Here is a 72,089-nt window from a genome sequence, read left to right on the forward strand (position 1 = left end):
GAAGGAGAAGCTCTGGTTTTCAGGTCATAATTCACATGGTACAACAGCATCCTTCTTATGTGGATACTGTAAATACTGGCCACACCAAGGACAGAATCCCATTCAACACTGGCCCACAGTGGAGGATGGCACACTATAAAAAGTGTGAAAAGCTAGACTTGTGACCGCCGCGTTCTTTCAGTGAGCTTGACCCAAGAGCTGGGAACCGCACACATGCTTTACTTTAGGTAAGGGCGAAGTGTACAGATTCACACAAAAATCACAGATGAGGAAAAAAAAAAAATCCGAGGCAGACTCAGGAGTGAATCAGCCCCCTTATCCAACTAAAAGTCACGCAGGAAATGAAAGTCGCTCTACTCACCCAGCATAGCTGTTGTTATAAAGGTGGCCATGCCCTGCTTGCAGAATCTCCAAAAAAAGCAGGCAAAGAGGCAGAAAAGCAGTGGTCCAAGTCCTGGGCTTCCCGGGGCACTTCATAGTGTTGCAGGGAGAGAAGCTGAAAGTTCCCTTACAGTAGTCACCTGAGGCTGGAGGTGGCTCACAGGACTCCCTCCACATGCGCAAACCTTCTCTGGGAGGGGGTGGGAACAAAGGCTGGGGAGCTGGTAAAATGTGACACTTCTTTTCAGCCATGGGGGGGTGCGTGGGGGGCGGATTTAAGCAGCCTAAGAAGGGAAATTGCTATTAAAACTTGGTGTTGGGACTAGAAGCAGCAGCACACACAGCCCAGCCCAGCAGCTGAGCCTGATCCTTAACCAGGCTCCCCTAGAAGGGGCTGGGCCTCCCCTGTGCTGACTCATGGCTGGGGTTCACTGGGTGCTGCTTCCTTTGGATAACTTCTTCTGGGTTTTTTTGTTTGTTTCTTGTTCTATAACTTTAGGCCCCTAACTTTCTTGGACAACCTTTCTCCTTTTATTACGTTCTATGGCACAGGACCGTATCCTAAACACAAATGATTTGCTTGAGGATGAGCAAAACACTTAGGCATACATAGAACATTCTGGGCTTAAGGTTCTGAGCTCCCATAACAAATTTCTACATGGATTCCACATACTGAGATGCATGGTGAGTAGCCTTCATGAGTATAAGAGCAAGGATAAGGTCAAGCCCATGAATCTGAAGAGCCAGGCTTGGACCCAGCTCCTACCTGTATGGAGAAGGGGCAGCAGGTTCGCCGGATTTCTGGGAGCTCTCTGTATCCATTCAATGTCAGCAACACCCAGACCTGCTGCGATTTCAGAAGTTCTCATAGGGATCAAGAGGCTTTACTACCTTCACTCACATTTGGAATTACTTAGGAAGCCAGACAAATCATTTAAATCAGAATTCCTGTGGTGGGATTGGTGCTTTAAAAGGATATTCAGGTGATTCCAATGTTCAGCCACCATGCTGGTCTAGAGTGGGGCTTCTCAAACTTTAACATGCGTACAAATCTAATCACCTGTGCATCCTGTTAAACTGTCCCTTCTGATGAAGTCATTTGGGGCTGGGGCCCAAGATTCTGCATTTCTTTTTCTTTCTTTCCTTTTTCTTCCTTCCTTCCTTCTTTCCTTCCTTCTTTTTAAAAGATTTTATTTATTTGACAGAAAGAGACACAGCGAGAGAGGGAACACAAGCAGGTACAGAGGGAAGAAGCAGGCTTCCTGCCGAGCAGGGAGCCTGATGTAGTGCTGGATCCCAGGACCCTAGGATCATGACCTGAGATGAAGGCAGACGTTTAACAACTGAGCCACCCAGATGTCCCAAGATTCTGCATTTCTAACGAGCTTCCAGGTGATGCTTATGCTGCTGGTGCATCAATCACAGTTTGCAGAGCGAGGCCTTACTTTAGAATGAGGTCTGATTTTTCTCCTTTCTCTCAAAACTGGAGGGGGGTGGGTAAAATCCTTGGAGCAATTCATCTCCTCATTTTCTCCATGTTTGTGATGAAGGTGTGTTTTTCATCTACGTGCTCCTATCCAGATATACCAGAAAACCCATCTGGAAGGATATACTTTGCTCTAATAAATAAGAATGGCCTTATCTAGGGTGATTCCCATTTTGCCCCATGCCAAGGCCTGGTCCTATTCTGGAAGAGTGTGGGAGCCAGCATCTCTCTATATGCTCACACACTTTTCAAATTTCCCAAAGATTCATAGCCGAGGATTCTGTGTCCTCCAATATTACGTCCAGAACACTGGTTAGAAGAGAAAGTACCATATCTTTTCTTATCTTCTCTACTGAAGTCATAAGTTTGGTGTAAGAGATCCGTAATGATTTTCAGTTAGAATGATTCTCTAAAGCTTTCTTGACTACCCAAAGGTTAGTTTAATCTCTTCTCTGTGTCCCCCTCTCTAATAACCAGTGTGTTGCCTATTGAAGGGCATAGCACATTGAATTTAAGTATTCATGTGGTTCCCTCCCAAGGCTGCCTTCTCCTTGAGTACAGAACAGCACGCCCTTTCACCTTTATGTCACTTCCTTATATCTAGTAGAGGGAACACAATGTTTGCTGAAGCAATGATCAGCCATGCTGAGTGAATGATGAACCTGAAAAGGGTTTCGTTCAACATATATTCTGTGACTTCTGTATCCAAACAGAGGAAGATGGAGGCCCTAGAGTAGTGGACAGTCCCAGGTCTCCTGGTTTTGTTTCTTGTTTGTTTGTGTTGTTGTTTTTTCCTTCGTGACTTTATGGCCTGGATCTCCTGTCTTTGAAGGGGTGAGGCTGCTCTGCAAGGTATGGCCATGCATCCTGAGGCCATTTTGACAAGGCCAAGAAAGCCTATGTAATCATGACTGAACTGTTGAAATAGGAGGTTACTGTGTAAATAAAACACTTCATCTCTTTGAATTTTATTATGTCAGAATAATGTATAAATCTGTCATATTCTATCACAACATTAAACTAGGAATGTTCAGTCTCCGGCTGAGGATTAAGCTCATCCTCAAATCATTCTGAAGAATGGGATCCGGTGAGCATGTTCAGCAAAGGCTCTCCAGACTCTGAGACCAGGGTGATCATTTCCTGGACTATCAAAAACACAAGAGACCCAGGGGACATCCTATAGCCTCCCTTAATATTTCAGATCAAAGAGAAGTTCTCAAACAATTGAAGTCATTCCTAACAATCTTCCTCTGGTTTTCTAAGGATGAAGTTGTCTAATCAAACTTCTCCTGGAGTAGATAAGCTCTCATAAAATGAGTGATAAATGGAGTCCATTTAGTAAGTGGGAGGAGAAGAGAATGGCTTTACAGACGGATTCGAAGATAAAAGTTCCATTTTTAAGGCACTGAGAAGGAGTGAATTATTAAACCAGTGGAAGATTTAGAGATGGAAAGATGAGAATTTCTATTTATCGACTATGCCTTTGTCATATTTTAGTTGAAGAGTGAACTTTTTAAAAAGAAATTATTATTACCCTGCAGAGAAACAAAAGGAAACAATAATTGGGAAAGGAAAATGTCATCTTGATTTGGGTCCATTGTTGTCCATGAATAGATAAATTTTTATTAAAGTATAGTTGACACACAATATTGTGTTAGTTTCCTATGTATAATACAGTGATTCAACATTCATATAGGTTATGAAATGATCACCACAATTAATCTAGTTACCATCTGTCACCATACAAAGCTAATATGGTATTATTGACTATATTCCTTCTGTTGTACCTTATATCCCCATGGCTTATTTATTTTATAACTACAAGATGGTACCTCTTGATCCCCTTCACCTATTTCACTCCCCCTCCCTCCACCACCAAATCCTCCTCTCCTCTGGAAACCATCAGTCTGTTCTGTTTATCTGAGTCTGGTTTTGTTTGTTTGTTTTGTTTTGTTTTTTAGAATCGACATATAAATGAAGTCATATAGCATTTGTCTTTCTCTGTCTGACTTATTTCACTGAGCATAATACCCTCTAGGTTCATTAATGTCACAAATGGCAATATTTCATCTTTTAAAAAGATTGTATCTATCCATTTGAGAGAGAGAGTGAGAGAAAGCATGAGAGGGGAGAAGGTCAGAGGGAAAAGCAGACTCCCCCAGGGAGCTGGGAGCCTGATGTGGGACTGGATCCTGGGATTCCGGGATCATGACCTGAGCCGAAGGCTGTTGTTTAACCAACTGAGCCACCCAGGTACCCAGATTTCATTATTTTTTATGCTCAAGTTTTTACTGTTGGATATATATCCACATATTCTTTATTCATTCATCTATCAATGGACACATTGGTTGCTTCTATATCACAGCTATTGTAAATAATGCTACAATGAACATAGGGGTATACATCCCTTTTCAACTTAGTGTTTTCATTTTCTTTTCTTATATCATGTTTTTTATTTTAATTCCGGATAGCTAACTTACAGTATTATGTTAGTTTCAGGTGTACAATATAGTGATTCAATAATTCTATACAAATTATTTAGTGCTCATCAAAGTACACACTTTAATCCCCATCCCCTACTTCCCTTGTCCCCCAGTCTACCTCCCCTCTGTTTTTTGGTCTGTCTCTCTTTTTGCTTTGCTTGTTTGTTTTGAATGAGATCATACAGTATATGAATATATGAATGAGATCATACAGTATACGTTTTTCTCTGACTGACTTATTTCACTTAGCATAATGCTCTCTAGCTCCATCCACGTTGTTGCAAATGGCAAGATTTCATTCCTTTTATGGCTCACATCTTCTTTATCCATTCATCTATTGATGGGCCCTTGGACAGCTTCCATGGTTTGGTGGTTGTAAATAATCTGCAATAAACATTAGTGGTGCATGTATCCCTCTGAATTTGTGCTTTTGTATTTGGGGGGTATATACCTAGCAGTGCAATTACTGGGTCATAGAGTAGTTCTATTTTTAATTTTTTGAAGAACCTCCATACTCTTTTCCATAGTGGTTGTATCAATTTACATTCCTACCAACACTATGAGTGTTTCCTTTTTGCCATATGCTTGCCAACACTTGTTATTTCTTGTATTTTTGATAATAACCATGCTGACTGGTGTAAGGTGACATCTCATTGTGGTTTGGATGTTCATTTTCCTCGTGGTTAATGATGGTGAGCATCTTTTCATGTGTTTGTTGGTCATCTATATGTCTTCTTTGAAGAAATGTCTATTCAGATCTTCTGCCCATTTTTAAATTGGATTCTTCGGGGGTTTTGTTATTGAATTGCAGATTATATATTTTTAATGTACCTTCCATATCTGAAATTATATGATGTTGTAGGGAAAGATTGTGCACAACCTTTTCTTATGTATGTGAATGAGAGCCACGTAGATTTATTTTTGTAAAGATATCTGGAGGAGAAGATAAATGGGTATGGCTGGGCTTTGTGATACAGAAAACCCTCCCATTGCAGTTTCATGCTCATTCTTCAATGTCTTATTAACATAGACCTATTGCTTGTCAGGTCTCTTTTATGGCCTTTTGCTATTGTTCCAACATGTGAGAAATTAGCAAATGTGATGTTAGGTTGCTGCCTTATGCAGTCTTGGCAATTCTGTAAGGAACGTTCTGAAGCTTCCTTTAACAATGATTCCCTCGCAACTGTCCTTTTTCAGCACCATCAGCCATCTCTTCTTGCCTTATGTTTTTAATCTTTCTCTTGTTAACTCTCCATGTTTCTCCCTTCCTTAAATGCAAGCTGACCCCTTTCTTTTTTCAGGCTTCTCAAAAGCACACTCTTAAGTTTGACAATTATGTTTTCCATCCCTACCACCCCAATGAAACTGTCTCTTAAAGATCCATGGTTATTTCTAAGTGAGAAGCCCTCTGTTGTCACTCTGTATTTGTATATTTTCTAAGACTATTTATCACCCCCTGTTTGAAACTCTTCTTTCTGTGATTGGGGACATTGTTTCTCTATTCCTTTCTTTCCTAGAGTTATTTCCTATTTTTTGACTGCTTACAAAGTTGATGTTTCATGGCAGTGTTGGCCTTCTCCTCTTCTTGATGTGCTGTGGACAGAAATGGGTTGAAACAATTTTGTGGGATCAGACTGCCTTAAGCTGGGTCTGGAAGGGAAGGAAAGATTGGCTGGACTGAAATAAGAGGGGGTGGAGAAAGATGGCCATTATTATCAAGAAAACATTGTAAGCAAATACAGAGGATGTGGACCTTGAGTGTGATACTTGGTACTACTGCCAGAGGGGCTGGGCAGACAAATAAACATAGAATTGCACTTGGTGGTTGAATTAATTATATGCAAACACGTCAGAGATGCAATGATAGAATATTAGAGGGGAGTAGATTACATATATAGGGTGTTATGAGGAAGTGGACATTTAAAGCAAATATGAGAAGGAAACAGCTATAGCAATAAAAGGGTGGTGGGGGGATTATGGGTAGGAACAAGACCATTGCAGCTCAGGCTGGAGCTTAGACAAAGAAGTCCTGTTCAGAAATTACTGTCCTTCTTTATGTCAAGACAGGAGAAAGAGAGGGACATTCGGCATCTTCAGTCTGGCATTCAAGGCACTTGAGAACATTTCCACTTTTATCCTCTTCAATATTTCCTTAATACTCTGTATTATCTTTTCCTTCCTCTGGGTTGGTTTATATTTCTTTGATAATAATGACCACCTCTCTCCAGCCTTCATGTCCTCAATCCAGCCACTCCTTCCATCCCTTCCAGACACAGTTCAAGTCAGTTTCATTTATGAAACTGTTCCAATCCCACTTCTGTCCACCGTCCTCACCTTCCCAGCACTGATACATCCATTCTTGTATACCCTTATGTTCTAGTGTGTATTCACACTAAATTCAGTAGCACCATTTACTATAAACTGCTCAAGGGCAGGCACTCTATTGTGTACATCTTCATGGTCCATAGTGCCTAGAATTCTGTTGGGTCCACAATTAACATCCATTAACAACAAAGCTGTTGGCTTGCCTTTCAGCCCAGTACTCATGGGACCATTCAGCTGTCAGGGGAGCCCTTTCCTAGAACTCCAGACATCACCCTTGTCCTTGGCTAGGTCTCTCACAAAGAGAATCTTGCTCACTCAGATGAAAGAACAATTTGAAGAGCAAGCTTTATTGATGGTCAAACCTATTATTACATTTTTAAACTCTTGTAATTATGTCACAATGATGTTTTACAAAATTTATGGAGCAAAGCCAAAGTATTTTAATGCAGGAAGGTGGTAACAAGGAGTTTGGTCTGCTGATTCCAAACAGCAGAAGAAACTTCCCTTCTTTTTCTTTCTCTTTGTCTTTTTGTTCTTTTCTCTCCCTCCTTCCCTTCTCTTCTCCCTCCTGGTTCCCCTTCCTTCCTGATACCAGTCTCCAAGGCTCTCATTTAGAAAGAAGGTAGGGAAAAATAGTAAATAAAAAATACTTTAAATATTATTTCAAATGACAGAGAATGGATGTTTGTATTATACCATTTGTAACATTAAGTGTTTTAATGAAAACTAAGAGAAATTTGAGACAGATGGAGCATGAAAGTGAGATTAAGAAAGCTTGATTAGAATAAAGTCTAAAGCAATATTTAAGCAAATGATTGAAGAACTACCCTTCTATCCATTTGCCTATGGCAGTGGGAGGTGATAAAAGACAAAAACAAGTAAGCGTGGGAAAAAAGTAATGACAGAAAAGGCTCAGGTATAAGCAACACTTAAAAAAAAAAAAAGACTAGGTAGAGAGGGAGTTTCTGATACAACAAAGATCAGCAAAATAGGAGATGGAACCTGTCTTAAGAAAGAAAAGCTGTGAGGAATGAGGGAAGTCGGGCAGGCAACAATGTTTCATGGTCAGACTACTCATAAAGGCAGAAGGAGGAGAATGTGTTCCTGATGCTAAAAGACAGAGAGAAAGAGTAAATAGAAAAATAAAGGACCTCTATTCAAATGAAATTATAGAGAGAAATGTGTACTTTGGTTATCCCCCAAATTCCAAGAATATACAGAAGTTGACTAATACTTCCAATATGCTATTATTTTTTAAGATACTGATGCTGATACAGAAACTAAGAAACATTCTAAGAATCCAAGTTCATATAATAAAGGTAAAATTTTGGCAAATATGACTGGTTAAGTAATTTTGGTATGATAAACAACAGCGATATTTACTTTAATTTTCCCATGTTAAATATAATATAAAAGTGCTTTTTAAATTCTATTTGGGTATGCTTTCTGTAAACCTATACAGATTGGTTATAAAAATGTGATTCTGTGTATTTAAAATTCATTAACATTCAACACACTATCTTGAAACACCTGGCATACTAGAAAACACCTTATTTCCATAGGAATTGTGTTTTCTTGTTTGTGCCAGCTTGAATTTCTAAGATCTTTAGGGAACTTAACAATAAAAATACAAATAATGAATTGAAAAATGGACAAGGGATGTGAATAGACATTTCATAAATATATACAAATGACCAGTAAGTACATGAAAAAGATGCTTAACATCATTAGTCACTAGGGGATTGCAATTAAAAACCACAATGAAATGCCACTTCACAAACACTGAGATGGCTATAATCAAAGGCAGATAATAATGACCATATGTGAAAATATAGAAAAATAGGAACTCTCAGAAATTGCTAATACAAATGCAAAATAATGCAGCTGCTGTGAAAAATACTTGTGTTTTTCTTCAACAATTAAATGCAGAGTTATCATATGATCTAGAAACTCCAACTCCCACATTTCATTCCAGAAAATCCAATCATATGTTCATATCAAGATCTGTACACATACATTCATAGCAGTGTTATTAATAGCCCAAAGTAGAAAAAAAAGCATATATCTGTCAACTGATGGAGGTATACATAATGTGGTATATTCATACAATGGAATATTATTTGGCAATAAAAATGAAGGAAATACTGATATATGATATATATGGCACCCTGGATGAACCTTGAAAACATCATGCTGACTGAAAGGAGCCAGAAACAAAAGGTCATATGTTGTAGGATTCCATTTATATGAAATATACAGAATAGGTAAAACATATAGACATACAATAAGTATATTAGCAATCGCTGAGAGTGGGGGAAAGGGGATGGGGTTTTCTTTGGGAGTGATGAAAATATTCTGGAATTGGTTAATGTGATGGTTGTACAATCTTGTAAATATACCAAAACCAATTGAATTGTACATGTTAAATGGGGAATTCTATGGTATATAAATTATATCTCAACTATTAAAAAAAAAGATCTTGGGAACTTAAAAAAGTTCAAGGGAACTTGAAACTTTAGATTAATTAAAATGAGCTAATCAGTGAATGATCCTGGATACCTAAATCATTTCTAAGTAAGAACACAGAAACACTGATGACTGAGCACACTTTTATGTTTATATGCTTTTGCTTTTAATATGCTACAGATAGGCTTTGTCTTTGGTTAAGTTCTGCCACTTTTAGAATGTGTATTAGGCTGTAGCAAGCATGTGTCTATAGAAAGTTGTTCTATGTATACTTATGAGTTCTGCTTGTGGCTAAAATGCTGATTTGTGGCAGACTGTTCTCCATTATCCACAATGAAATTTTCCCTGTGAAATAGAAGTCAGTTACTTAGGTTAAAAGTTTTCATTACCGGCCACAGCAACTTCTTTCAAGACATGTCCCCAAAGGCAAAGGAAACAGAAGCAAAAATGAACTTTAGGACTTCATCAAAAGCAAAAGCTTCTGCGCAGCAAAGGAAACAGTCAACAAAACAAAGAGGCAACCCATGGAATGGGAGAAGAGAACCGCAAATAACACTACAGACAAAGGGCTGATATCCAAGATCTGTGAAGAGCTCCTAAAACTCAACACACACAAAACAGATAATCACATCAAAAAATGGTCAGAAGATATGAACAAACGATTCTCTAAAGAAGACACACAAATGGCTAACAGACACATAAAAAATGTTCATCATCATTGGCTATCAGGGAGATTCAAATCAAAACCACATTGAGATACACCACCTTACACCAGTTAGAATGGCCAAAATCAACAAGACAGTAAACAACAAGTGTTGGAGAGGATGTGGAGAAAGGGGAACCCTCTTACACTGTTGGTAGGAATGCAAGTGGGTGCAGCCCCTTTGAAAAACAGTGTGGAGATTCCTTAAGAAATTAAACATAGAGCTTCCCTATGACCCTGCAATTGCACTACTAGGTATTTATCCCAAAGATACTGATGTGGTGAAAAGAAGGGCCATCTGTATCCCAATGTTCGTAGCAGCAATGGCCACAGTTGCCAAACTGGAAAGAACCAAGATGCCCTTCAACAGACGAATGGGTAAAGAAGTTATGGTCCATATATACAATGGGGTATTATGCCTCCATCAGAAAAGATGACTACCCAACCTTTGTATCAACATGGATGGAACTGGAAGAGATTATGCTGAGTGAAATAAGTCAAGCAGAGAGAGTCAAGTACCATATGGTATCACTTACTTGCAGAGCATAAGGAATAACACAGAGGATGTTGGGACATGGAGAGGAGAGGAGAGCTGAGCTGGGGGAAATTGGAGGGGGAGACAAACCATGAGAGACTGTGGACTCTGAGAAAAAAAAACTGAGGGTTTTGGAGGGGAATGTGTGGGAGGTTGGGTGAAGCTGGTGGTGGGTATTATGGAGGGCATGTATTGCATAGAGCACTGGGTGTGGTGCATAAACAATGAATTTTCAAACACTGAAAAAAAATTAAATTAAAGGCTTCTTTTTAAAAAAAAATATCATGGGGTGTCTAGGTGGCTCAGTGGATTAAGGCCTCTGCCTTCGGCTCAGGTCATGATCCCAGGTCCTGGGATCGAGCCCCGCATCAGGCTCTCTGCTCAGCAGGGGGCCTTCTTAACTCCTCTCTCCCTGCCTACTTCTGATCTCTGTCTGTCAAATAAATAAATAAAACCTTTAAAAAATATAGAAAAAAAATCATTAGTTCTTTCCACAGTTTGGCAATTGTGGCCATTGCTGCTATGAATATTGGGGTACATAAGGCCCTTCTTCTCACTACATCTGTACCTTCGGGGTAAATACCCAGTAGTGTAATTGCTGGGTCATAGGATAGCTTTATTTTTAATTTTTTGAGGACTCACCACACTGTTTTTCCAAAATGGCTGTACCAACTTGCATTTTCACCAACAGTGTAAGATGGTTCCCCTTGCTCCAAAGTTGCCCTTCAACAGACAAATGAATAAAGAAGATATGGAGCAAATATACAATGGAATATTATGCAGCCATCAGAAAGGTTGAGTACCCAAGTTTTGGGTCAACATGGACGGGACTGGAAGATATTATGCTGAGTGGAATAAGACAAGCAGAGAGAGAGAGTCAATTATCATATGGTTTCACTTACTTGTGGAGTATAAGGAATAACATGGAGGACATTGGGAGATGGAGAGAATAAATGAGTTGGGGGAAATCAGAGGGGAAGACAAACCATGAGAGACTATGGACTCTGAGAAACAAACTGAGGGTTTTGGAGGGGAGAGGGATGGGGGGACAGGTGAGCCTGTTGGTGGGTATTAAGGAGGGCACATATTGCATGGAAGACTGGGTGTGGTGCATAAACAATGAATCTTGGAACACTGAAAAAAAATTATCAATAGTATTGTTGATTGAGACTACTAGGAGCAACAGTAACAGAGAAAATATAACAATATATGTACTTCTATTTTCAAGGGGAATAATAATTTTTTCCCTAACACAGTACTTCTTTGTTCCTTTTCCTCTTTTTTTTTTTTTTTTGGTTCTTCACCCATTTATACCCTGAAGATTTATCAAGGACACCAAAGAGTTTGTTCATGAGGGTTATGTCTACTGATATTTAACTGTATTGGCAACTAAAATGGAGAACTTTTAAAGATGCTTATTTATTGGTTCATTCGAGGGTAATAATGGTGAAAGCCTTGTATTCTGTTTCTTATAAAATTAGTTCTCATCGTCTTGCAAGATTTGTCCTAAGGTCCCAGTATGTTGTAGAATACTAAAAAGCACAATGAAAGGCAAAGCTTGGAATGTAAATTTTATTTGCCTTGGTTTATAATAACTGAGTCTGAAAAGCTATGGAATGCCTTAATAGTTTGGCAAAGTTTGCTCAGTGTTGATGGGATTGATTCCTTGGTTTCCTATTTATTGCTTTCATTATGATATGAAGGGTTAATCTTTCTGTGTTATTTGCTTACATAACAAAGATTCTCTTATCAGAGTAACTTTCTGTGCTTTATGTTGACTTTATTACATCCGGTATTATTTTTAAAAACAATTAAAAAAAGAGAAGAACAAAGAAGCTTCGCTTTTGAAAGGGTTCATATTTTTACAATTATGTTACATTCTATGTGTATTTCAAATATCTTTTGTCACTTCAGTTAAATAGGTAGCTAGTATTATTCACAGGCACCCATGATCTTATCTTAATCAAGTCCTAATCTCCTCCAATATTTATTTTTGTCTTCCCCAAACCAAACTCTCAGTATCAGAAAAAAAAAAAAAAAAAGAGTAAAACTTACAGTATATCTTTTGCACCTAAAGCTTTATTTGTGATTTCCCAGGGGGGGTCCCTGCAAAATCACAAAGACTTGTTCATTCACCTTGTAAAAAATACTAGAAGTGATTAGGTTTAAAAAGAAATCTGTATTCCTATCAATGTGTTACATGAGAAGAGTTGTTGAATCAAAAGAGATGTTTATTCTCCCCAAAGTAAAATTTTTTATAAACAAAATATTGTTAATATAAATAGTTCAGAAATTGCATCCTATATATGAAGTTCCTAAGGATTTGCCTATGCTCTTGCTATCCATGACATGTTTCTTCTTGGTGCTATTTTATCTGATGATATTTAGACATGAAACTAAGTGCTAAAGTGTTATTACTCATAGATTTCAGTTATCATTTAAAATTCTTATTGGCTATAAGCATGCTTCACTTGGATCTAATATCTTCTAGGCCAGTGACTCTCAGTTGAGGATGTACATCAGATTCATGCTTTAAGTTTTATGATGTACTCCAGACTTTCTAGATCTCTTTACTCGATAATCTTAGGATATTCTTAACATACTAGTTGCATACTGTTGGTATGTGTGTTATGTCTCAGGATTATTCTATCTCAAAAGTATTTCTTCCGTATCTTCATTTAATTTTACAAATCAGATAAAACATCCACTGACTTCTTTGCAAATAGGCTTACGCATGGTCCTTATAGACATTTACAGAAGCATCTTGAAAGGACGTTATTATCTTGTTTTTCATGCCACATATAAGTCAAATTTGCTTGTCAGTTACACCACTCTTGTTATGACCTTTCATCAGACCTTTCACATTTAAAAATGATCAGTAATAAGTCAGCCACAACTGTTTTAATTTCTGTCATCTGCAGATAGTTTTGTTTTACTCTGGTGCTTTTTTGCTGTAGGGATAACAGTTTGAAAAGTCATCAGCAATGACAGAAAATAGGGAGTTTAACCTTCTTTCCTCCTTCAAAACAGGATATGAGTGGCTTTCTCCCAGCTGCTGGCATAACCACTGTCCCTTTTAGTTGCAGGCACACTCCCTTTTCCTTTCCCTGCCCCAAAGTTTGCCATGTTAATTGACCTTCTTATGCCTCTTCTCTCTTGTTTGGGGACTCTCTTTTTTGCTTGTTTCTTTCATTTCTTGTCTCTCCTATTCCTAATCATTAGTTCTTTATTCTTCTATCTACCCATTCTGTCTGATCAGGGATCTCTCTCATTCCTTTTTCCTTTTTCCTTTTTCTTTTAAATTGCCACCCCAACTTTTAATCTTTGACTCCACCAAGTAACTTGGAATCCCCCTTCTAGGGGGCTCGCATCGATTTCCCTCCTGATTGCATGCACGTTTCTTTCTGTGTGAACTTCTTATTGCATCATAAGCAAACTTTTGTCTTTCCAGAATGCATTTTAACTCCATTTTACTTGCTTGCTAGAGCAGAAAATTTACTAACAAAATTTTATTGAGCTATTTCTGAGTTGCCCTGTAGACATGGAATTCCCAAACTGAAAAACAATCCAGCGCTTCCCTAAGTGCTTTAAGTGCTTTTCTGAATTAAAGGAAAACATCAAATATCCAACCAGCATTTCAACACAAAAGTTAACAGCTGGTGTATAAAGAATTTCAGAGAGTCCCTTGTTATCTGAATTAGGCCTTCTTTATTGAACTTTATTTGAAACATGTGACTTGGCATAAAACTCACAGCTGCAAGATCTCTAGGAGGGAGAAAAAATAGTTTGGATCGGGTTACATCAGCCTCAGAAGAAATAAAATCTATCTGTGATCTTAATTCTTCAGGCAGTCTGAAGTGGTGGTATAAACTGTTTTCAGAGCTGCTTAGAAGGTGTCACTACAAATTGTCACTGGGGCTGAAGGTGACTCTTCATCGGCTCTTATTTAGTCTTTGCATTCTGGTTTTGCCCACTATTTGGAGGTATAGTCACACTCTTAGGCACATTTTCTTTGCCTTTGTCCAACATTTGCTGAGCAGAGCTAAGTATCTACTTAATTTTTGTATAAGAACTGAAAGTTTTGGTGCGCTGAATGAGGAAAACATAATGTAATTATACTTGCCAAAGTAACCCTTGGATAATGAGCAATAAATTTACAATTTGTCAATTGCACAATAATTTCCACTCTCTTTCCCCCACAAACCCTGTCCCTTCCCACCAAGCTTCCTCAACTTAATCATACCAAAAAAGTTTTCTAGATGCTGGCATTGTTCTAAGCTAGTGTGTATCAAACCTTCCTGCCCATTAGATTTCGCTGGAGAGTTTACAAAATGCTAACCAGAGTGGTGTGGGGTTTTTTTGGGGGGGGGTGCCTAGGTATCACTATTTTAAATAGATTCTCAAGTGATTGATACCAAAAATGCAGCGATTGTTCTAAGTGATTTATCTATATATCTGTTCAAAATCTTGGCCATTACCACTCTGAGTTATCAGATTATCCCAGATCACGTGGGTTGGTCAATCCAGTACTCACGGTTCATCTCACAGGTTACATTTAATAATTCATCATCCTTAAAATACATATTCTTTTATTTGTCTTCCAGAAAACTGCATTTGCACTGTAATTTTCTCTTAGCCCCTGTTTATGGCTTCCTTTCTTCTCATCCTCCTTATGAGGATGTGCTCCAGAATGTATCCTTGATCATTATTTATCTTACACTTACCCCCTTGATAATCTGATCTAGTCTTCTGGCTGAAAACATTATCTATGAGCTGACAATTCCTATATGCCCATATTAATATTTGTAACTCTGAATTTTCTTCTAACTTCCAGATTCCTAAATACAATTCTCCATTTAATATCTCAACTTAGATGTCTAATAGTCATAATAATACTGACTAAAAAGCAGAATGTGTGGTTCTATTTCAACTACCCCTCCAAAACCAGTCCTTTTACAGAAGTTTCCATTTGAGTTGATGACAATTCAAGTTGCTCAGACTGAAATGAAATAATCCTTGGATGACTCTTTCTCTGAGCACATTGAATCTGTCATGTGGGATCTATTCTTCAAAGTCATCTCCAGAATCCAACCACTTCTGACCACTTTCAGTGTTACCAGCCTGGTATGAGGTGCCACCTTTGTCTCCTAAACCACCACAAGCACCTTCTCACTGTTCTTGCATCATGTGTTCCTGTATCTCTTCTCAATACAGCCACTGCAGTGATCCTGTAAAGACACAAGTTCAGCTGTGTCACTGCTCTGCATAGCTCTCCATTTAATATATGGTAAACCCCAAGATTCTTTTTTTTTTTAAAGATCATTTATTTATTTGACATGCAGAGACAGAGAGAGAGGTCAAAAGTAGGCAGAGAGGCAGGCAGAGAGAGAGGGTGGAAGCAGGCTCCCCGCCGAGTGCCAAGTGGAGAGCCCAATGCAGGGCTCGATCCCAGGACCCTGAGACCATGACCTGAGCTCAAGGCAGAGGCTTAAACCACTGAGCCACCCAGGTGCCCCAAACCCAAGATTCTTATGACGGCTTTCAAGGCCCATGTAATTTAGTTCTTAGTCACCTCCAACCAGTCCTCACCTTGTTGACTATGCACAGTTGGGTTCAGCTGAATAATAGTCCTCAAATGTGTCCATGTCTGGATCTCTGGAAGCTGTGAATGTTCCTTTATACATATGTAAAGAGACTCTGCAGATAGGATTAAGTTAGAGATTTTGAGATGAGGAGATGATCCTGGCTTACCTGGGTAGGCCCAATGTAATCACAAGATTCCTGGTAAGAGGAAGTCAGACTGAATAAATGGAGATATTACAATGGAAGAAATTGTAATATGACTGGGAAAATTACTAATTCAGCAAACTTTGGTTTTATCATCTATAACACGACCCATATAATACCTACCTCACAGGGTCATTCTAAAGATAAGGTTAGAAACACTACATATTTGCCTTCTGAATTGGTAGTAAAATTCTCTATTTATATTTCATAAATCTCACCTTAGTTATTTTGGACCCAATTTTTCACCAGTCTTGGAAAAAAGGCAAAGATCTATTTGCCTCTATAGAAGTATTTATTCTATAATTTTAAAAAGTCTTTTTATTCCCATTCAATGAAATAATCATGCAGTTGAGATTTATGTGCCTTCTTAGTGTCCTTTCACCATCATTACAGAAAAGAACTAGATCAGATCAAAACTCCTTAAGCCTCTAAGTAGATTCTCATTCATCTTTAACATTATTCAACAACCTATGAATTCACCTACATTAAGCATGTGAATATGTCCTTGGTTCATGAGGGTTTTTGAGAAGCTTTTAAACTGCATTGTTAAAATCCTGGTATTTGGTATCTGTGAAATTCCTTAACTGCTGCTTAGTTGAGCAGTTCTTTCCTTTAGTGAACCCATCTGGTCTCTGTCAGTCATTGTGACCACTTTTTTGTGTTCAAAGTATTGGCAAGTCAGATAATTTTAGGATTTTGTTAGGTATAGATACAAAGTTTATTTGTCAGTAGTTTCTTGGGCTAACCTTTTTGGAAGAGAGAGCTCTTTTTTTTTTCAAGTCTTAAGATTCTTTATTTCTATATGATTTCTCACTAATAATCTATCTGGGTCCTTGACTGCACCTGCACATTCCTTTTGTATCCTGTGATATATCTTGGTCTGAAAGTATGGTAATATTTATTGTGACCAATAAACAGTGGTCATTCACTCTTCTCCATATCTTGGAATTCAGCTCCTTCTTAATTATATTTGACTTATTTGCATGCTTTGAAGATCTTTTGTCTCAATGGACAAGGCGGAAATTGTTAACATTGTCAGATAATTTCGTACCCCCAGTATGAATGTATGTATGTATGTATTTAATTTTCAAGTAGGTTCCAGGCTGGGAATGGAGCCCAGTGCAGAACTTGAAGTCACAACCCTGAGATCAAGACCTGAGCTGAGATTCAGAGTTGGACGATCAACCAACTGAGCCACCCCATGTACTCTCAATTTTTTTTAAGGCATCAGTTTCATTACAGTACTGGGAGTATTGCTTTCTAAAATGAATACAAGATTGAGTTTCACATAGATGGATTTTATGTTTGTCCCTATAAATTATATTTTTATTCTTTAGAATTCTACTTCTGAAGAAGGCAGGCATCATTTCCCTCCTTGGTTTTTTATCTTTTTATAAAAAAAAAATAGAAAGCTTCATTTCACTTAACTTTTGGGTTTACAGGATAAGAGTGATTTAGGATTGTTAATATATAGCACTGGAACTGAGTTAGTTCCTATATTTTAAGATATTTAGCTTCCTAATATGTGAAAATGTGAAATGTGTACCTGATACTATTTCCCAAGGGGAAAAACTGAAATGTGTTGATGTTCCCTTTTTCAGCTCCAGAAATAGCTGCTGTGTGCTCCTTTACCCTGTTTGTGAAACATCAGCCCTTCCCCTGCAAGAATCTCTGAGGAAGTCAGCTTCATTTATGGAACGAACTTCATTAACCGGACCACTTGGTTTTTACTAAACGAGGAAACTATGAAAATAAGAACAGAAATAGAAAATTATTGTCAATTAGTTCACTCCAAAGTTAATGTTGAGACATAGTTGACATATTTTATTTTGTATTTCCAGTAAACTGAAAACAATTTCTCAATAACCTATAACTTCCCCCATTTTTTGCTTCATAAATAGATATTTAGTCATTAAAAAGAATAATTACATAGGTAGCATTCACTCCATGGGAGGGAAACATCTAGAAAACGAACTCTTAAAAAGATAACTGATACCTTATAAATATGAAAATGTTACCACTGATCTCCCCATTTCTGTATGTCTCGTTCTTCTGACTGTACTAATGGTTGTAGTGACTAACCTTACTTACCGTGTGTTAGGGACTATGCAAAGAACAGGGGTGTTCTTATTATTAGTTGTCATGGAAGCATCATGTAGCAGGTACTATTATAATCTTCATTTTATAGAAAAAGTAGTAGAGGCTCAGAAAGCTTAACAAAAGTTCAGATAGTTATTAGCTGGTAGAGCAAATTTTAAAGCAAGTATGCTTGACTTAGAGGGCTGCTTTTTTCCAGTACACAATGCATTTTTCTGCCTTTAGTCACTGTTAGAGACACCCCTGGAAGTTTGTTTCCTCTCAGGTGACTACTATAGTTATTCTGGGAATCTCTAAGCTGTGTCCCATGAGCACTCATTAATAAAATTCTAAAGTTAACCCGAGGAATCTTCCATTTCCCCACTCATAATCTTCTCTTGGTGATAACTACACCATTCCTGAGGTTTACGCTGTCCTCCAAATCTTCTGAAAGACCCTCTCCCCTGCTTTGCCTTCTGGAGTGGGACCCAGGAACTTCATAAGGGCTGTCTCCCACTGCTTCCAAAGGCATTAGGCTGTCTGCCTTGCCTGATAGGGCTGCTCTTCCCACCTGGGGTAGTTGGGATTCTGGGCTTCACCGCCATTTATGGGCAAAAGGAATGGATCCTGTCAAGATAAGAGTGGGTGTGCTGGAATAACATGGGTCCCTTGAGTGCCAGGGCCTCTCAGTTCCTTCCTTTGTGCCTCTATGCATCCCAGCAAATATTTCAACAACACCTCGTGTGTTCTTTTCTACTCAGAATGCCCTTCCTCCCTCCAATTTTTCTTCTCCTGTCAAAATCTTCTTTATTGTCTTAAGACCCAACTCAGGAGCCACCATGTCTCAGAACTCCTCCCTGTTTGCTACAACCAATAGGTTGCCCTCCTCTGTGCTTCCATAATGCCTTTGACTTGTCTGCAATGCTGCCCTGATATGTTGTATTATTAACATTGCATATGTGTCTGTTTATCTCACTAGACAATTGAGTGCATTATGCAGTTGAAGATACCGATTGTTATTCATCTTTGTGCCCCAGCACAGTGCCTGGCATTTAGAACCAGGTCAATAAATGTTAAATAATAAATAACTATGAGTCTAGCTAGAATAACTGAGAAGGGGGGATGGATGACTCAGTAAATCTTCCTTATTACATTTTCCCTGACCCTTCCCCAGATCACATCTTTATCATCTCTCACCTGGACTCCTAAAACAGCTTAACTTTTTTATTGTGGAAAAATATATGTAATATTAAATTTACACTTCAGTCACTTTTAAGTGTAGAAACCCTTTAACTCTTAACTTGTGTCCCTAATTTCACTAAGTCCTTCTCAATTCCAGATTTCACTTCGTTGCTCAAATGAACTAAAATCGCATTTACCTGCTGTTTATGATGCTTCACTGACTCCCCTTTGCCAACAGAATATAAAGCCAATACCTTTAAAAATGTCCTATAAAATCCATGTTTGCAACTCCTTAGACCTAGACAAGTAGGTTATAGTAGACTTTTAGTAGGTCTATGCAGGATTGCTATGAATATTTATGGAGATGTCCAGTTACGACATCAAGGATTATTTGTCCCCAACAACCACAACATCTCTTAACAAACTGACTTCTTACCCTGACTTCCTCAGTTTTCTCTTTTCCTGGGTGAGAAACCTAAAGGCCTATGCCTCTCTCATCCCATTATATCTTGACTTTTATCAAGCTGTGTTTCTTTTTCCCTTTGAAATATCTCACAGTTTTCCTTTAATCTCTGTCACTTCCTAGCTTTATGACCTTGGATAAGTTACCCAATCTCTCTCTATTTCAGCTTCCTTATGTGTGAAATGGGATAAAAAATAATGTGTGTTTTACATATATCCTTTTTAATCCCTTAGTCTGGGGTTCTTGTGAGAATAAGTTAATATATTTGAAACACTTAAGACAGTGCCTGGCACTTTTGGTTATGGAATGAAAATGTCATGGAGATAAAAGATATAGCATAGGGAATATAGTCAAAGTGGTATATGGTGACAGATGATAGCTGTACTTGTGAGCATAGCATAATGTATGAACTTGTGGAATCACTATGTTGTACAATTTAAGCTTAAGGTAACATTGTGTGTCAACTATCCTTCTATTAAAAAAACCAAAAAACTGAAAACAAAACAAAACAAAAAAACCATGGCCTGGCATATGAGATTGAATAAATGTTAGATATAATTGTTACCATTACTATTTCTAGTATCATTACACTACTATAGGATTATTATGATACTCTCCTAGGTGGTTCCCTTACCCATACTCTAGCCTTCTTGAATACAACTTCCCAATCATCCTTCTAAAACCACTTGAATCATATTTTTATGATGAAAGGCATATAAGCCCTTCACACTACTTATTTAATCTAGCCTAAATTTTTTGCCTCATTTTTTCACATAACATGTCCTTGCCTTACTTAGCATTCATCATTCATTCATTAATTCATTTATTCACACATGCCTGCATGCAACAATCATGTGCCAGCCACTATGCTAAGCATTAGGGATATGATGATGGATAAGGATAAGACATAGTTTCTCCCTGAAGGAATTCACAGTCCTGCATTAGCTAACCATATTTCATTTCCAATGGAGGCACAGAGACCCCCATTGGAGCCTACCCTAGAAAACATGGCTCAGCCTGAACAGAGCCTCAAGAGGAAAAAGCAATTATCAAAAAACAAAGGTAAGAGGTAGAGGGGGTAGAAGATGAGGATGTTAGGGAGTGGCTCAGAGAAGGGCATACCAGGTAGAGGGAACAGCTTTGGGTCCAAAGGCATTGGGTTATGTGGGAAAATATGGGGTGCTCTGGGAATAGCAACCATATGGATTCAAAGTTGTGTTCCTTCCCTTATTCACATATTGAATAAGGCCCCATCTCCAGATACTCCAATATTGGAGGTAATTGGGAGGTAATTAAGGATAGATTAAGTCATAAGGGTAGAGCCCAGATGCAATAGGATTACTGTCCTTACAAGAAGAGACATAAGAAAGCTTACTCATCTATTTCTCACTCTCTGTGCATGTGTGCCAAGGAAAGGCCATGTGAAGTCATAGTAAGAAGTCCACCATCTACAACCCAAGGAGAGCTCTCACCAGACACTGATCCTGTTAGCACCTTGATCTCAGATTTCCAGTCCCTCGAAGTGTATTTCTATTGTTTCAGCCACCCAGCCTATGGTATTTTGTTGGGACAACCTGACTCAACTGAGACAAGTAATTTAATAGCTGGGGAGAAGGATGGAAGCGGGGAAAAGGCAAGAGATAAGGCTGAAGACTAAGTGACAACTATACTATAAAAGGTCTTGTATCCCACGGTTGGGCTTCTTCCTGGAGATAGTAGGTGAGTCACTGAATGATTTTAAGCAGAGGAGTCAGTATCTGGTCAATTTAATATGGAGAGGGTCATTCAGTGGAGGACGGATTCAAGAAAGGCAATAGTGGAGGCTGGGACAGCGATTTGCTGGCTGTAGCAGAAATAGGGGTGAGCCCTGATGAGGTTCTGAGTTAAGGTGGAGGTGGGTAGGGATGCAGAGAAGTGGGTGGATTTGAAGTTCCTCCTGATGAGAGCTATAGCTCTGAGTACATTTGCAGGGATGTGGGAAGACTCTTGAAGACACCATGAGCAGCAATCAGTCAGTCTCACTTTGGAGAAGCCTCCTCTCTCTGATATGCTTGTCTCTATGACTTTCACCTGTCAAAACCTCCTCAACACTGAACTGCCCCACTTATACAAAATGTTCCAAGACTGATGTGAAGTCATTCCTCCCTGGGTCCTCTTCTACCCAAGGTCCATTATCTAAACTCCATAATTTAGCTCTTAATTAGATCTTATCCATATGGTTATTTGATAGATACTGCTAATTATAAGCTCCTTAAGGCCAGGAGCCATGTCTTAACTTTCTTGTAATTATCAAAGTCAACATATCATTGCATGTTCTAGGGCAGCTGTTCTCAGTGCCCTCTTTCTCTCTGTGAAATGTGATGTTTGCGTGTCCCTTGTGTAAAATCTGAGTGTCACTGTAACTCTACTCATTTCTATCTCACTCAAGAAAGCAAATCAGAATAATCCACATACAACTATAGGGATGACTTTAAATGTGGTCTAATTTATAAAGAAGAAAGGAAATTATTCACTCTCTTTAGTACCATTGATGGTAAGAAATTACTTTATAACTGATGTGTGATGATGCCAGTATGAAAACCTGTACCAAGATAGTAAATTCTTAGAGGGCAAGGACTTTGTCTCACTCATCCTCATATGGCTTGCTCTAACTTCAAACACACCTGCGGCAGAGGTAAACGCTGTGACACTGGGGAATAGGAGTTCAATGATAAACTATGGTGGAAATGCTGATGTGGGAACAGGTGTTTCTGCTCCATGACATAAAAGTTGCTCTGGTGTATTCCAAGTTTTGAGACAAGAACATTTTCTGACTTTAAACAGCATTTCTAGAAAATGTGTAGTTTCTGGGAGTTGGACGTAGCTAGCAGAATTTATTTCCTGTGAACTGATGTCAAATAGGAGAGAATTTTCCTCACTCTGAATAAGACAGTGGTGACGACTGTAGAAAGGTTGTCATATGGCTATGAGGGCTAATAACAGGGCTTCTCTTGTATTTCAGAGAAAGAAAAAGGAAAAAAAATTTTCTTGTGCTCCCTCTTCACTCCTCAAAAGAATTTTGATATGGTGAGCACAGGAAAAAGAGCTGGAGGTCCTTTCTATTAGCAGGGTTTAGACTTCAGTGACAAAGTTCTACATAGTTGGTATGTGTTTGGCAGGTTTAGAGGAAGAAGAAGTCCTGGGTCATTGTGCCTTTCCTTTTACATGTGAGTGTAGCTTGTAACCCATCCATGACCTGGAGATGAAGTAAGGAGGCAATTTGAAAGGATGACTAGGAAGGGAAACCCTAACATCAGCCCTATAGAGCAAGTGCAGATAGATTGTTCCAGAAGTTCTGATAAGGAAATCTGTAAAATCAAAACAGAAATTTGTAAAAAACAAAACAAAACAAAACAAAACAAAACAAAAACACCCAGAAACCTGTAAAAAAAAAAAAAAGTCTATCACTGTTTTTTAAGTCTATCACTGTTTTTTTACATATTTTACTCATGAGGAAATTGAACACCAGAGGGTTAAGTGATTTGTCCAGAGTTGCTTGGGAGATGAAACTGAATTGCAAAACAAGTTTTCTGACTCCAGACTTACAGTAGAGCAGGGAGTGGGTCTTTGTGTAGAATTTGAAACATAGTAAGTGCTTGGTATGTATAAGGCAAGCTACAATTAGAGGATTCCATCTCTAGGCTGTCTCACTATACTGCATTGCTTCTTACTAGTTCTCACCTTTGTATTATTACTCAGGAGGATACTGAGGGTTCCTCATTATCACTCTAAAATCTCAAGGACTTGGAGATGGGAGAAATGGTGGATTTTGTCAGCGATGTGTTGAGTCATGTGCTGACACGACCAGGAAATGGTGTGTGATTGTGCAGCATGAGAACAAAAGAGTTGGAAATTTACCAAACTCTAAGGGAATCAAAGCAATAATTAAGAGGCCAGGCAGAAATAGGAATTTATTTTAGCAAGGGGAAATCTAGTCAGATTTATTATATTAGATTTGGAGACAGACTATATGAATTGGTCAGGTTGCAGAGGATCTTAACCTGAGTGGACTGAACTATGTTTCATTATAATGGTTTCAATTATAATCCTATGTGTTGTTGTAGGTATTTAAAATTACTATTCTAAGAAGGGATTCATGGGTTTTGTTGGACGGCAAAAGGAGTTGGTGGCCAACAAAGTTAATAATTTCAGACCAGTAACATAAAAAAGGGACGCGGAAGGACAGAACTAGGTGATGGTGCTTATCCTAACCCTGTTTAGAAGAGAGTGTGTCCTGTCAGGCCAGTGAAAGACCATATCCAGGAAGAAACCTGCCCATGCTAGAGATGGATGTCGTGAGGTAACACGAATTTAAAAATGGACACTTTACCCCTTTCCTTTGATCTGTTCAAATGAAGAACCCCTTGGAATATGGCCTTTGATGCACCCTGCTTCTTGGGAGACCTCACTCAAGCAGATGTGAATTGCCTGCCACCTGGTGGTGATATTGTTAATGTAAATTATTAGAAGCCAGCATTCTACTCCAGAAGTTCATCTATGTGAGTCTACAAATCTGAGGTCCAGCCTTGCCCTGTTGGGGAATTCACCACTGGCTGCCATTTTGTGAGTGACTGGTCGACTAGCTGGCCTTCTCCTGGGAAGTGAGAATTGCTTCCATTGCAAACTACAGGGCGTTTCTTTCTTTTTTTTTTATTTTTTTAAGATTTTATTTATTTATTTGACAGAGAGAGATCACAAGCAGGCAGAGAGGCAGGCAGAGAGAGAGGAGGAAGCAGGCTCCCTGCTGAGCAGAGAGCCCAATGCGGGGCTCGATCACAGGACCCTGAGATCATGACCTGAGCCGAAGGCAGCGGCTTAACCACTGAGCCACCCAGGCGCCCCTACAGGGCGTTTCTACCTAGGAATTGGTGAGTTATCTTTTGCTTGTTCTTCATAATGAGGTATTTGTTAACAATTATAGTCAAAAGAGATTACTTTTGGTTAGTTCACTGATTTACAGGTGGGGAAATCACACAAAACCATAAATCTACGACAGTGCAGTTCCACGTGTGCATCTACATAAAGGCCAGACCAGGCACCTTGACAACCTAGACTTAAGAAGTAGTGATCAGCGTCACAGAGTCCAATAAGCCTGTAAGGCCCTATATAAGTACAAAGATCACTAATGCATTTCCGGTGCTCAAGGTTGTATTGATGCAAATATTGTAGTGCTATGCTCAGCAGGTATTAAAATCTATAAGCATCCTGTTTCTTAAAAGTTACTTGCAATGATTTTCCCAAATTGTGACCAATTTTGTCTTAGCACAATTCTGACACATGGTCCGTATTCAGCTGTGTGGCAGAGCTGAAATGGAATGCTGATTTGGTGTTTGAATTTTCTCCAGGCCCTATATTCCTTTGTCATTATCTTACATGTACAAAAAGAACGTCCCTAATGGGGATGACCTTCCTTTGTACAAATGCAGTTTCAACACAGAACCTGTGTTTTGTTTTGTTTTCAAGTTGCAAGGCACAGAGACACACTCAGAGACAGCACCTGCTCAGTGATCTCACAAAAACATCATCAGGGATATGAGTTTTTGTAGGGATACATAGGGAAATGACACCTGCAATTTCATAGCCAGGCACCTAAGGAAGTGAAGTGTCACTCCTGGCTGTTTGGGCCACTGCAGGAGCTGTACCAACACCAGGCCCCCATCCTCCTCCCCTCCCGCTCTCTATTTTAATTATGCCACTATTCTGGACCCTCAGTTTCTGTTGCTCTGCTTTATGCCAAGCTACAACTTCTCTGTCACCTCCTACTGCCTTCTTCACTGTTCTCTTGCATTCTATAGCACAGTTTGTGTCTGCTCCTGGATGTTTCTGCTGCCTGGCTTCTGCTTCCATTGAGACTTCTAGAGAGAATAGGTTATTGGACTGCGCTGACACTCTTGAGTGCAGCATGCCTCTGTGGGGTTCTCAGGCTAAACTGGACCATTGGCTACTGATCACGGGTGTTGGCTCAGACCCCAGACCCTGATCCCATTTGCTTGTGTCCAAGATGATGGGTCACACAATATATGATATGAAACATGTGGGTGAGAAAGATCTGCTGACTGCTTGGAGGCTGGGGGGGGGGTGCGGGTTGGTGAGGAAGGCGTTTATAATTCAGGGACAGTTCACTATACTCCCCAAAGCATCAGTGTTTCCTCAGACCAAAGCTTGACCATATCTGACTCCATTCCAGAAGGTAATGTGCAGCTGAGTACATGCACATTTAGGTGTTATTATTGAGAAACCGTGTCCTTAGTTATAGAATGCCTGCTAATAATTTATGGCACCATATGTTCCAAAGCCGGAACTAAAGCTGTCGGTCTCCACTTTGATTCACATGTGGCTCACAAAGAATGTTTCCCGTAGGACCTGCTGCCCAGTGCATAGGTGGTGATGGCTCCCTCCAAACCTTTGAATTGTATGAAGGGTTTCATTTGCTTCTGTAATTACCTATTTTGAGACTGACAGAGGAACTAAAAAGCTAGAAAATACTGTTCAGCTGTAAAGTCCATATGAGATGATTTGTTTGTTCCAGCAAAAATGAAAATAATGACACTCAAAATAATATTCCAGTCTTGACATTTCTTATTTAGAAAGTATGGTACCCTTTAGCAAGAGTGTTTCCTGTTCAAAACTTTTATATCACCTTCTAGGGATATCTCCTTGGGAGTCAAGTCCTACAGGAATCATTTCCTGCCCTGAGGGAAGAGTATGCTCCTCCCAGCTTCTGTATTCAAGGCTCACTTTAAGTGGCTCAGTATTGAGTTTCCCCTTACACGGGGCTATGCAAGTGAGAAATAAGGTCCATTCTCTTCCTCTCTCCCTTAGGTGAAGTTAAAACTGTGGCTTAGGGCCTGAGTAAGGCTCTGTATTTCGTACAGCGTTGATGGCAAGATGGAACAGTCCATGCTTCAGGCTATTCTAATCTTCTTCAGTTTGTGTCAAACCAATCAAAGCTCTGAGAAACGGAAGGCTGCTAAGAGGCACCTTAGTTCCTGTGTTCGCCTGAAATTGAGGATACACTCAATCTTTCAAAAGTGATCTCCAAGAAAGATTATCTTTATTCTGGATTGTGGCCAACTCTTACACCTCAGGGCAAGATCTTACATGCTGTGACTGGTGGGAGAAGGGGTAGAGCTGCTTATACTTTAGTTCTTGAAGTTTCCCAGTCTTACCAAAGTATATGCTATTGTCTGGTGTGATAATTATTCTTTGTGTCCCAAGGCCTTGGCCAGGTCTGGTTCTAGGAAAGCCTTCCTCTTCTTCCCCTTCAGGCCTGTGGGTGGTAATGGTTTTCAGCTGCTGCCAGTCCTCAAGCATGCTTCAGCACCTCCTGTTGGTTTCCTTAACCCTGTCTACACCACTGCAAACAATTCCTCACCAAAAAGGCTTTCACAAACATACCAACTGATGGTGTTGTCTGTCCAATTCCAGGACCTTGATGGAAACATGTAGTATGCAAACATCTTCAAAGTAATATCTTACCATGGGTTTCCAAAGTAGATAACTCCCATTTCCATTCTGGAGATTTATCAATATGGTAACATCTTATGCTTATCAGCTTAAAATAATTTCTTCAGATTTTTAATCGTGTATTTATAAAAAGCCACTATTTTATTTCCAGTTTTTATTCTGGCCCAGATGAAATGAATGCCTTATGGAAGATCATTGTAATTCAATTCCCAAATGTTTGATCTCCTTTAGCAGTACTTTTTCACTAATAATCATTCCTTAATACAATTAACTGCCTATTTGATTATTATACATTGTGTACTTATGTTGCATAGAACAATATAAAAAGAAGATAAAAATCCAAATTTTGCAGAAAACTATAATAGAGCAAAAGATGAGCCAATGATGTTGTAAAATTTCAGGAACTAGTTATTTTACATTCAGAATTGCTGATCATTATGACAGAGGCTGAACCAACCTCTCTTTTGTAAATCCATTCTTCATTGCATCCAAGTTTTCAGGACTTCCTTCAGCTTAGGGCTCCTCTCCTTTCCATGTACCTCAGCTGTAACTAGGGGCTCTGCACTTGGTCCTTATAACTGACTCATGCCCTAGTATTAGCTCTTCCTCACTGATTTTTCCTCTCATACTCCATGTTTTCAGCCAGGTTGATCCTAAGTGATGGCAGTGTCTACTCCAGTAAACCTGTATGCTGGTCTCATCCACCATTCCATGAAAAGAATACATCTTTTGTAAGTAAATCACACACTTTTCCCACATGAACTGTAGTGGGCATCTCACTAATCTCTTGGTCAAATGGTGTTTTAGTATCTCTCTCCTTCTTTCCTTCCTTCAACACCACAGGGGTGGATAGAGGGATTGGCATATTCTCCATATCCCACTGCCAATTCCAGACCAATCTTCCAATTGAATGATTATGTTTTTTGTCACCATTCAATCACTCGAGGACAAGAATGAAAAAGTGGCCAAAGGATTTGGAATTGTTTTTCTAAACGATGTTGTTCTAGTCTGGATAATGGCCTCCAAAGATATCCAAGTCTTAATCTCTAGAACCTGTGGGTGTTACCTCTTAAGGCAAAAAAGAACATCACAGATGTGATTAAACTAAGTGTTCTAGGAGAAGATGATCCTGGATTATCCAGGATGGCCCTAAATGTAATCACAAGTATTCTTACAAGAAGAAGGCATAACATCTTAGGGAGATTTAACACCAAGAAGGAAGGCAATGTGACCACTGAAGCAAGATGCTACACTATTGGCTTTAAAGATGGTAGTGGCCACAAGTCACAGAATGTGAGAAATGCAGCACTAGAAACTGGAAAAAGAAAGGAAACAGATTCTCCCCTAGGATTTCTAGAGGGAGCATGGCCTTGTTAACACTTTCAGGCCAGTGGAACCCATTTTGGATTTATGGCCTCCAGAACTATAAAAGAATAGATGTATGTTGTTTAAACTAAGTTTCATACTTTGTTATCACAGCCATAGAAGGATAATACAAATTCTTGAATAGCTTCTAAGACAATTTGGGGATTAAAAAGAGATGATATTTTAGCTCTCCCTAAGCACTGCTACTGAATTAATCCCTCTAAAAATATAATACCATTCATATTCCTAACCATTTTCAAAATCATCTGAAGATGATGATGATTTTTGGTGGAGGGATGATTTTTAAAAAGCCTAATTAGCTTCCTCTACATTCTGGCCACACTACCTTTTTAGCCATACTGCTCCTTTTTGTCTTTTTACACCAAACCAGGCACACCTCTGTACTGTGCATCCCACATGCAACACATCTCCACCTCTGGACCTTTGATCCCCTACCTTCTTTAGCTTTGTTGCCCTCGTTGTCATCACAGAATGCCTCATGTGTCCATTAAGGCTTACCCAAATGCCCACATCCTCCTGGACTTCTTCCTGGTTCCAAGCATAAGTTACTCTCTTCTGAACCCCTGAAGGGTTTCCTGCTTCCTCTCTTCCTGACTCTTATTTTGTTCGACATTTCCTCTTAGTTGTGATCCATAAGAGTTAAGTACACACATTCTGAAGCCATATCGCCCAGAGTTGAATTCTTATGTGAATATTCACTAAGTGAGTGACCTTGGGCAAGTTACATAATTTTTCTGTGCTTCAATTTCTTCACCTGAAAAACAAAACAAAACAAAACAAAACAAAAACCAAGGATCATAATCATGACCCATTAATGGTTATAAAGATTATAAGAGTTTATGAAATTAATGCCTAGCACATTGAACATGTTCAATAAAGACCAATTATTGTTTTTAATTATACATTATTTTGTATTTTAATTATAAGTTCTCTAATAGAAACCCTACATTTTCATCTTTGGCCTATCTTTGTCTTCTCCATAGTTCCCTTTACCACAGTATTGCATTAAGCAGGTGCTCAGTAAACTTTAGTTTTAATGAAACAGGCAAGACACCATTTCCTGGTAAGACATGAAAATGTTGTCTTCCTATGAAGGAAGAAATATCACTCTCTTTATTTCATCATGTGCTATATGCTCCTCATTTCTCTGTAATTTGCTTCAACTTCGCCTGTGCTACGGTGAGTGCCATCACCAATGGCTTCCTAAATGCTGGATTCAAGGACATGTCGTAGGTCTCACCTTACTGCTAGCCATTTCCTTTTTCTGGAATCTCTTTTCTCTCTTTTCTTTGGTTACTCTACCCCTGACTTTTCCTTTCTTGGTCTCTTTGTAGGTTCTTTTTTCTCTCCATGGTTCTAATACTGTGTGCTCAAAGGTTTAACCTGAGATTCTTCTTTTTATTCTACATAATCTTTCTGGGAATCATTGCCACTCATGATTTTCACAACTCCCTAGCTGCCATATATTGATTATTTCCATATTCATACTTTTAAAATAGACATCTCCCTTGAATTTTGGACTCAAACGTCCAGCTGAGTGCTAGATAGCTTATCCTTGAGATACCAAAGACATCTCCAATTCCATAACATTTGCCAAAAATAGCACATTACCTTCTTTCCACTAAACACCCATTCCTTTTGTATATTTTCATCTCTGTTGGAAACACTATCATTTACTCAGACTCTGGGAGTTAGGCATGGCCCTACCTCTCACTCAAAGCCCATATCTAATCAGTCACTAAGTTTTGCTGATTTCATGAGCTAAGTAACTGTTGGATTCATTTTCAAACAGCCATCCTTCCTACCAATGTCTTATGTCATGATCGTTTCTTACCTGGGCTTCTGTATGAATATTCTAATATTTCATTTACCGTGTATCTTTTTTCCTAATAGCTATAAGAATAGACCCCAGTGAAGCACAAACTTAAACTTTGTCTAGAACTCTTCCTAACAATTTATGAATGGCTCCCACCTGGATCAAATCCCTTTTCTTTTGGCTAACTTTTCCTACAAGACTCAGGCACCATCTCCTGCAGAAAGACTTAGCCGAGTTGTGGGTGAGCTGAAAAACTTGGGATATGTTCTAGAATCTGAGAGCACCATGCAAAACTAAGGAAGGCATTGAATGGGACCTGGAAGAGACAACTCTCCTATCCCATCAGCAGTGGCCTGATGCATCCTAGGGCTGTCCTAACAAATTCCCACAAATGTAGCAGCTAAATGACACAAATAAATTACCCTACAGTTCTGTAGATCAAAAGCCCAAAACAGGATTCACAGAGCTAAATGAAAGGTTTCTTAAGGCTGTGTTCCTTGCTGGAGACTCTAAGGGAGAATCTATTTCCTTGTTCATTTCAGGTGATTGGCAGAATTCTGTTCCATGGTCTTTATTTTCTTATAGCTCTCAATTGAGGAGCACTGAGGTTCTGCTGGCCTGTGGTCCTGTCTCTTCTACAAAGCCAACAATGGTCAGTCCCCTCTCACACTTCTTATCTCCCCTCTGCCTTCCATTTCATGTGTTGGGACCTCCTCCTTCTGCCTCCCTCTTCTGAATTTGAGTTCGTGGGACTAGACTGGTCCACCTGGATAATCCAAAGCAGCTCTCCATTTTAAGATTTTTAATCTTAATAATCTCTGCCAGTCTCTTTACAGTGGAAGGAAATATACTCATAGGTTCTGAGAGACAATTTTTCAGCCTACCACACTAGGTTTGAGACAAATGATCAGTGAAAGCCTTAGATCACCTGATTTGAGTTCTTTGTCCACAGGACTCGTGATTTGATCATTTTTCTTTGTTTTGTTTAGCTATTTGAATTTCTAACTTTAGCTTTGTGTTTTGAATCCAAGGGATATAGGAAGGGACTGAGCTCTGTCTGGCTCATTTAGTGGGTAATTCCAGAAATGTTAGGTGTATAAACATCTTTCCGGGCACTTAGGTAGAGGTCTCGTGCAAAAAGGCATTGACAGGTGTGCTAGTAATGGAAGAGCACCCAGAAGGCTGTTCAGAAGATGACTGGAAATCAATGAACAGAGTTCCATCATTTGAAATTTAAGTCATAAACTGAACATTTAACAAGATTTTTTTCCACATTTTTTGTATTTTATTAAATTGAACTAGCTGGAAATTAAAATTTTAAATTATTATAAAATGAATTTAGGATTATCCATTACAAAAAAAAAAAACAGTCATTTAAAGTAATAAACAATCAAGTAATTTCATGGAAAGGGCCATTATGAAAAATAATTTTTTTTCATTATTAACATTCTAGTTCCAACTAAAATTATTAAGCTAAAACAATTGAGCTTTATTTTAATTTTGTTTATAATTTATTTTAATTTTTACATTATTTATTATTTTTTAATTTTTAATTTTTATTATAACTATTATAATTTATTTTAATTTTGTTTAATTTTTATTTATAATTATGTTTGATTATAACATAAATATTCTTAATGGGCCTGTTCTTTCATATGAATTAAACTCTTATTGGCTTCAGGCCAAATATTCTAAAGAATCTGAATTAGCTGATGCTATATCTATGTGTATATATTCTTTTATTTTTTTATTTTTTATTTTTTTTGACATTAAATGCTTTTTTATTGAATAAAAAGAGATAAAACATGGAAGTTGAAATCACTGAGCAAAAGCAGCTCCCCAGGGGAGGCTGCTACACTTTGTACTAAATAACCTTATGAATTGAGAGTATACAGAACACAGATAATATGCAAGTTACCTCAACAGCAAATGAGAAGGCGTAGATTAGGGACGCCTGGGTGGCTCAGTTGGTTAAGCAGCTGCCTTCGGCTCAGGTCATGATCCCAGCGTCCTGGGATCGAGTCCCACATTGGGCTCCTTGCTCAGCAGGGAGCCTGCTTCTCCCTCTGCCTCTGCCTGCCATTCTGTCTGCCTGTGCTCGCTCTCTCTCCCTCTCTCTAACAAATAAATAAAATCTTAAAAAAAAAAAAGAAAGAAAGAAGGCGTAGATTACAGTTTCAGAAGGAAAAATTTGGTCAAGTGACAAATTTAGTTGCTCAACATTTCTAGCCCTTGTCCACCTAAATTCAGTAGGATTCTCCATGTGTGCTACTGAATTCCCATTTTAACAGAAGCTGCTTTTTGGTAGAAATTTTAAAAGATCATTCAGGTTTATTTGATGTGACATTCCATTTTTAAAATTTTGTGTCTTCTCAATGTACGTGTGTGTATGTATTTATACACACTTTAGAAACCCCGAACTCTTGTTTCTAAGCAGAGGGGTCATGCTGTTTCTTTTTATTATTATTAATATTGGTGAATTTCAGTTATTATTTCTCCTGTGTGTCTAAGAAACTTCATAAGTTTTCAATGCACCCACGCAGATAGGTGGGTTGACAGATATGTCAAAAATACTTTATGAAAAGAGGGAGGTAGCTCATGCGAGTTGGCAGCCTTTTGTCTATTGTTTCCTGTTGGAGCAAGCTGCCTCCCTTCGACATCTCACAGTCAAAGATGAAAGGAAAACTTTTTAATTTGAAGCCGAGTTAGCACAGTTGTACACTTACTACAATCCACCTTCGAGTTGGTTCGCTGGGCTTTCTAATGTAAGATGACAAATACCTTACACCCAATACACAGCATCGAAAAATTACTGAAGAAACATTTTATAGACAATATCTTGGGTTGGTTTTTTTTTGTGGGTTTTTTTTTTTGTGTGTGTGTGTGTTTTTGTGTTTTTTTGTTTTGTTTTGTTTTTATATGTTAAACATCAGCTTCAATGGGATACATTTCCAGAATGGTTTTGTTACCAACTTTATAAACACCCTAAGCCAAAGAAACAGCACAAATAACATCAATGTTGTCTTTTTTTTTTTTTCCAATATCTGTAACAATTACTGGAGGCTAATCCTAACATACACTACTAAAGGGGGCGCAAAAGAAGAGAATTCATGACACGCTGCAAAGATAGGAACACAGCATCTTAGTCGCGGGGCGGGGTTGATCTTAAGGTGCAGAAAGGGGGGACTCTCTAGAAGGTGATGGTGTGGTTTCTTCGGGCGGGAACACCGTGAGTGTACAAGCTCGGATGCCACCGAGGGACTCTGGGAGATCAAACATCTTATGCCACTCATCTTTGTCAGGGTCATATTTCTGCACTATCTCCACCATACAGTGATTATTCCAGGAATACCCATCGACCACGTAGATCTTATTTTCAAAGACTGCAACCCCGACATCGCTCTGCCCCCTTAACATGGCAGCAATTGGGGTCCACTGGTCAAGGATAGCTGAGTAGTATTCACAGCTTAGGACATCATCATAATCACTTGTGCCTCGAAAGTGATTGCCGCCAATGACATAGAGCCTCTCGCCCACCGTACACATGCAGTGCAGGCCTCTGACCGTGGTTATCGGCGCCTTCTGGATCCATTTGTCGGTGTCAGGGTCAAAGCACATGAGCTCCTTTTGGAAAGTGTCATGAGTGATTCCCCCTGAAATATACATGACTCCTCCATACACAGTTCCAGCATGGCCCTAGTGGGGTTCACTCATTTTGGCAACATAGGTCCACTCATTTGTTCTTGGATTGTAACACTCCACTGTGGGCAGTTCACCAGCTGCATTTCGCCCACCGACTGCATACAGACATCCTTTGAGGGCACTTAGGTGGAAAAAGGTGCGCTTTTCATTTAAAGATGGGACCTGCATCCATTTATTGTAGCGAGGATCAAATCTGAAGACCGTATCGACTGCTGTTTTTCCTTTTGTGTCATAATTGCTCTGTCCGCAGACGACATAGAGGAAATTTCCAATGACAGCAGTGCCATGCTTGTACCGCGGGGCATCCATGGGGGCTAACGATTTCGATTCATGGGCCTTTTCATCATACATGCGCAATTCCTTGCTGACAACCAGCTGCTGCCTCAGAACTCCTCCGAGTGTGACCAAATGAGTGGTGTCAGAGCGAATGGCAGTCCTGGCTGACTGCATCACTGGCTGCATGTATGGCATCATTTGGTAATTGCTGGCTTCCAAAAGGAGATTCACACAGGTATTATCAGTTCTCATGAAATTCACGGTTTGCACATAATTGATGAGCTCCTGCGGTGTCATCAGTGGAAATCGTATGTTCTTCATTAATTTGGCAGCAAAGTCCATCCGAGGCTCTTCTAGGCGTAGCCAGCGACAGGTAGCCTTAAAGAGCTCAAGTTCAGTGCAGTGCTTAAGGCTATTACTGGAAAGCACAAAGGCAAGACGCTCAAAAGGGAGCTTCAAGAACTCCCCAGTGCTCAGCAATGCGGGAAAATTCTTCAAGACAAAACTGTTGACATATTTATCCACTTCTGTCAGAGTGTAGGTGTTGGCAATCCGACCAACTTCGACACAATTGTCTAAAGTGACCCCAGATATGAGAAATACTTTGCAGAAGTCCAAAACCAGCAGAATCTGAAGAAAACTGGCAGCTTCGAGGGTGTCCTGAAGGTTGTCCATGTTAAGAGAAAGCTTTGCAGTATAAATGAAATCAATAATTTTCCTTAAGCCGACTTTGCTCACACCGTGAAGCTTAATGCACATTAAATCTTGTTCTTTCATTCCACCTGTGAACATTGCCTTGAAGTAATCACTAGCCGAGGCCATCATGACTCTATGCACAGGGAAGGCGTCATCTGTGTCACCAGGCATCAGTCACATCGCAAAGCAATCCTTCAAGTCGAAGCTGGTCAAAGCCCTGTAACACCACCGAACTGTGGGTATTGCTGGTAAAGATGCGTGTGGTCCCTGCCTTGGAAGACTGCAGATGGGATGAGAGACCCATTTTGCTGCTTCCAAGGGACAATTTCATGTGCTGGTCCTCCTCTTCCACTAGAGATCGGTTACGGAGTATTGCAGCGACTGACTCCCCTCTATGAAGATGATCCACCACCTCTAACACTTGGATAATGACCTTGTTTGCCGCGTCCCCGCGTCCCGCCGTCCGTCAGTCCGCTGCCGCACGCACTCCGAGGGCCAAAGAGCGAGTCGCACGGCGCAGCCGGGGCTCCCTCCCGCTTGCGAGACACCGGCCCGCCACCTCCGCAGCCCCTGGCTCGTCCTAGTCACTTCGCCCTCGCGCAGGCGGAGAGCAGGGACCCTAACCCGGACGCCGCTCCACTTATTTTCCAAAGTCCCCGTTCCAGGCTTCCCCGGAAGGGGAGATTGAGCTGCTGCGGCCGCAGCCGCAGAGCCTCCGCCTGACCTCACGGGTTAGGGGGTGCGGGGGGAGAGGGAGGGGGCGGGAGTCCACTTAAGGAGGGGAGGGGGGCGGGGGGAGCGAGCTCGCGGGCGGGGGGATCATGGCGGCGGGGGTGGTCCCGGCGGCGCCTCGTATATATTCTTTTTTAGAATTAAATTAAATTAAATTGTGTGTGTGTGTGTGTGTGTGTGTGTTCCAAAATTCATTGTTTATGCACCACACCCAGTGCTCCATGCAATACGTGCCCTCCATAATACTCACCACCAGGCTCACCCAACCCCCCACTCCCCTCCCCTCCAAAACCCTCAGTTTGTTTCTCAGAGTCTACAGTCTCTCAGAAGTGACTTGGGGGAAATCGGAGGGGGAGATAAACCATGAACATTTAATAAGATTAAATAAACTTCTGAGAAAAGAAACACATTGAATATATGAATAGTCACAGCAGAAAGGAAGGACTTTTTTTTTTTTTTAACATCAAATGAAAACTATTAAACAGAAGACATTATGTTAGGGGAAATGTGCATTCTTGAGATTATTATCCAATAGAAATATTTATTTCTTTCCTATAAAAATGATTAAAACAAAAATAATCGAGCTTATTATTTGTTATATTTATGAGTGTTTATGAATTATTTGCTGGGAAAATATGTATTTAGCACATTATTTTCTCCTTTCAGAAAATCATTAAGATTCCCTAAATATGACATGTATCTTTAAAGGGTTTTGGAAATAATGTACTTTAATTTCCTGCCCTCTAGTGACAAAAATAACACACTCATGCCTTTCCATTGAACAAAGTGCATGCTTTAGTATCAGGAAATAAAATTATATTAGAGAATTTGGGGACAGACAATATGAGAAATTCTCGTTGTCATTAATGTGTTAAACTTTAGTGTAACAAATACCATTTTGGCATTTTATTTTATTCAGAGTTTGGTACATGACATTAAAGTTATTAAGTAAAAGTCGATATGCTGCTACTAGCTCTCACTTGGCTATCTTTGACCTGTATCTATAATTACAGGGTATGTACTATAAGACCTGGTAACAACCAGGAAGTCGGTAATTTAATATCTTTTTTTTTTAAGATTTTATTTATTTATCAGAGAGACAGAGAGGGAGAAAGCGAGCACAGACAGACAGAATGGCAAGCAGAGGCAGAGGGAGAAGCAGGCTCCCTGCCGAGCAAGGAGCCCGATGTGGGACTCGATCCCAGGACGCTGTGATCATGACCTGAGCCGAAGGCAGCTGCCCAACCAACTGAGCCACCCAGGCGTCCCGGTAATTTAATAACTTTAATCTTAAGTGTCAGAAGTGAAGAAAACTATCTAACCTTAAAAGTGACTGCCAATACTAAATTCATTTGAATCTTAAGTCTAGGCAGTAGTAAGCTGGATAACTTGCCTGGGAGTTTAAGCCTGAGATAGAAATAATCAAATAGTTGATTGCTATAATAGGACTAAATAAGGTAGAACTTCTGGATTTGATTAAGTACGATGTTAGCATTGTTTGGTATCCTAATTACTGACTGCATCATTGCTTCACTGCCTGAACATTTTGGCATTCCTGGGCCCAGGAATGTATGTGGCATTTGTGCCAGGAATTTATCACCAACAAATTTACTGAGTTTGTATTAACCCCATCTTTGGTGTCTGGTAACTAAATTCAAAGTGAAAGAGCTCGGTCATCACACCATACTCTCAGGTCTTGTTGGAGCTCTGAGTTCTTGCATCCAGAAGGGGTGGCACTATGTTCTGATGTTATACAAACTGGGTCAATGCTTTGCATATGTAGAGGTTCTTTAAAATCCATTACCCTACTTCATAGGACATATGTTTAGGGCTGCAGACAGGAACTCATTTTCACAGGGATGGAGGTCTTAGGTGGAAGTGGGTACTGCAGGGCCAGCTATTTCCGAGGCCACCGTCTGAGACCACTACAGTGGTGCTTTTCCAGGCAAAGCCAGAATGTCCCTTGAAAGGGTATGAGCTCTCCACCAACTTCCATGTGACTGTCCCTGTGTGGAGAACAGGGTTGAGTGGGATGGCATCCTATGTGAGGTGTTAGAATATGAGTTTGGGACCAGTACACCCCATGCCAAGCTCTCACTCACTGTACGTTACCTATATGACCAACTCTGCATCAGCCTCTCTCTTCCTTACATCAGCCTTGTCAGATGGGTGTTATCCCCCCATGCGAAGAGGCACTAACTGATGGAAAGACTAACTTTTGGATCTCATGTCTACTGAGCTTCTAAACATGACATCTTTCACTTAATACCGATTTTGTTACTTTTTTAAAAACAGAAAATAGTAATTGCTTCATTTTAGGCCTTAGAGACAGAAATTGCCAATGGTATTATATGCAGAGCATAGAGGAAAACACAATGCACAACTTAAGAAGAAAGACAAAGAAGAGAATTAATATTCTCCAACTAAAAAACATACTAGAAAAAAGTATTTTAAAAAACACTAGGAAAAAAACCCATCTGAAGCAATATTTATTATATCCATTTAAGAGATAAAGAAACTGAGGCTCAGAATAACTTTTTAAAGGGAGATAGTAAAAAGTACAGGCTCAGAATCACTTGTTAAATGGCAAAAGTAGGGCCCAACATAGGTTTGGCTGTATCTACAGCATTTCTACTACACCACATGTATTTTATCTTAAATAGCAATGTAGGCATAGCCTAATTTCTAGGACATATGAAGAAATGAAATAATTTTTAGTACAATTTTTAAAAAACTAAAAATTATAAGTTTGGTTTTTGTTTTGTTTTGTTTTAGAAATTTCGACCTGACTTTCCTCTGTCTCTGAACAATTTTCATAACTGTACTTCAAAGACGGGGAAATATCTTAGTAGGACATGCCTTCTGGTTGAAAGACTTATAGAAGTAGTTGTTCTGTTCACCTCTCCAGTTATTTGGGGCTTCCTCTGGAATGTAGTCCTTGTTAGCCACTCCCTTTTTTTAGAAGGTGATGGGAAGAGGAAGATTCTTCACAAGAAAAAATTGTTTTTGTTGGAGGTCTTGGTAAATGCAGGGGGCAGAGGATTTCCCAGTAATGGCAGGAACAATAGTTCACAGAAGAGTGGATGTAGCTCTTCTGAGACTGGGCAGGAATTCTTCTGTGTTGCTCTTGGAAAGGATAAAGAGACAGGAAGAATAAGAGTAAGGGTGTGGAGCTGTTAAGACCAAGTCTAAGATGAGCGGAAGGGACGATGAAACTCCGCTGTAGTGGATGACCAACCAATGTTTGAAGAGCAGGGAGATCTGGGGTGCCTATTGTCTCCATTTATGACTCCCCTAGGAAAGCTGTGGCGTGTCCAGGTTGCTTCTGCATGTTTTGGGGTATGCAGCTCTTTGGGTCTTCCTGCCCTGTTATGCTCACATTGGAGTCAAAGAGGGACAGAGAAGACACAGCTCAAGCATGTTGGTGCCCGGGCTGTAGACAGCACTACGAGAAAGTGACCACTTGGGTATTTGCATAAATGCAAGAGAATTTGTGCCAGCTATACCTAACCACCTTGAAGAAAATAGACCTTGGCCAACATTGCACTACTTTAAATAACTTGTTTTTGATAGATAACAAAATAGAAAGGAATCTACCTTATTTACTCAATGTTTAGAAATCTTACTTTTGACCTTCAAAAAATTAGGAATTTTTGACTTAACAGATGAAATGTGCATTTAATCTGAATGTGTAACACCTCACCCCCATCAAAAAGCTATTTTATAAACCTGATGCAAGACATCATACAACTAATGCCATGTTAGAAGTGAGGAATTATGTGGAAGAAAGGCATATGATCTGCTCCAAGTAATCATTGTGGATAAAAAAAAAATATTTTTTTCAATAACAAAGGGTGCCTGAGTTAAGCTTCTGTCTTCAGCTCAGGTCATGATCTCAGGGTTCTGGGATCGAGCCTACATTGGGCTCTCTGCTCAGCAGGGATCCTGTCCCCCCCCCGCCTCTGCCTACCTCTCTGCCTACTAGTGATCTCTGTCTCTCTGTGACAAATAAATAAATAAATAAATAAATCTATCTTTTAAAAAAAAATTCAATAACAAAAAACCTCAATAATTTAAGAGAAAAATGTCTAAAGAGGCCCAAGACCAATATTTATTAATTCAGCTGATTGAAAGAATGGCAGACAGTGTTAGTGAAGGGGATAAGAATTAATATTTTGGAATTTTTGTATCTTTACAAATGTTAAGTTTATCACAAGGATTCTTTGATGTAGATTTTTATCTTAAGTTTTCAAAAGAAGAAACTAAATGTAAATTGCCCAATGCCACATAGCTACCAAATGGAAAAACCAGATATGAATCCAAATCATCCTGACTCCCTACTGCCAAGGGTTGAGAGTGTAAGTGTGTGGGTTCCCTCACTGTCCTCTAGCCAGTATTCTTGCCAGAGTCAACAGTTAACTATGACCCACTTGCTCTGGAGCTGGGATCTCCCTGGAATCCTTCTCTTTCTGCCAGCCCCCATTCGCCACTTTCCAGGCAGCCCTCATTGATCATTAGAGTTTGCATTGAGCCAAACCTTCCCTGCCATGCCTTTCCTTACCTGCTGCCTCATGATCCAAGTTCACACTGGATGCAAAGACACGTGGTCTTGAGTAAGGATATTCATGTTCAGAATAGGGCAGTGGAAAATGTACCTGCTCCAGAAGACAAAGATGTCCCTTGAAGGGAGCACTGAATGTTTAGAGAAACTGTGCTGAAGAAGATTCAAAGAAAGAGAAAAGGAGAGACATAAGCCTTAGACAGCTTTTCTTAAATCGATTCAAAACTGGCACAGGAGCAAGAATTGATGGCAGCAGGGACTTCTGCTATATGGACATTTCTCAAGGCTCTTTTCCTGCCAAGAATAGAACATCTGAAAAGTTATTGATTTTTTTTTTTCTAATGACAATTTGAGCTCCCAAGAGCCAGAACAAGCAATTAGAGGAACTGCTGTTACCAATATAATTCTGGCCAGTGAGGAAGCTTGTAAGTGTCAGATCTCAAGGGTGACAAATGTGTCTTTCTATCACTGCCTCCCATTCTGCTGAACTCTTCACATGAAGACTGTGGGGTAGGGTTGGGGCAGAGGTAGGGAAGATACCTTTGGAGCTTGGAGCATTTCTCTAGCAGGGATAGGAGGATTGAAGTGGTATTAAAGGGGGAGGAGAGAGAATAGCCAAGACACTTTTAACCTATTAATGCTAAGTAAAATAGGGGCAAACCTCACTGTATTGCCTTTCCTCGTACTCTCCCCAAAAGATCCTGTTGTCTGGACCCAGAATTTAGGTTGTGCTGTTGGAAATGATGGCTTAGGTATCTCATGGCCTGGGGTCAGTTCAGGAAATTATCCACCATTTATTTCCACAAGAAGATACATTCTGAGCTCCAATTAGTCAAACTTTCCGATATATTTTTGGAATGCAATCAAGTTTTAAATTGGGAAATGCCTGTAGCTCCTCATTAGCATTCCTCTGTGCCAATGCCTGTAATCCTGTTAAGGATGTAGTTTAAGAAATCATTCATTAGAAATGAGAAATTCATGTATACTAAAGAAAGTAATGATCTTTATCAAATTTTAGGGGTACAGGGAGATGCACCGGTTGGGGCTGGTATTTCTGGATTAATAGAGGAGACTAATTCCATGCAAAATAATGCTAGAAGGCCAACTATGATTTCAGAACACTGAATAGCATATCTATTTTAGTTAAGGGTTTCTTTATGTAGCTATGGAACTGACTTTAGTTCTGTGCTTTTGGAAAGTCCTGAATTTATTTCTTTGTAAGCTTACCATACATCAATCTCATGCTCCCTCCTTTTACTCACTGGCTCCAATTTCTGTGTTTTTTGGCTTCGACTTTCCCATAGTACATAGCTGTGGTTGTCAAAATCATGTGTTGTGGTTTTAAAAATTCACAAGAAGATGGATAATGTTAAATGCTATGTTTTGTCACATTTACATGCTGGTTTTCCAAGCATTATATTAAAGAAACAAAAGACTTGTTGCTGATTTCTAAACCATAGATTTTATCATATACCTTTTATTCCATGCACTTTTATTCTATTTCATCTGACTTCTGTCGATAATCTGGGTCAACTAAATTTAAATCATATACTTTCTTTTAGTGCTATCTTTGGTGGATTTTGCTGTTTCCAAACAAGTAAAAATATTGTTCTCCTAAACCTTTTCATTTAGATAACATTGTACTTCATTCTATCAGAAGTATAAATGTCTTTTTTTATTTTTCCAAAATCTTCTGAGAAGACAGGGTTATAGAGACAGGAAGATGTTTTAGAATGATACCCTAAAGACTACTTCCCACATACAGTGTCAGGACAGTGGAGGGTTGAGGCTATGCTAGGCAGTGGTGATTCTGAAAGACTTATAGGACCTAAAGCATATCATCCATGGGGGAGTACCTGAAGCCTTCCATTTACAGTTGCTTCACTGGGTCAGGTTATATTCAGAAAGTAATTTTCAGATTTTCCCTTACAGTCAGAAAGAAGGTCCTAACTTGTTAGGACAACACAGAGTTTTTCATCACTGGCCTTCAGCCGTTATTTTTAGCTTCACTTCCAGATGTTCTTGTCCATTCTTGTGCTCAATTCTTTTTTCTGTCCAATGTCTCCATAAGAGTTTTTGCACATTTCTATTATTGTACTTAATGACACTGTGTTTTGTTTGTGTGTGTGTGAATAGTGTTTAGGTATGTACCCTTCCTCCTAGCTAGAATGCAAGCTTCTTAAATGCAGAAAACACATTTTATTCCTTTTGTAGCATGGAGCTGTGTCACAGTAACTACTTAATGTGTAAGTTAAGTGAGAAAAATAAAAGATGCTATTTTCCAAGAAAGGTAGTATTAATGCGTTTGTCCAATTAATTGGATTACTGTTTTTGTCAGAGAAACAAGAAGATATCAGGGTTCTAAGAGATACAAATGAAATATAATGCATACTATTTGATTGCACATGTGAGAAGAGATAACCTTTCTTATCCATATAACTCGGAAGGTTATTCCTATTACCTGTCCTTCAGGAAGTACAGTACAGATGGGATCCCCCAGTGGCCACCTTCAGCTATTGGCAATAACGTGAGGGCAGAGTGGGTTGGCAGGGTGTCGGTGACCTGGATGGAAGGAGGAAATGCAGGAAATGCAGAATTTCACACTGAAATGCAAAGGGGGAAAAGGCAACAAAGGAAGCCTTTATCAGCTTCACAGTTTTATCTTCTCTTGGTTTTGTTTTTGCCAAGTTTTGTTTCAGGGTATAGTTGGTCAGAAAGGAATAGAAGATGACAACAGCTGGTGTCTGTGCTTGTATGTACTCAAATAAAGTGACTAAGGTGGCATGCAAGATGGTAGGACAGATGGCCGGCCCTTGGATGGCTTTGAGGAGGTGGGCTGGGCTGCCCTCCTCCACCTCCTATTTCTCCTGGTGTGAAAAAGGTATGAAAAAAGTCATGGAGGGTACTTTAATATACATTGAAAGCAGAGATAAAATGATACCTCATAAAACTGTCACCTCTGGGGGCGCCTGGGTGGCTCAGTGGGTTAGGCCGCTGCCTTCGGCTCAGGTCATGATCTCAGGGTCCTGGGATCGAGTCCCGCATCGGGCTCTCTGCTCAGCAGGGAGCCTGCTTCCCTCTCTCTCTCTCTCTGTCTGCCTCTCCATCTACTTGTGATTTCTCTCTGTCAAATAAATAAATAAAATCTTTAAAAAAAAAAAAAACTGTCACCTCTGAAGTCCACTTACTTCAAGTATAAGAAAATGCTAAACTTGGGTCATACACCAGCATGGATATTCTTACCATTTATTTTTTGTGAGTTTGAAGTCCTGGGGTCAAATCCATGTGCTTGCTATGTGACTATGTGGTTGGCAAAGGTAGGGTGGAAAGGCTGCATGATAGAGCACATTGAAAATTGCCAGCTGTCTTTAAACGGGGCAGAGAATAAGCTTCTGGTGTCTCTGCTCCCTCTCCATTGATCTTCTGATCTGTGAAATTCTACCTTGAGGCTTAGGGAGATGGTAGCATAAAACTGGGGTGAGGGGAAGTAGGTGAATCTGGAGATAGAGACCAAAAACCCTAAATTCTAATCCACAGGGCACATTAGTTTAACAGATAAATGATGCCAGGTAGCAGTGAAATTCGCTGAACCACCATCCTGTTGGCGGGCCTGGAAGCTGCTCCCTCACCTTAGACATTTGTGAAATTGAGTCAGGCTTTTCAGCCTCCTAATCATAATTATGAGCAACCTATAAAGCATATATTTCCATGGAGAGTTGTTTAAGCCCAATATATTAGTTTTTTTTTTAAGATTTTATTTATTTATTTGACAGACAGAGATCACAAGTAGGCAAAGAGGTAGGCAGAGAGAGAGAGAGAGGAGGAAGCAGGCCTCCCACCAAGCAGAGAGCCCGATGCAGGGCTCCATCCCAGGATCCTGGGATCATGACCTGAGCAGGAGGCAGAGGCTTTAACCCACTGAGCCACCCAGGCATCCCCCAATCTAATAGTTCTTGATGCAAAAGCCAGAAAGCAGCCCTGTGCTTCTAGGTTTTAGTGATCTGGAGAGGAAAACAAGCAGAGTCGTATGTTTTGCTCCTAGATTGAAATGGAAAATGATTCCCAGGGTGAAGAAGCAGTGTGTACTTCATTGAGGGCAGAGTGTGTATTATGTCATTCCTTGCAACTTGCCATGGGACTTAACTGGAGATTGCTTTCTAGACAGAATGCCATTAGAAGGGAAGCAAATCCCTATGGATAAATTCTTTCTGTGAACCTAATTGCAAACACTGTATGGCATTCACTGAATAAAAGCAGGCTTCAGTACTCCATTGTATCAATCTGATGTTAGCTCCTGTGGTAAATGTGTCAACTCTCACTAAGCCTATCACTAAAATATTAAATGTTGCTCTTCCTATCCCTGAGCAAACAAAGTACCTTAAAGCATGACCACGACATCTACGATGATGGCATACACAAATGTGATAATGGGTTGTGTTAGAAAATGCCACAACAGTGGGTCAAAAGCCAAGGATTATTTCCCTCTCTGACTTTTAGTTACTAGGTTCTTAAAAATAAAGCACACCTTGGGGTCCTTCATTGTTAGGAGATCACACCTCAAGTTTCACTGGCACTAACCAGGTAAAGAAGAGAGATCAACACCGTAATATGAGAATGCATTTAATGTACTCTTGGAATGAGGTATAATGAAATAGATGCTGAATTAATTATTGTAGGAACTACAATATGGGAATGAGGGGTGACCTGCTGGAACAAGCTTTAGGAAGGAAACAGAACATGTTAATGCCAAGTAAGTACTCTATCTCTTTATCAGACACTCAAAACACTCAAAAAGAAGGCATATTTAAAGTCTCAATCTTCAGGTTTTTAGTTCACTCCCTCTGTCTGGGTAAAACAGAAACACACATACACACACACAACAGTGGCAGAATAAATGTCACTGTCTAATATCTTAAATTATTCAGGTGAGGATAGCCTCTCATAAGCAGAGAAAAGAGAAAAATGAGTAGGGAGACTTTCTTTTTCTTTTCTTTTTTTTTTTTTCTTCTTTTGAGTAGGGAGACTTTCAAAGGATGCTCTTGAGATGACATCCTTGTGAAGGTACCTGTTTTGAATGAGCCAGAGATATAGCAAAGAAACAGAATGGAATAGATCAGTAGTTCTCAAATTTTAAGGGCAACAGAATCACATGGAGGGCTTGTGAAAACCATATTCCAGGACCCATCCCAGAATTTATTATCTTAAACTTTTAATTCAGACTTTTTTCTAGAAAAGTTTGACTGCTCTGAACTGCCTGGCTTTGCAGATGTTGCTTTCTCTCCCCAGAGCTAGGACATTCCTCTGCCTTCACCACAGGGGGCTGTGGGAGGATGAGTCTGGGGCCTAGGGACCAGATAAAAGAAAAGAGCTAAAAGAGGGAGAGAGATCCAGGGAGAAGGGACTGGATGCCTACTCAGGATGCAATTTCTGCAGTTGAAGAGGAAACCAATGTTAATTATATGGCATTTATTTGATTTGTTTGATCATTTTCTGAATTTTGAGGTGGTTGTTACAAGATCATGTGGGTTTTGTTTTTTCTGTATTTTTTTTTTCTATATTATTTCCCAGATACTGGCAAGATTTGATACATATTTCTAAAACAAATTATTTTCTCTTCTGCTAGATAAGGAAATGATATAGAGTTTCTGCTGCTGGTTGCTGGAACAGGCTGCAGATTGTTGATGCCATTTTGACTGGACCCATCCGTCCCAGCATTAGGTTCACGTACTGTGGAAGAGCCTCTCCTACCTAAAGCAAGGGGAGTCACCATAGGGCTGCCATATTGCACAACTCCGAGGCATCATCCACAGCTGCTGTACTCTACATGGAACGTTCTTCACTATTTCCTGAAAATCTAGTTATTGTTATGACCTTGCCTATTCACTCTCACCTATTGTCTTTCAGTGTGAGTAAAAGATCTTCAAATCCACTCTGGTAGCAAACTAAAAATTAAATGACAATGAAAATTTATAGCAAAAATGGAAGAAAACAGCTCAAAGTGATGAAGAATCATCTCTCACTTGTCTAGTTTTACAGATGAGAAACCAAGTGCCTAGAAACATGCATTAAATACATTTAAGATTTGTCTGTAACATAATTTTAATAGGTGCATAGTGTTGATTGCATATATAGATATAATAGTTTATTTAATGAATTCTATCTTGTAGGAACTTAATATTTTTTTTTCAAAATTTCACTGTTATGGGCAATTTTCCATATTACTATTCATTAGAGAAATGATACAGTACAATTTTTATTTGTGATGGACTGGAATGTCAGTATTATATTAGCAATGGTATTTTAGTATGCCACATTTAATGCATCAATGTCAGCAACATATAAAATGCATAATATTTACTTATACATATTTTATATAAGAACCATCCTTCATTAGGTGTCCAGTCTAAGGCAGGTTCTGTACTAAGTGATCAGGATGGTATCTCATGTAGTCCTTGTACCTGTCTTAGCACATAGATTTGATTATTATTCCCAAGTGGCCAGATAAGGAAACCAAAGTTGGCCAACTTTGGCTGGCACAACTGCCCCAGATGCACAGGTGCTAACTCAAATCACCTACTATTTGGGCCACTATCACGCTTTCTTTCCTTGCTTTGATGATAACAAAGCAGAGTCTTTAGCAGGGAAGAAATGGAAAGTACCTGACAATGAGAACAGGATCAGGTGGAGAAAGATTATGAGGTAATTTTTTCCATTTTCATATTATTTTCAAAAAAATATGGACATTGTATTAAGAAATGGACAGTCTAGGTGTTTTGAATCCATTTAAATGAACATGAATCTTATTTATTAAAATGCTAATAATGCATTAAGTTATAAACATAAAAAGATTTAAATATCAGCTATGTAAATTTCAGTATTAAACTTCAAATTAAAGGCAAATAATTCCTAGCTGTGGAATTGCTGGGTCAAAGAATGTTGGTTTGTAAATGCGCGAATTTCCTGAATGAAATCTAAAAACTCGCCCAGCACATGGAGGGCAAAGAGAGACTGAAGAAACCAGACTGGTAGCTGGCAGTTTCCATAAGCAAGGGAACTTACATATGGGGCTCATCTTGGGTGCCATAAGATAAGTAGATTTCCACACCCACCTGCCAGATCTTAAAACTTTATAGAAAGACCTTACCTAGGTTCAGTCATTTGCCTTAGTCCAGATGGTCTCAACACCACATTTCTCTCTTGAGTTTGCATCCTTGAATCTGTCTTGTACAATGGAAATGGTGGGGAGAATGTACACTGCAAGGATATAGGAGACGGTGAGGGGCCTCCAGTTGCTTGGGTCCAGCTCATAGTTCATTCAGCAGTCACATTCCTTCAATAAAGAGGTAGGGAAAATTTTACTTTTTAAAATATTGTCAAATTTTCCTTCAAAAATTTCTTAACAATTTGCTTTCCTTCTAATCTTTCTTCCTGACATTCTTATCGCATTGGAAGTACTTATTTTTTTTAGTTCCTCAAAGCACGTGTTTTGAAGAAAATTCCTCAGAAGTGCTTCTTTAAAAAAAAAAAATGTTTTGGGCTGCCTGTGTGGCTTGGTCAGTTAAGCGTTTGCCTTCAGCTCAGGTCATGATCCCTGGATCCTGGGATCCAGCCTCATGTCCTGTCAGTTTTCTTTCTAAGGTTCCTGTGTCTGTTCTTCTCAATGAAGCTCACATTTATTAATTTTTTTAAAATTCCCCAACTCCTTATTGTCCTAGCAGCATCGTTTTGAGGAGCAATGAACAATTGTTACTCTACTAAAGCTTGCTGCCTCAAAATCATTTTCAGATGAGGAGGAGGAGGAGGAGGAGGAGGAGAAGAAGAACAGGAAGGAATTTAGTTTAACAGGCTACAGGCTGGACCTCTTTTGGTGAAGGTTAGAGACAGACTCTGCACAGCTTTTTTCTGAAAGGTGATCTTGCCTGAGAGAAATGCTAATGACTGAAATAAAAGGCCTCTTTCACATCTCTTGTGTGCCCCCAGCACATTTTAATCCTAATTACAGAAGAAGTCCAAGAGAGCCTTTCACAGAAAGAGCCGATTATAACCACAGCCCCATATGGAACACATTGAGGGCTATAGTCGCAGCTGTTGAGCATTATAGTGTGAGACACACACTGGAAATGTCTCTTATGAAGCATACGTTGAAAAGTGGTTTATTAAACTCAGCTGTATGGGAGTCCTTTGGTGTTTTTAATACCAGGGGACAGGTTTTTGTTTTTTGGGTTTTTTTTTTTTTTGAATACCAGGAGGCCCCTCATATTTCTTTAAGCTTTGGTTATGCAATTTTTATGCATATATTGCATGAAACCATTTGGATTGTTTAGAATGCCCTGGATCTATCCCTAGCAGAAGGCATAGGACTCAGTTTCAGATTGTTATCTTCGGGCACTGGCTTTGGTTTATTTTTGACTGTACGGAAATTAGAAAATAGTAATTCAGTGGCTTCTAGGTTACATATTTCTGGGGGCTGGTGAAGTGCATGATAAGGGCAAGAGGTGAAAGGGTCTTGGGGATGAGCATATGCATCATTGAAGCTTTACCCCAGAACAAGATGGTGTGCTAACTGGCATTCACAGCAGAGAGATCATGACCAGGGAAGACGAGAGATCTCTTTGTTATTTCAAAACTGAAATAAGGTTTTGGTGTTGTCTTGGTGGCAATATTATGAGTATCTTAGTGGTTAAGTTTTTTTCTCTTCTTACCAGTTGTACACAATTTTGCACCAGTAGTAATCAAACAGAGTAAAAACCAAAACCATAGCAAACAGGAGAGAAAAAGCACATATCACTGGAATTTAAAGATAATCTCACATTCCATTTTAGCTAATATTTCCTATTCTCACCTTTATTCAACTCAACTCTTGTAAGCTGTACAGTAATAAGTGTTAGTCACAACTCCAAGGTAAAGACAGGTGTGCAGGTAAAGTGAAATAGCCAATATGCTGAACATGCTGCATTTCCCCTGGCTACTCAGTGTGATAGTAGATTCAAAAGGGAGAAAAGACACCCATACATTAATGGTCAGGACCAGGAGAACGTCCTAGCACAGAGGATATGCGTAGGGAAACATTTTATTTTTCTTTGAGGCTTTGGACCTTAAAGCCATTGTAGTCTCTAGGTGAATTTGGCAGCTGGGAATGTCATGACGGATTTGCTCAGACGAGGCAGGTCCCAGTGATACGAATGATGCCACTTTCCTATGCTACCTATTCCCCACATGTCACTCTTCAATAGGAAGGGTCATATGAAAGCTTCCCAAGTACAAGGTGATGTCCTAATTATAGGTTAGGACATCTCCAAGGAGTCTTGCAGTGTATTGTTATCTTTAGTTTACAGAGTCAAGGCTGGGAAACATCTGAGAATGGCGTGCGGTGGGCATCCAAGACCCCATAACAGTTGTGCCTATGGCCCAGAATATTTTGATGCCACCGATTTTCAAAACATGAAAAGCTGAGCTTATATGGCAATTCAGAGACCTTACTTTAATTGATGAGAAAATTATAGTGTTTTATTTTGGTGATAGTTATATATGGTAAGGCAGGGAGATAATTTTTAAACAGGTATCAAACAGTTAAATTAATGATAGAGATTCTAGTCCAAAAAGTCTTCTGGCTTTGAGGAGGTCATAATGGGCTCGGATTGTCAGAATGGCTAAAATTAACAACTCACTAAACAACAGACATTGGTGAGGATGCAGAGAAAGGGGAAACCTCCTTACACTGTTGGTGGGAATGCAAGCCAATGCAGGCACTCCAGTAAACAGGATGGAGGCTCCTCAGATCCACACTACAATAGCACTTGCACTACTAGGTATTTAGTCAAAGGATACAAACATAGTGATTTGAAGGAGCACATGCCCCACGAGGTATATAGGGGATAGCAATGTCCACAATTGCTAAAATACAGAAGAGAGACCAGATGTCTATCAACAGATGGATGGATAAGGAGGTTGTGGTACACGCACACACATGAGCACACACATTGGAATATTACTCAGCCCTCCAAAAGAATGGAATCTTGCCATTTTCAATGATGTGGATAGAACTAGAGAGTATACTAAGTGAAATAAGTCAGTCAGAGAAAGACAAATACCATATGTTCTCACACATATGTGGAATTTAAGAAACAAAACAGATGAACATAGAGGAAAGAAAGGAAAAATAAAATAAGAAAAAAACAAAGAAGGAAGTAAGCCATAAGAGCCTTTTAACTACAGGGAACAAACTGAGAGCTGCTGGAAGGGTGATACGTGTGAAGGTGCAGTAACTGAGTGATGGGCATTAAGAAGGGCACTTGAAGTAATGAGCCCTGGCTGTTATATACAACTGATGAATCACTGAATTCAATCTCTGAAACTAATAATACAGCATATGTTAATTAAATTGGACTTAAATTAAAAAGAGACAAACATTTGTGCTTTTATGAAGTTAAATTTGTGAGACTAATACATGTAAAAGTGAATTCTGAAATATGATAGAGGGCAATGAATGCTACAGAAACAAAAAAAGCAAAACAATGGAGTTTGGAATATAAGTGGGAGCAGATCAGGGTGCTAGGGTTGTTGGGTTCTGGTGAGAGTCCTCTTCCTGACTTGCAAACAGCTTTGCCTTTGTATATCTTCACATGGTAGAGAAGAATAAATTAGCCATATCCATTCTTGTAAGCCATATCCCTTCCCCACCCTCATGACTTCATCCAAAACTAACTACCCCCCAAAAGCTGACCTCCAAATGCCATCACGTTGGGAGTTAAGGTTTCAACATGGCATTTTGGGAAGACACAAACGCTTAGCCCATTGTAAGGGGATATGCCTAATTTTGGATGAAGACATGATTCCTCATTTAAATTGGGAAATAGAATGGGAGTGATTCTAGAAGTAAAGAAGGAAGCCTCTTCAGCAAGTACAGTGATACACCATTTAGATGACTCATCCCACTGGTAGGCAGTCCTTCATTGTGCACTATTTGCATGCGAGTGGCTTGAACCACCTACTGGCATAATGAACCCCACACTGATATTCTTCTCATTGTACCATCTGAGTATATATTGGGGAACTGTGATTCTAGATCTTTTTCTTTGTGTCTCAGCATTACTTGTTTGAGATTAACAAAATAGTGGATACTTTCTTAAATCTACTAAGCCAGAACATATGAGGATAAAACCATTTATAAATACTTTATATGATTCCGATGCATATCCAGGTTTAGGAAACATGAGCTTTTACTTGGTGTAGCCTTGGAGTAAATATCACTGAAATAGTTATCTTGAACCATTTCAGAGACTTCTGGAAGCAATGTCGAAGAAATGTTTTCAGGACACTCAAGGAGACCGATTAAATCCATAGCAAGGATTAGAGAAGTGACTGAGAAAGATAAACTTTTAGTACGTCATTGATCTCTAGTATCACTTGTTAATACATAGGAATATTCAGACAACACTAAATTAAATGTTATCTTTATTCTGTAATTTATTTAATCTGTTAAAATTTGTTCTTAATTCATCTGTGTTTGGAAACTTAAAAATTGAAGTACTGAGTAAAACTATGAGTCTTACAAAAAATGAATATTATGTTGGAATAAAAAATAAGAATTACAAAGTACTTAAAGAAAAATATATTCTCTATAATTTGGTAATTTAAAACTTTATAAAATGACTGTTTTAAGGGTATCTTTGATATGATCATTGACATTATTTTTCCCCCGTAACATAAAAAACTAGTTAAGCTTTATATTCAGTTTTAAAAATATATTATTTAGTGAAATGTATTTCTAAAACATCTGATGATATTTTGTTTTCAATTCATTTGAACAAATGTAAGAAAGAAAAATCATTCTGTTAGGGTTCTTTGGAGAAGCCTAACAAGCCTAACAAGTCTTTGGAGAAGATAAATGTGTGCATTTATTTGTTTGTTGGTTTATTGATTATGACATACTGGTTTACACAGCTATGCAAGCTGAGAAGTCCCACAAGGTGGCTATCTGCAGTCTGGAGAACCAGGAAAGCTTGTGGTATAATTCAGCCAAAGCCCTAAGCCCAAAGGCCTGAGGGACTTGGGAGGCAGTGATGTAACTCCCAGTCCCAGGGCAGGAGAGGACAAGATGAGATGTCTTGGCTCAAGCTGTGAGTCAGGAAAAAGGGATGAATTGTTCCTTTCTCTGACTGTTGTTCTATCTCAGTTGCCAATAGGTTGGGTGATGCACACCTACCTTGGGAAGGGTGATCTGCTTTCCTGAGATTGTGCTAATCTTGTCTGGAAATATCCTCACAGATAGACCCAGAAATGTTTAATCTGGATACCTCAAGGCCAGTCAGGTTGACATATAAAATTAACCATCACAGCCATACTTGTGAAAAACCTCTTTAAAACATTTTATTCTTTGGGCACCTGGGTGGCTCAGTTGGTTAAGCACTGCCTTCGGGTCAGGTCACAATCCCAGAGTCTCAGAATTGAGTCCCACATCAGGCTCCCAGCTCCATGAGGAGTCTGCTTCTCCCTCTGACCTTCTCCCCTCTCATGCTCTCTCTCACTCTCTCTCTCAAATAAATAAATAAAATCTTTATTTTATTTATATATAATCTTATGTGTAAGATTATATATATATAAAAATATATAATCTAAGATATAAAATCTTTAAAAATTTTGATTCTTTGAATTATATGCGCAATATATTTCAAATGAGAAGACATAGGAAGAAAACAGAACCCTTCACATCAGAGATACTAAAATATTCATTTGTGCATATCTAAGTTATAAATAACTAAATAACTAGAGAATGGTGAATTTTCATAAGGATAAATCACTTCCATTTTAATAAAAACTTTGGTTGTAATTGACCAATATCATGATACAATATCAACATAATAGTAATGTTCATTGAAAGTCATGAGTTTATTTATTTATTTGTTTGTTTATTTATTTATTTCTAAATATTTAGCTATTTGTTTGAGAGAAGGCAAGTTGTGGGGAGGTACATAGGGAGAGAAACTTCAAGCAGACTCCCCATTCACCAGGAAGCCTGAGACAGGACTTGATCTCACGACCCATGAGATCATGACTTGAGCTGAAACCAAGAGTCAGATGCTCAACCAACTGAGCCACCCACGCTCACCGAAAGTCATGACTTTATAACACAATCCAATAGTATGAATATTGCTATTATAGTTGACCAGTTGCTGTCTAAAAGGGGGGGCTACAGTTTAGTTAACTATATTTTCTATATTGAAACAACAACAACAAAACCAAAATCTACTGGCTGAGCAAAATGAATGTTTTTGCTCCTGTAAAAGTGACGGTTGGTGTTCATAGTCAGGAAGCAGCTTTTTCCAGGTGATGATTCAGGCACTGGAGCTCTTCCAATTTTGAGGTCCCAACATCCCACACGGTCTTCAGTCTTCCTCTGGCTGCTGGAGAAGGAACAGGCAGTATAGGACCACCCCAGTTGGTACTGGTGTACATTCATGGATAATATCTTACCACAAAGTCACACCTACTCTGTGTATATCTACAGAGTCTTCTGCAAACCTGTCTCTCCACTTCAATTCTTTACTTTAAAAAAGAGAGCCTAAATGCCTATGGAATCTGGTCTCTCTGTTGCAGCTTGACCTATCTGGTTCATCAATGTTAAATCAGAACATTTGTCATATAGCATACCTTTCATGCTGTAGTTAGCATAATGCACTTTGTCAATATGAGTAATTGCCCTCCTGAGAAAGATTTACAAATATATTGCTTAGGAAGAAATAAGCTTAATTAAAAACAATAAAAACAAAATGAAAATCCTTCAATAAAAATTCTAATCTAAAATGTGACTAGGGATTATGTTTCATTTTACTTTCGGGGAGGTAAGGTTGTTTTGTTTCATTCTTTTTTTCTTGGTTCTACACCAAATGTTTATATATATACACACACACACACATATATATATATAATATTACATATATATTGATCCATTATATACCCATATATTATATATATTATAATATATATTATTTTATATATCCATTATAAATATTGCATTTATATTAAGGAATTCTTTAGGAATAATAATGATGTATTTTATGTAAAGAATTAGCAAATTTCACCATAAATAATAATTAAAATTATGCATGAGTAATTAGTTTACTACAGTTTTACTGTGTGTTGGGCATATGACTGAGAAAATGATTCGTGTTGTTTCATGGCCATTTATAGGCATATTAGTAATAGTCTAGCAAGTGTTTATCAAAACAGAAAATTTCAACATCTTCTGGCAATGTGATATTTACATTCACAAGAAGTTTGGTAATGGGTTCCTACATGCCACAGGTTAGGTATCCCTCTTTTGAAATCAGCTCCCACAATAAGAATGCCAAGAGACTGACATGAAAGTAGGGAAATTATATTTTGCTTCCATTTTCCTCTTTTAGTTGCAAAATAGTTGAGGGAAAAGGCAATGAATTATGGGAATACCTATGGTTGTTCTATAATTGTGGCAAAGTGATCCCTAGGTCTTGAGAGCTCTTAGAAATTTTAAATACATCAGTGGGATTTCCATCACCTGTAGGGAGCAGGAAAGTTCATTTGCTATTTTGTCTAACCTAAATGGGTTTATTTTTTCTCCACATACCTAAATAAACCCAGCATAAAGATGGTCATTCTTATTCTTTCATTCAGGTAAGCTTTTCCTTTATCTGGGCACCAAAGGGATATGTGAAAGAATGTTAAGAATAATTTTGTTAGAAGATAAACTCAAAATGGACAAAAGACCTCATTTCAAGCTTTACTACAAAGCTGTGATCACCAAGACAGCATGGTACTGGCATAAAAACAGACACATAGACCAGTGGAACAGAGTAGAGAGCCCAGATATGGACTCTCAACTCTATGGTCAAATAATCTTTGACAAAACAGAAAAAAATATACAGTGGAAAAAAGACAGTTTCTTCAATAAATGGTGTTGGGAAAACTGGGCAGCTATATGTAGAAGAATGAAACTCGACCATTCTCTTATACCGTACACAAAGATAAACTCAAAATGGATAAAAGACCTCAACGTGACAGGAATCCATCAGAATCCTAGAGAAGAACATAGGCAGTAATCTTTTCGATATCAGCCACAGCAACTTCTTTCAAATATGTCTCCAAAGGCAAAGGAAACAAAAATGAAGATAAACTTTTGGGACTTCATCAAGATCAAAAGCTTCTGCACAGCAAAGGAAACAGTCAAGAAAACAAAGAGGCAACCCACAGAATGGGAGAAGATATTTGCAAATGACAGTACACACAAAAGGTTGATATCCAGGATCTATAATGAACTCCTCAAACTCAACACACACAAAACGGACAATCATATTAAAAAATGGGCAGAAGATATAAACAGACACTTCTCCAATGAAGACATACAAATGGCTATCAGACACATGAAAAAACGTTCATCATCACTAGCCATCAGGGAGATTCAAATTAAAACCACATAGAGATATCACCTTACACCAGTTAGAATGGCCAAAATTAGCAAGACAGGAAATAACATGTGTTGGAGGGGATGTGGAGAAAGGGGAACCCTCTTCCACTGTTGGTGGGAATGCAAGTTGGTGCAGCCACTTTGGAGAACAGTGTGGAGATTCCTCAAGAAATTAAAAATAGAACTTCCCTATGACCCTGCAATTGCACTACTGGGCATTTACCCGAAAGATACAGATGTAGTGAAAAGAAGGGCCATCTGTACCCCAATGTTTATAGCAGCAATGGCCACGGTCGCCAAACTGCGGAAAGAACCAAGATGCCCTTCAACGGGCGAATGGATAAGGAAGATGTGGTCCATATACACTATGGAGTATTATGCCTCCATAAGAAAGTATGAATACCCAACTTTTGTAGCAACATGGATGGGACTGGAAGAGATTATGCTGAGTGAAATAAGTCAAGCAGAGAGAGTCAATTATCATATGGTTTCACCTATGTGTGGAGCATAACAAATAGCATGGAGGACATGGGGAGATAGAGAGGAGAAGGGAGTTGGGGGAAATTGGAAGGGGAGGTGAACCATAAGAGACTATGGACTCTGAAAAACAATATGAGGGTTTTGAAGGGGCGGGGGGTGGGAGGTTGGGGCACCAGGTGGTGGGTATTATAGAGGGCATGGATTGCATGGAGCACTGGGTGTGGTGCAAAAATAATGAATAGTGTTATGCTGAAAATAAATAAAAAATAAATTAAAAAAAAACACATTGAGATACCACCTTACACCAGTTAGAATGGCCAAAATTAGCAAGACAGGAAATAACATGTGTTGGAGAGGATGTGGAGAAAGGGGAACCCTCTTCTACTGCTGGTGGGAATGCAAGTTGGTGCAGCCACTTTGGAGAACAGTGTGGAGATTCCTCAAGATATTAAAAATAGAGCTTCCCCATGACCCTGCAATTGCACTACTAGGTATTTACCCCAAAGATACAGATGTAGTGAAAAGAAGGGCCATCTGTACCCCAATGTTTATAGCAGCAATGGCCACAGTCGCCAAACTGTGGAAAGAACCAAGATGCCCTTCAACGGATGAATGGATAAGGAAGATGTGGTCCATATACACTATGGAGTATTATGCCTCCATCAGAAAGGATGAATACCCAACTTTTGTAGCAACATGGATGGGACTGGAAGAGATTATACTGAGTGAAATAAGTCAAGCATAGAGAGTCAATTATGGTTTCACTTATTTGTGGAGCATAACAAATAGCATGGAGGACAAGGGGAGATGGAGAGGAGAAGGGAGTTGGGGGAAATTAGAAGGGGAGGGGAACCATAAGAGACTATGGACTCTGAAAAACAATCTGAGGGTTTTGAAGGGGTGGGGGGTTGGAGGTTGGCGGCACCAGGTGGTGGGTATTAGAGAGGGTAAGGATTGCATGGAGCACTGTTTGGGGACACTAGGTGGTGGGTATTAGAGAGGGCACGGATTGCATGGAGCACTGGGTGTGTTGCAAAAACAATGAATACTGTTACGCTGAAAAGGAACAAAAAATTTAAAAATTTAAAAAATTTTTAAAAATTTCAAAGAATTTTAAAAAATTAAAAAAAAAAAAAAAGCTGGGGAGGAGTCAAGATGGCAGAGAAGTAGCAGGCTGAGACTACTTCAGCTAGCCGGAGATCAGCTAGATAGCTTATCTAAAGATTGCAAACACATGCAAATCCATCGGCAGATCGAAGAGAAGAAGAACAGCAATTCTGGAAACAGAAAAACAACCACTTTCTGAAAGGTAGGATTGGCGGAGACGTGAATCCAAAGCGATGGGAAGATAGACCCCGGGGGGAGGGGCCAGCTCCCGGCAAGCGGCGGAGCAACGGAGCACAAAATCAGGACTTTTAAAAGTCTGTTCCACTGAGGGACATTGCTCCAGAGGCTAAACCGGGGCAAAGCCCACACGGGGTCAGCGTGGCCTCAAGTCCCGCAGGGTCACAGAAGGATCAGGGGTGTCTGAGTGTCGCAGAGCCTGCGGGCATTGGAACAGGAAAGCCGGCTACAGAGACAGAGTGGACAGTAAGCTCACAGCTCTGTGTTACCTTGAACAGGTCGCAGGCTCGGTGAGCTCGGAGCACGGCCGGAGGTCAGGCAGACGGGAGTAACTGGGCGCTGTTCTCTGAGGCGCACTGAGGAGTGGGGCCCCGGGCTCTCGGCTCCTCCAGGCCGGAGACCAGGAGGCCGCCATTTGTATTCCTGTCCTCCAGAACTCTACGGAAAGCGCTCAGGGAACAAAAGCTCCTGAAAGCAAACCTGAGCGGATTACCCAGCACAGCCCCTGGTAAGGGCGGTGCAATTCCAACTGGAGCAAAGACACTTGAGAATCACTACACCAGGCCCCTCCCCCAGAAGATCAACAAGAAATCCCGCGGAGACCAAGTTCATCTGCCAAGGAGTGCGGTTTCAATACCAAGGAGAGCAGCAGAATTCCAGAGGAGGAGAAAGCAAAGCACGGAACTCATGGTTTTCTCCCTGTGATTTTTTTTAGCCTTGCAGTTCATTTAATTTTTTTCTTTTTCATTTTTTGTTTTTTTTCTTGCCTTCTGGTAAAAATTTTTCTTTTTACCTTTTACCCTTTTCTTTTTTAACGTTTTTTAACTAGTTTATCTTATACAAATATTTTTTCTCTCTTATATTTTTCTTTTTCGTTTTCTTTTTTTTTAATTCTTCTCTTTTCTTTCTTTTCTTTTTTTTTTCTTTCTTCCTTTTTGAACCTCTTTTTATCCCCTTTCTCCCCCCTCACGATATGGGATCTCTTCTTATTTGGTTAAAGCATATTTTCCTGGGGTTGTTGCCACCCTTTTAGTATTTTACTTGCTCCTTCATATACTCCTATCTGGACAAAATGACAAGACGGAAAAATTCACCACAAAAAAAAGAACAAGAGACAGTACCGAAGGCTAGGGACCTAATCAATACAGACATTGGTAATATGTCAGATCTAGAGTTCAGAATGACAATTCTCAAGGTTCTAGCCGGGCTCGAAAAAGGCATGGAAGATATTAGAGAAACCCTCTCGGGAGATATAAAAGCCCTTTCTGGAGAAATAAAAGAACTAAAATCTAACCAAGTTGAAATCAAAAAAGCTATTAATGAGGTGCAATAAAAAATGGAGGCTCTCACTGCTAGGATAAATGAGGCAGAAGAAAGAATTAGCGATATAGAAGACCAAATGACAGAGAATACAGAAGCTGAGCAAAAGAGGGACAAACAGCTACTGGACCACGAGGGGAGAATTCGAGAGATAAGTGACACCATAAGATGAAACAACATTAAAATAATTGGGATTCCAGAAGAAGAAGAAAGAGAGAGGGGAGCAGAAGGTATACTGGAGAGAATTATTGGGGAGAATTTCCCCAATATGGCAAAGGGAACGAGCATCAAAATTCAGGAGGTTCAGAGAACGCCCCTCAAAATCAATAAGAATAGGCCCACACCCCGTCACCTAATAGTAAAATTTACAAGTCTCAGAGACAAAGAGAAAATCCTGAAAGCATCCCGGGAAAAGAAGTCTGTAACATACAATGGTAAAAATATTAGATTGGCAGCTGACTTAACCATAGAGACCTGGCAGGCCAGAAAGAGCTGACATGATATTTTCAGAGCACTAAACGAGAAAAACATGCAGCCAAGAATACTATATCCAGCTAGGCTATCATTGAAAATAGAAGGATTATATGGAACCAGAAAAGACCTCAAATAGCCAAAGGGATATTGAAAAAGAAAACCAACGTTGGTGGCATCACAATTCCAGACTTCAAGCTCTATTACAAAGCTGTCATCATCAAGACATCATGGTACTGGCACAAAAACAGACACATAGATCAATGGAACAGAAGAGAGAGCCCAGAAATAGACCCTCAACTCTACAGTCAACTAATCTTCGACAAAGCAGGAAAGAATGTCCAATGGAAAAAAGACAGCCTCTTCAATAAATGGTGCTGGGAAAATTGGACAGCCACATGCAGAAAAATGAAATTGGACCATTTCCTTACACAACACACAAAAATAGACTCAAAATGGATAAAGGACCTCAATGTGAGAAAGGAATCCATCAAAATCCTTGAGGAGAACACAGGCAGCAACCTCTTCGACCTCAGCCGCAGCAATATCTTCCTAGGAACAACGCCAAAGGCAAGGGAAGCAAGGGCAAAAATGAACTACTGGGATTTCATCAAGATCAAAAGCTTTTGCACATCAAAGGAAACAGTTAACAAAATCAAAAGACAACTGACAGAATGGGAGAAGATATTTGCAAACGACATATCAGATAAAGGACTAGTGTCCAGAATCTATAAAGAACTTAGCAAACTCAACACCCAAAGAACAAATAATCCAATCAAGAAATGGGCAGGAGACATGAACAGACATTTCTCCAAAGAAGACATCCAGATGGCCAAGAGACACATGAAAAAGTGCTCCATATCACTCGGCATCAGGGAAATACAAATCAAAACCACAATGAGATATCACCTCACACCAGTCAGAATGGCTAAAATCAACAAGTCAGGAAATGACAGATGCTGGCGAGGATGCGGAGAAAGGGGAACCCTCCTACACTGTTGGTGGGAATGCAAGCTGGTGCAGCCACTCTGGAAAACAGCATGGAGGTTCCTCAAATGTTGAAAATAGAACTGCCCTATGACCCAGCAATTGCACTACTGGGTATTTACCCTAAAGATACAAACGTAGTGATCCAAAGGGGCACGTGCACCCGAATGTTTATAGCAGCAATGTCCACAATAGCCAAACTATGGAAAGAACCTAGATGGCCATCAACAGATGAATGGATCAAGAAGATGTGGTGTATATACACAATGGAATACTATGCAGCCATCAAAAGAAATGAAATCTTGCCATTTGCGACAACATGGATGGAACTAGAGAGTATCATGCTTAGCGAAATAAGTCAAGCAGAGAAAGACAACTGTCATATGATCTCCCTGATATGAGGAAGTGGTGATGCAACATGGGGGCTTAAGTGGGTAGAAGAAGAATCAATGAAACAAGATGGGATTGGGAGGGAGACAAACCATAAGTGACTCTTAATCTCACAAAACAAACTGAGGGTTGCTGGGGGGAGGGGGTTTGGGAGAAGTGGTGGGATTATGGACATTGGGGAGGGTATGTGCTTTGGTGAGTGCTGTGAAGTGTGTAAACCTGGTGATTCACAGACCTGTACCCCTGGGGATAAAAATATATGTTTATAAAAAAATAAAAAATTAAAAAAAAAAAAGCTGAAATCACAAGTATGAGGCTTATTGGACTGAGTCACCCAGGTGCCCCTAGGCTGTGTATATTAATAATGTGTGTGGCTCACACTTTTATTTATATTGTGACCTGTGGGATATATTTTATTGATGTTGCTCAAAATCTTCAACTACTGGTTGTATGGGAGTGTTTGGCATTTTTAGGCTACAGTTTGACATTAAATTTCAGACAAGTTTCTGTCACCTTAAATAAAGAAATATCCTTGTTCAAAAAAAAAAAAAGAATAATTTTGTTAGGGTGCCTTGGTGGCTCAGTTGGTTAAACATCAGACTTCTTATTTCAGCTCAGGTCATGATCTCAGGGTCTGGAGGTTAAACCCTATGTCAGGCTTCCCTCTTTCTTACCCTCTGTGGGGGTCTGCTTCCCCTCTTCTTTCCCTCTGCTCCTACCCCCACCTGAGGGCAATCTCCCTCTTCCCCTCTTTCTTAAATTAAAAAAAATTTTTTTTTAAAAAGAATATTTTTGGTAATGCCTTCAACTAGGGATCATTTAGTTTAATTTCTTATAAGAAAGCTTGAATGAAACAAATATTATCATATTTTGTCAAGAAAAATTACTCTGATCATGATTTTTTTTAGTCACAAAACTATACACACATATATAGTACCTGAATTAACAACAGATATGATATCTGGGTGATATTCAAGTCACGTATTAGTTCAGAAAATTAGAATACAAATGGAGCAAGATCTCTAGAATTATTTAGGAATAATAGTGATGCATTGTGTATAAAGAATCAACAAACGACACCATAAATAATGCTAATAATTAAAGTTATGCATGACAGAATTGTGCTCCGTTTGTGTTGTAAATTTCCTATACTAATACGTGACGGGGGTGTCACTCAGATATCGTACCTGTTGCTATTTCAGGTACCATATGTGTGTATATGGTTTTATGAGTTTGGTCAGTTTGTCTCTTCAGGAGAAGCAACTTCTAGAGATGAAGAATGAATGAATCTTTCAATGAATGACCTCACATATAAAAAGAGGATGTATAAATAAATGATGTGGATAACAGAAAGGGAGTAGAATCAGATCATGGAGAACTGAGAAACTGAGAAAAGCTTTATACCAGTGCTTGGGTCTCCAGGTTTTGAAGAATGGGAAGAATCTGCATATCTGAAAGGGCCAAGCAGAGGTAATGGCCCAAACCTGAAGATCAGAGGACCAACAGAAGAAAAGGTACAGAACTAATAATGTGCATGATAAATTGCCTATAGCATGGAAAATATTTTTTAAAAAACATGATAGTATGTGCTCAACCATATATGGGCTTAGAAGTGACTCAGGTGCCAGTTTGCAATCTCTGAGTCAGAAGTGGAATGCAGGCTGCAGTTTTGTTTGCTCTTTACATGTATATGTTAATATTTATAAGGCTGAATTTGCACATACACGGGGGAAACCAATAGTCATAATTACTGTATAGAAAATTATGAAGAGGAATTAGAGATTCTTTAAAATTAAATATTTACCTTTCTTTGAAGAAGCAAGCATCCTAAAGAGAGTTAATTATTTAGCATAAAAACTCAAGAATATATAAACATAAAGCACTATGGGTCACTGTAATATAATGCTGATTCATTAAGCCATAACAATGTCCTCTTCAAACATGATGTAGTGAAATATAATTTCTTTAAAATGTCTGAAGTCCCTTAATAGACTAAGTTTCTGTAGAGAAGGGCCTGTCTGATTCATTTTTGTTTCCTCCAGAACATCAGCACATAGAAGCTATTCAATAAGTATATGTCTGGTGGTGACGAGATTAATAAGAACCTTAAAACTTGATAAATCAGTAAAATATTTGAATTGAGGGGCACCTGGGTGGCTCAGTGGGTTAAAGCCTCTGTCTTTGGCTCAGGTCATGATCCCAAGGTCCCGAGATCCAGCCCCACATCGGGCTCTCTATTCTGTGGGGATCCTTCTTCCTCCCCTCTCTCTGCCTGCCCCTCTGCCTACTTGTGATCTCTGTCTGTCAAATAAATAAATAAAATCTTAAAAAAAAAATTTGAATTGCATTGGGAAGGAAGTGCCTCGATTATAAATGATAATGATGGTGAATATTAGACATTGTTGGGAGACAGTATACATGACAACTTTGAGCACCAGTTAATTTTACTCAAGAAGGTAAGGGATAGATGAAATGACAGACTGGGATGAATTTTAGACAAAGAAAGTTAGAAGGAAAAAAGTCAGCTGGGGTTAAGCAGTAGAAATCAGAGGGTGGGTCTGAAATGACAGGAAAAAAGGTTACTGTTATTGGAAGAAGTATGATTCCTTGATTAGGTAGAATATGAGTGATAAAATCAGATTAAACTGATTTTTATTATAATTATGTTTAAAATTTTAGAACTCATCAGTTTAGTTTATACGCACATACACATACATACACACTTATATAATTTACATTATAGATATACAATTCACATGATATAAATGATATAACTTTTGTTGATACTTAATCCCAAAAAGAATCTATTTGCTTTGGAGAAATCAGAACTCTGTCCCTTTCCCCCTTACATAAAGACTAGAAAGTACTTACTGCTTTTTCTTCCTCAGGTTCATTCTGGTCTTATGGAATATACATTTTCAGTTTTATTTCAACAGAACATATATGGATAGCTTACATTTCTATTTCTTTATCTTTGTCAACTTTTTTATTTCCCCAGTGGACATTTCTGCAGAATCCATTTTTACTTCTATGTGATCCCAGGAACTCTACTGGTCAAATTCAATAACGTCCTTGGTGTAATTTCAGGAGGAAATTCCAGAGAGCACCTCAGGTTTACCACTTTCTTGGAAGGTAAATATTAACACCCTCACCTCTTGCTCCCAATATAAGATTCTGGGTAGGAGTGAGTTACTCATTTTCTGAAGAAGGATTAACTCTTTTAGACCTCTCCAGTCACTTAGTAAATTACCTCTTTTCTTGTCCAGAACAGAGATTTCAAGGACTCAGAGATTTCAAGGACTAAATGCTTCAAAAGTAGAAAAATGCTAAGAAACCCATTATATAAGTGGTTTCCTTCAAATTTTATTTTAAAAAAGTGTTTCTTATATAAGGACATGTACATATAGATTTATGTATGAGTGTATGTATGCATTTGTATTTATACAAAAGGATATTGGGGCTTTTAGTTGTATATTTATATTATTAGCTAAGCTACAGGTTTTCTGGCTATAATAGAAATCCAACAAAATAGTGGCTTACTCTAGATCAGGATTTCTCAACTTTGGCACTGTTGACATTTTAGACTATATAATTCTTGGAAATGTGTATTGTAGGATGTTTAGCCACGTCACTGGGTGCCAGAAGTAACCACACTGTCCCAGTTAATGATAACCAAAAATGTCTCCTAAATGTCCTCTGGGGGTCAGGGGGGCCACGTTGGCCCCTACTGAGAATCACTGAGCTGGATATAAATGTGTGACTCACCTGGAGAGCCTAAGTGGGCACAATGGCTTTGTTCCGCATTAGGACCCCTTGTTTTCTCATCTCTGGGACCTGCCCTCATGATACAGGCCCACAGATCTTACTCAAGTATCCTGATTCTAGGAAAGCAAGGAAAACAGTGCTGGTAAACTTATTCTGTGTATATAAAAAAAAAAAGTCCCCAGCTGGGGGATATTGGCTCTGATTGGATTAATGGATTTCCATGTGGTAAACACTTTTCTCATGGCTGATATTAAACTACCAACAGTTTAATAACTGGCTTGCTAGAGTCTTGAATGTTTAACAGTCAACTTTTGTAAGGTGGTTTTGGTGGGAAGAAGCATACCACAGACAGAAAAAAGGGGAAGAGGAAGGAAAAGGTACAGCCTTCTGTTTAATGGTAAAGTGAGGTTTCATTTCTGTTCATGACCATGTTCATCCTAGCTGCAAGGAGGCTGAAATGCCATGTTTCTTCTGGTCAGCATACAGCTGCCAAAGAATCAGACAATCGATCTCTAAGAGACATAGAGAATATTTATTGGGGGGGGGGACTGCCCCTTCTATACTATTATAGCAAAAAATCAACGAGGAATCTCAGTGAATTTTATTTAAGAGGATATTAGAAATCTCAGCAGATGAGATACATCAGAGACCTGCCTACTCCAACAGTCAAAGTTTCCTCACACAGCTAATATCAGAGGTTGCTGGGTAAATGTTCTTGCAATTTCTTAAACTGAAGGTACACGTGTCTCTAAAATTCTAAACTTTTAGCTCAGTTTGTTTGAGTTTGAAGTTGGTTACCTATGTTCTCCAGGAATAAATATTGGAGGATTTTGGAATTAGAAGAAGCTTAATAATGATAATGATAGCAGTTTTAATAGATAACCTATATAATACCATGTGTCAGTCACTATCTAAATATTTTACATATTTTTATGTTAATTTAATCTTCACAACAACTCAACTAAGGCTGAAATGGGGTAAGTAGGACAATTCCAAGGCCATAAAAAGCCAGATCTAGCATAAAACTGTGTTAGCAGTTTTAGTGATAGAGTAGAAAGCTGGATTTGGGTCTTAAATATTTTTAAAAATTTATTTCTTTTGAGAGAGGTGGAGAGTGAGAGAGAGAGGTGGAGAGAGAGTGCACATGTAGGGGAGGAATAGAGGGAGAGAATCTCAAACAGACTCCCACCTGAGCACAGAGCCAAATGTGGGGCTCAATCCAAGGACACTGAGATCATGACCTGAGCCAAAACTAAGAATTGGATGCTTAACTGCCTGAGCCACCCAGGCACCACTGGGTTTGAGTTTTAGACTTAGGTTTGCTACTTGCTGGTTCTGGAAACTTGGTAGGTTTTTGTTTTGTTTTGTTTTTACAATTTCCTCATTTGTAAGATGGAGATAATAACCTTTCCTTTTTAGGATTGTTGTGAAGATGGAATGATTTATCAGGGAGTTGCTTTGGTGCTAATGACAGATCCAAAATAATAGTTGATTAAACAAGATGGACATTTGTTTCTCTATAATGCAAAAGTCCCAATACACAGTTCAGGCTTGGGTTGCAGCTCTCTGATCTTCAGAATCCAGGCTCCTACCCTGTTGCTTAACATTTATCAATATTTAGTACTCAGTAGTGCTCTAAGATGCCTATTCCCACATCCTAGCAGTGGGAGCTGGGCGAAAGGGAAGTAATCAGTATGTCCTTCCTTTAAGGACAAGACCTGGAAGCTGTGCACATCATTCCACTCATGCCCCCTTGTCTGGCAATTAGACTTATTTTCATACTTTTTTTTTTATTTTGGTGGGTGCAAGGCAAGATTTATTAAAGGCACTCTCTGGTGATGTTTCAGGGCTCAGGAGAAGGGGAGCCAGGAAAGTTGCGCAGGGAGGAGGTGGACACCCTCAGGCGAGGTTCCTCGACTCCGGAAAGGGGAGTGGAGGAAGCTGCACTCTTATTTTCACACTTTTGATGCAAGCGTCATCTTTAAATTGCAGCCATCAGCTAGGCAGTTATGGTCTAAACATTTTTAACTCAAAGCTTGGGAAGACGGCAGAGTAGGAGGACCCTGAGCTCACCCTGTGCCATGTTTATAACTAGGTATCATCAGCATCCAAATCAATAAACTGGAGCGTGATCCAAAGACTGGCAGAACAAACTCCACAATGAAACAGACAGAAGTTGGATCTGAAAGATTAGGAAGGTCAGAAAGGGAGAGGGAGGCTGCCGGCAGGAACGAAGAAGCTGTGTAGACAGAGAGGACTGAGAAATGAGCCCTGGCACTGGGGAGCTCACACAGGGAAAACTAATCACCATAGCATTTGGCTTTAAAACCTAGAGGGGTTGATTACATGTGTGTGTAAAATCAGTGGGACTTAGAGCCTGAAGCTTTAAAAGTCAGCTGACTCAGCGCTTCGTGAGCTGGGAAGGCAAGGGATAGCTGGGGCACCACACTCAAAGAGACAACAGCCTGCATGAACAGGCAATAAAAACAGCAGTTACACACGGCCCAGGGCAAATGGGAGATAGATCTGTTCATACTGATTTCAGAGCACATTGGGGAACTTCTCTAAAAATGAGGGATCTGGCAGGGGCCATTTTCCTCCTTCATCCCAAAACATAAACACAGAGCTAGCTACAGGAGGCAAGGCTGCACAGACACTTGCTACCTAACCTGCAAGCAGTGGACCATACTCACAAGGTGTCCTGAGGCCTTGCCTAGCCTCCACCCAGAGCTCAGGGTAAACTGTGTTAAAGCTGTGTGCACACCTCACACGGCTATTGGGTGCAGCTGCTGCCACACCCCGTGCCTAGCCTTGTGCCCCTAACCACTGTCATTTGCTGCCCCCCAGCCTCATGCCTCTGACTGCCCTAACATGCAGCCCCCAGTCATCAAGGGCTTTGGGGGATCTGGCATAGGACTAGTGGCCCAACACAAATTTGATAACACAGGTGCTCCACTCCCAAGTTCCCCAGAAGACACAATGGCTCAGAACTGGCCTGTGTCCCACTAACACCACAGAGAACAAGCACAGCCCACAGCAGGCAGAGTCAAGAAAGACAACCCACTGAAAGGACAACTGACCCAGACACAACAGTAGAGTGTAAGCATCACACACAGGGTCCCCTCCTGAAGTGCCAGGCTCTGGGGAACAGGGCACCACAGGGCACTCCAGGACCTACTCTTCATAAAGCCACTACTTGCAAGAGCAGAAGCCATAGATGACTTTCTTCACACATAGAAACAGACACAGAGAGGCAGATAAAATGAGAAGACAGAGAAAATTTATTCCAAATGAAAGAACAGGACAAGGCCATGGCTAGAGGTTGAAGCAAAACAGATATAAGTACATACCTGATAGAGAATTTAAAGCAAGGATCATGAGGATATTCACTGGACTTGAGAAAGAGTAGAACACAAAAGTGAGACCCTTAACACAGAGATGAAGCATAATGCAGCAGAAATAAAGTTCTCAATAAAATGAGAAACACTTGATGGGATGAATAGCAGGTTGGAAGAAGAAGAGGAATGAGTTAGTGACCTAGATGATAGGGTAATGGAAAGTAGTCAAAGTGAACAAAAGAGAGAAAGAAGAATTACACAGAGTGAGAATAGACTTACAGAACTCAGTGGCTTCAAACATAATAGCATTTGTATTATAGGATTTCCAGAAGAAGAGAGAAAAATGGGCAGGAAATTTATCTGAAGAAAATATAGCTGAAAACTTCCCCAATCTGGGGAAGGAAATGGATATCCAGACCAAGGAGGTACAGAGAACTCCTATCAAAATCAACAAAAACGGGTCCATACCAGAACATAGCATAATTGAGTTGGCAAAATAGAGTGATAAAGAAAACATTTTAAAAGCATCAAGACAAAAGAAGTCAGTAACTAACAAGGGATAGCCCATAAGGTTAGCAGGAGATTTTTCATAGAAACCTTACAAGCCAAAATAGAGTGGTGTGATATATCTAAAATGCTAATTGGGAAGAATGTGCAGCTGAAAATACTCTATCCAGCAGGACTACCATTCAAAAAAAGGAGAGATAAAGAGCTTTCCAGACAAACAAAAACTAAGGAGTTTATGACCAGTAAACCAGGCCTGCAAGAGATACTAAAGGGGATTCGTTGAATGGAAAGGAGAGACCCAAAGTGACGGTATAGAACTCAAGAACACAAACACAGAAAAAATAAATACTTCTCTTAAAAATATCAGTCAAGAAACTCACTAAAAGAGGGCATAAAATATAATAAAAGATGCCTAAAGTACAAGGAGGAGAAAAGAACTGGGCTCAAACTTCACTGATCTACATTTATTGACTGCTATATTCAAAGAGATTATATACAAACCTAATGATAACCATGTATCCCAAACCACTAAAGAATATGCAAAGAATAAAGAGAAAGAAAGCCAAATACATCACTAAAGGAAACCAAATCAGCAAAACATGGAAGACAAGAAAGGATCAGAGAAAATATTCAGAAACAACAACAAAACAAGTAATAAAATGGCACTACTGAATATACATCTATCAATCATTACTTTGAATGTCACTAGGGGATGGGGACTAAGGAGGGCACTTGTTATGATGGACAAGAGGTGATGTATGGAAGTGTTGGATCACCAGATTGTACACCTGAAATTAATATGACTGTAAGTTAACTAACTGGAATGAAAATAAAAACTTGAAAAATGTTTATCTTTATTACTAATAGTATGTAAGAAAGCTATTGTGGCTGTATGGGATGACTAGAGTCTCTGCCCCAGATGGGATAACATAGGCTAAGTGCTTGGTACATGTGCAGTAATAATACACAGTAATATTAACATCCTCTTTTTTATTGACTTAGGGTCTTTTATCTCCCAGAGATAAGGTTATTTCAGATTTCCGTTGTAAAGGTAATAGTTTGGAATTGTGTTATCCGAACACTTTAGGAAGTACTATTTGTCTCTGAATCAAGCTTGTGAAATAGATCTTGAACCAAATGCTAAGAGGAAGTGTTACTGTCCTTATAAAATGATTTTTTTGCTCATATATTCCCTTGCAGAGAAATAATAATAATTAATGACATTTTGGAAACTTATTGGGGTGTTATACACACTTCAAGCTTTATGGCAGTTCCAGGTGACATATTTGCTTTTGCAGAATACTGAAATCCTCAATGCGGCTGGTGGCTATAAGATTGTTTTAATTATTGTTTTCAAACAGTGAGTTCTGGAGTTAGCAAAAGACCTGATCAGTAGAACATTGTCAGTTTGGTTGAGGGGCCTGGGAACTTATCCAAGAAGACCTTTTATATCCCACAATTCTAACTTTAATTAGTGAGAAGAGAAGAGGGCAATCATGGGCACTGAAATGGAGTGGGCCTTGGAAAAATTGTGTCACAAGCAAGCTTGCCTTCAACATTTGCCCACATTCCTTTTTAAGTTTCCTTCTTCCCTCCCACGGCAGTGCCCAGCCCATTAGGCTCCTGCCAGGTGTATCTCATTTTACTATCTTGTTAAAAGAGCTGAATACTGACTATTACTCTCACTTTGCAGGTGAAGCAAACTTTTATCTCAAAGACATGAAGCCCAAAAGCCTGAGAAAAGGGTTCCAGAGGTATTTGGAAAGATTTTCTTTGTACCCATAAACTCACACCATGTTGGCAGCGACTCCCCACATACAGAAGTCGCACCTGGTTAGATTTGCTGGAAGTTAAGCATTTCTAATTTGGGGGCAAAATTAGCATGTTATTATACAGATAAGTAACTATGCAAGGGTCATTTAGCCTGCTTACTGAGACTATCAAAATATTACATAAAGTTTGGAGTGGATCCTGGATTATAATTTTTTTAAAGATTTTATTTACTTATTTGACAGACAGAAATCACAAGTAGAGGGAGAGGCAGGCAGAGAGAGAGGAGGAAGCAGGCTCCCTGCTGAACAGAGAACCCGATATGGGCCTCCAACCCAGGACCCTGAGATCATGACTTGAGCTGAAGGCAGAGGCTTTAACCCACTAAGCCACCCAGGCGCCCCTGGATTATAATTGTTAATACTGTTATTCTTGATCAGAGCAGAAAGAGGAGTAGCTATTCCTCTTTGAGAGTTTTCTATTTCCGCCTCTGATCATACCACATGGAGATGTTCAAAGTGGCCTGCCTAGAGAAATGACAGAAGTCACAAAAGATATTTAAATACCCTCTGCTTCCTATAGGACTTCTGCTCTCTGTAAGTGAGGTCAGGGGTGATTTCTCTGTCCTCAACACTTGAAGCAATGGCTGGAGAACTAATAGCTGATTGCAGATTCCATTTTTGGGGTAGTTTTGGAATCCCTCAGCTGCATCTTAGGCCACACAACTCATGTTTAATTTTGTGCTTTAAATTCCACGTTTTTCATTTAAAAATCTGCTTTAGAAACTAAAAGTGCTGCTGAATATTAAAAAACCATAAAATCCTCCATGTTTATCTTGTATGTAACTCTCTCTCTCTCTACATGTCTTTTTTTCTAAAAGGTCTTATTCATTTATTTTAGAGAAAGGGTGAGAGAAAGAGCAGTGGGAGGAGCAGAGGGAGAAGAAGATAATCTTCAGCAGACTCCATGGCACTGAGAGCAGAGCACCATGTGGGCCTCAGTACCAGGACCCTGAGATTATGACCTGAGCCAAAACCAAGAGTTGGATACTTAAACCAACTGAGCCATCCAGGTGCCCCTCTCTACATGTCTTTTTATCCCATTGTTTAGCTTTGGAAGCCCAACTATTAATCCAGGGCAAGTAATAACAGAGAAGATGTGTCAATAAAAGATACGCTCAAGATGTTTTGTAGTTGGCAAGTGTGACTATAAGAAGAAAAAGAAATCCTCTAACAGTGAATTCTAGACCTTTGTTACATTAAATGGGCCAGCAGATGTGGCTCTGTAACTTATAAGATTTAAAAAGAAGACAGGGTGCCCGGGTGGCTCAGTCATTAGGTATCTGCCTTTGGGGCAGGCACTGATCCCAGGGTCCTGGGATCAAGGCCCGCATTGGGCTCCCTGCTTGGTAGGAAGGCTGTTTCTCCCTCTCCCAGCCCCCTGCTTGTGTTCTCTCTCATCGTCTCTCTCTGTCAAATAAATAAATAAAATCTTTTAAAAAGAAGCTAAAACTAGCAGTCAAAATTTAAAAAGAAACAGAAAAGGGTGAAATTCATATTTGTAGCAAGAGGTCCTAATTAGAATTCAGTTCCTAAAATCAACCAATGAACTAAATGAACATAACATTCTGTTGATGGTAGAAGTTACAGCAAATTCTGACTTCAAATGTGCCTGCAAATGATTTCTATCTACCAAGAAAGAAAAACTTGAATT

General features: G+C 39.4%; 1 protein-coding gene across 1 annotated transcript; it reads right to left on the bottom strand.

Annotated features, from left to right (window-relative positions):
• Positions 1 to 33,492: 33,492 nt before the first annotated feature.
• Positions 33,493 to 35,744, bottom strand: LOC116575425 (kelch-like protein 13). The gene is given in 2 exon segments (XM_032316789.1): positions 33,493 to 35,441; positions 35,443 to 35,744. Coding segments are annotated over 2 exon segments (1,839 nt in total). The 5' UTR covers positions 35,601 to 35,744; the 3' UTR covers positions 33,493 to 33,760.
• Between the last annotated feature and the right edge of the window lie 36,345 nt (positions 35,745 to 72,089).

Source organism: Mustela erminea, chromosome 16 (genome assembly GCF_009829155.1).
Source record: "Mustela erminea isolate mMusErm1 chromosome 16, mMusErm1.Pri, whole genome shotgun sequence".
In the NCBI taxonomy this organism is placed as follows: domain Eukaryota; kingdom Metazoa; phylum Chordata; class Mammalia; order Carnivora; family Mustelidae; genus Mustela; species Mustela erminea.